At 34.1% G+C, this 72,089-nt stretch overlaps 4 protein-coding genes across 4 annotated transcripts; 2 read left to right on the top strand and 2 right to left on the bottom strand.

Moving 5' to 3' along the window:
- The first annotated feature begins 6,823 nt into the window (after positions 1-6,823).
- On the top strand, positions 6,824-9,574 carry LOC116137299 (alpha carbonic anhydrase 7-like). Its single transcript, XM_031422985.1, has 7 exons — positions 6,824-7,126; positions 7,241-7,458; positions 8,474-8,583; positions 8,681-8,795; positions 8,879-9,043; positions 9,159-9,212; positions 9,302-9,574. Exons 1-7 carry the CDS (start codon positions 7,018-7,020, stop codon positions 9,383-9,385), a joined length of 855 nt encoding a protein of 284 aa, XP_031278845.1. The 5' UTR covers positions 6,824-7,017; the 3' UTR covers positions 9,386-9,574.
- A 430-nt stretch (positions 9,575-10,004) lies between these two features.
- LOC116137283 (E3 ubiquitin-protein ligase RZFP34-like) lies at positions 10,005-12,820 on the bottom strand. Its single transcript, XM_031422966.1, has 13 exons — positions 12,689-12,820; positions 12,508-12,605; positions 12,319-12,406; positions 12,155-12,214; positions 11,687-11,719; positions 11,499-11,576; positions 11,368-11,411; positions 11,210-11,250; positions 11,034-11,116; positions 10,858-10,949; positions 10,682-10,751; positions 10,537-10,578; positions 10,005-10,451 (listed from the first exon to the last, which is right to left on the bottom strand). The coding sequence occupies exons 2-13, from the start codon at positions 12,576-12,578 to the stop codon at positions 10,299-10,301; spliced, it is 855 nt and encodes a 284-aa protein (XP_031278826.1). The 5' UTR covers positions 12,579-12,605; positions 12,689-12,820; the 3' UTR covers positions 10,005-10,298.
- A 19,478-nt stretch (positions 12,821-32,298) lies between these two features.
- Positions 32,299-43,827, top strand: LOC116137260 (transcription factor JUNGBRUNNEN 1-like). Its single transcript, XM_031422946.1, has 5 exons — positions 32,299-32,303; positions 32,404-32,430; positions 41,115-41,281; positions 41,911-42,209; positions 43,276-43,827. Exons 1-5 carry the CDS (start codon positions 32,299-32,301, stop codon positions 43,711-43,713), a joined length of 936 nt encoding a protein of 311 aa, XP_031278806.1. The 3' UTR covers positions 43,714-43,827.
- An 11,204-nt stretch (positions 43,828-55,031) lies between these two features.
- LOC116137277 (aquaporin TIP1-1-like) lies at positions 55,032-56,189 on the bottom strand. Its single transcript, XM_031422961.1, has 2 exons — positions 55,713-56,189; positions 55,032-55,613 (listed from the first exon to the last, which is right to left on the bottom strand). The coding sequence occupies exons 1-2, from the start codon at positions 56,094-56,096 to the stop codon at positions 55,242-55,244; spliced, it is 756 nt and encodes a 251-aa protein (XP_031278821.1). The 5' UTR covers positions 56,097-56,189; the 3' UTR covers positions 55,032-55,241.
- Between the last annotated feature and the right edge of the window lie 15,900 nt (positions 56,190-72,089).

The raw sequence follows: 72,089 nt of genomic DNA, 5'->3' as shown, positions 1-72,089 counted from the left end.
CTTGAGCATCAATCAACAAATTTTCAGTATCTTCCCGTTTATAGGTTTGTGTAACCAATTTGATGGATTTTATTTCTTGTAATATGTTAAGCGTAATGTGAATTAGATTAGTGGATAAGTTAGGTTATCTTCCTTTTGCAGTTGTAAATTTGTTACCCATATGGGTTTGAAATTTATAGCTAACATCTTGCTTGGCTCAAAATTTGTTGAGGGTTGCCGTTCAAGGATGTGACATCTCTAAGTTGTTTATACTTGGAATGCTTCATATCAAAGCTGACTACCAGGATTGCATAATTTTGTTATATTTATGTGTGTTTTTATTGGCTGCATAATTTTTGTGCACACAATATTGAATGCCAGAGTTTGTTTATGCTGTAGGAAAATTAGATATGTATTTAATGGGTCCATGAACAAAATTGGTTTGTTTTAGAGTGTTGTTGCCCATTGATTTTGGTTGTGGTCTATATGTGATGTAATCATACCGAAGTTTAGTTTAGTTCATTTTATTCGAAATGAGTTTAATTTATTTATGGTTTTCCAGAGGAAGCAGAAACAAAGGCTAAGAACATAGAGGAACAGGTATGTAGATTGCTGCAGACGCAAATGCAGATTATCAAAATACAGTTTCTGATGTCATATTGTTCCTGTATTATATTAAGACATGTATTAAGTCAGAGCAGATGCAAACTCATCGGAGGAGACTAATGATAGTGATCAAAATAGATAGTTTCTGATGTCATATTTTTCCTATATAATATAATTCACATTTGTTTCGTTTGTAATTCAAGATTAACTATACCTTTTGATTAATACATTTTGTTGGTTTGTGCAGTGATGGTACATTGTTTCATATTGTATATGCTTTGTGATTAATGTATTTACTGTAATTGAAATGTGCTTTTATGAGTAGTTTGATGTGAAATGATGTTTTATTTATTTAGCCCCTGAATATTCACCCACTTGACTTTGTGATTGCTTAATTCTGATGGTCTCTTATTTATTTATCTATCTCCTTTGCAATAGTACAACAGATTGACAGAATTGATGCATGTAGTGAAGGTGAAGTTTAGGCTGTGCTTTGGCTATCATTAATGCTCATTTAGTCAATGCGTAATGGCTTTTTTGCAGATTCCTCCAAAGAAACATAACTGCACATTTCCTTAATATATTATTCACATATTCACTTTGCACTCGTTACATCGTAATTAACCCAAAAAATTCAGCACCACTTCCATTCCAAAAGATTTACACAGTTCAATTTTTTCCAAATTTAATGGGAGACGAATGAAATAGAAATGGCAGTTAAGCTTATCAGCCTATGCCACTTCCTCAGGCCAACATAGAAATGAACTCCTCCGTGTCAGAGTAATCAAACAAATTGTGGTAGTTTTAAATACAATCAAATTGATAACCACTAAATAACAACAACAATTTTTGCCTAAACTTGCAATTCATCTTCAAACCAGCTGCTCCACTTGTTTGCTGAGGAGATTTCAGTTCAAGACGGCACTCTCACAAAGAGGATAGGTCATAAACTTTCAATTTCTTCCGTCAAAAACAAGCATCCAGAATTTCATCATTCAGCCTTTCACACACTACACAGTTCTCATGAGGCAATCCAATTCCTTTTGCAGCGCAACTACCACAATACCAATTTTTTGGAGGAATCTCTTTAACAGTTGGCTCAATACAGGAGAAATGGTACATTTCTTCACATGAATCGCAAACTAAACAATCCTTCCCATCAGCCTTCTCCTCACAGCGCCTGCAAGTGCAAACCTTATTCACACCACATGCTTCTGGCTGTGCTATTTTAGCATCAGAGTTGGATTCCCTAGTAAACAACTGCTATGTGGGAAAATAATTTCAATTGCTCAGGACCAACTGAGATTGCATTTAGTATATCATTAAAGGAAACAGCAAAAAGATCAAACTGTGCAGTATAAAATTTCAAAGTTCTTCCATCTAATAACTCTAAATTTCATCCTGATATTCTGCAACATTACTTTTTAATAAAGCCCAGTTATCTTACTTTCAATTTCACTGCAACACACAATGCAACATTACTTTTTAATAAAGCCCATTTATCTTACTTTCAATTTCACTGCAACACACAAATAATTGTTCGATATAACCTGAGTTCTCATGTGTATATGTAACCTAAGCAATTCTTTTAAGCAAGGTAAGTCCTAGGAGTGCAGTTGAGTTGGTTCAGGCAAGGGAAAAAAAAAAAAAAAGACAAGATAAAACAAATAAATTGTAAGTAATAGATATGACAAAATGGACCACTGGAATTCTGAAAACAGTGGTCAATCACCAAAACAAATTTTAAAAGGAGAATGTTACCATAATTAAGAAGCACTTCAATATCAATACATTATATACAATGCATCAAGTCCCATTGTAATTATTGCAAAACATTAGCGACATTGCAAGTCATTTGAAACCTTGTACTGAATCGATATCCTCCAAAGCACCAAGTGCAGCCTAAGCAATCTAATAATTTATAGTGACAGTAAAATGCACGTCTATCTGATTTTTGAGGATTCAATCATACATATTACCAAAATTAAAGAATTAAGATAGCAAATCCAAATAACATGCATTCAGAAAGTTTACTTCAATTTTCTCTTCATCATACTTAGCTGTACTGGGCCTCCAACCTGGAAGAAAAACATTAGAGTAAACTGAGACAGAAGGGCTACAAGTAACCATAAACTCAAAAAATTAAAGTTTAGAACCAATGGAAGAAAACAATTTAGCATATAAGGGAAAATACTTGAGTACAGTAACATCAGTGAGTAGTCATACATGGTCATTGCAGGAAGTCCTTGAAATTTATTTTTCTCACAACAAAGCAAGTAACAATAAAACATTGAAAATGAAAAATCTTTTACTCACATTAATAAACCAATAAAATTGGATTTCAAAAGTTGTTCGAAGTTTAGATACTACGATGAAAAAAAAAAAAAAAAAAAAATTGATGCTTAAGTTGAAAATTGAAGAAAATAAATCACAAGCAAGATACAAAGTGAATTGGTTGTGAAAAATTAAAGTCCAAAAAGTATATTGATTTGGAAGTTTGTTTTTCCCTGGAGATTGAATATAACTTAAAAGAAGCGATACGATAAAAATAAAGTAAAAGAAGAATGGACCACAAAAATAAATACAAAGTAAATAGCTTAATAGATAGAAGATGAACCAGGGCCATCAAAAGTATGTAGAAAATTATATAAAGTAAATGAAAATGGGGATGGAAAAGGAGAATAAATGATTACCTCAACGCGAGAAGAGGGTTTGGTTTTGAGAATTAAACAGTCTAAAAGAGCAGCCCATTTACTAGAACAGTTGTCAAAAGTTCCTTGGCAATAATACTGCTGCATCTGATGAACAGGTGAATAGTAGAACCCAAAAGCGTCGAAACACTTGATGCATAATAACCGTCGCCGAGGAGGAGGAGATTGTGATTCTAAACTTATATTGCCCAATCACAACAATCAACTTCTGATTCGATTTAGTGACTAAAAGGGTGAACGAAAGAGAAAAAGGGGTGCAGTTCGGACAATGTGAAAAAAACAAATTTCATCTAAATGTCAGAGATCGCTATGAACAGTTTTGAAGACCGGGTAGTAAGCATTTGAGAGAGAATTCAAAATTTAGGGTTTGTAATTTGGGTTTAGGGATTGATATTATTTGGGAGAGAACTCAAAATTTAGGTTTTGAAATTTGGGACTAGGTTTGAAAAATTCGGAAGCCGAGATTTACATTTGATTTTTTTTTTTTTTTAATTATGGGGTGCCTGATATGGCAATTTGGTGATGTGGCAGATGAGGTGGCACTACCACATAGGCTGCCACGTCAGTAATAAAACTATAATATTAAACTGTCAAGGGTATTTGAGTCTTTTTCTACACTGTTATCTTTTAGCTAACGGAAATTTCTAACCGAACCTGACGGAAAGTGGCTATCTGTCATTTTTAAACTTTTTGGGTACCAACTTGTTATTACAGAAAATTATGCGTAGATCCATGCCATTCGCCCTTATTTTTTTAAGGAAAGTGGGTATGGGCTGTTAGTCATGAACCTGGCTGTGGCTAGATATTTCTTGGATGTTTCCATGCAGTTTGCCTCATCTGAAAAGGCGTGTGGCTCATTTCTTTGTCATTTTTCATTGTCCAAGATTTTACTTACCCTACCCAAGTTTGTTAAATTAATTAATTAATTAAGATATACTTTTATTGAATCCATAAGAAACGCGGATCCAATACAACAAATATATTATCATATAAAGCCAAAACTTGAACACACAGCAAACCATGGCTTACTCGGTTGTTTCCTTCTAATAATTACTTTTTTTTCTTTTAATCTATAGTAAGTATTTTAAATGTCTTGCCACTACGAATGAGAATCTACCCATAAATTCACCTAATTTATAGATATGCAGAAGGATAAACATTCCATTATTTTTTTTTTTTTAATCATCAAAGATGTTCGGAGAACTTATGCGTACATCAACTAATCTCCTGAGACCTGGAACTGTCAACCAAATAAAAGTCTCAGTGACTACCTCCATTAGTGCTTGCTAGAACTCAAACTCAGTAACTCATGAAACCTTTTTTACCCTTTTTTTATCAGACCACCCAGTGATGATTAAAACATTCAATTACATCATGCATTAAAAAACAAATATTTCAATCTTACTATTTTTGTAACTTGTGTTTCAAAAGTTTTATTTAATAAAACCTCTATCAAGTTAAAAGAGACTGAAAATTTATAAACTAGCACAAATTTTAATTCTTTGACTATTTTTAATCTAAAATAGTGTTACTGCTTCCATATATCCTAATTTATTACTAATTTTTTTATCAGTATATTTGTAACTTTTAAGCAATATAACGAATGATCTATCAAATTTGATACTGATATTTTGTATGAGTGAGAAAGTTTACCACTTTTTGAAATTTCTAGGTTTTTAATTTTAAGATTTTGGTGATCAGAAAATCAATTCTTGTCAATCAAGCTAGCATTTGAACTTTCAAGTTGGACTGTACTTATCAGAACAGCCACATTTGGTCACTAAAAGTTTCGTCATTCTTTACGACTTCATTTGTCCGTATCAAAATCTCATATAGGACTTGAAGAAGAAAAAGAAAATCGAAGTCAAAATTTGATACCCTATAATTAATTTAAGTGTGAATTTGATAAGATTTAATCAATATATATATATATAAACTGGCCGGCAAGTTCAAAGATGAAATTGTACACACAAGTTGTTGAGCATTACTCAATATAATTACCCAAATATTGGCGCACTTACACATAAACTGTTGGAGTTATCGACTACTTCAGCATTAATGGGTAACGGAGACGCACTCGGGGGTCCCGCCATATATAACCGCTGTAGGATTTCTATTAAGTTACTAATTCCTTTTTGGGTTGGGCTTAAGAATATGAATCCTTGTAAAACTAGGTTTAATATCTTAAACCTAGTATATAAACATGTTTTTCTCTTGTTATGTGTGAGAGCAATTCATTCATTGTAAACAAGAGAGGTGAGGCATATTGCAATAATATTGACTCAGCTGGACGTAGCCCATATTGGGTGAACCAAGGTAAATCGCACGTATTATTTTCTTTGTTTACTATTTGATTTGTTTTACTATTATATTTTGTTCCTGTTGTTGTCTCTATTTCGTTCATAAACAACACCGTAAAATTGACTTAATTGTGGTTTGTAAATTAAGTAATGTGAATGGTTACAAACAGGAGCTAGTTAACTCTTATGGTTAATTTCTATCGGTTACTCGTTTTCTTACCTACAAACAATTAACATAAAAAAATCCTGCACGCGTAATTGGTGTCCACGAACAAGCCTGGCTTTCAAATTTTTTATTTGTTGACTAAAATATTATTATTTTAACTTTTTAAGTGTGAATTCATTTCTTTGTCAATCAAGCTAGCCTATGAACTTTCAAGTTCGACCGTGCGTATGAGCAGTCACATATGGTCTCCCAGAGTTTCGTCATTCTTTACGAGTTACGTTATCCGTATCAAAATCTGAAATATACCTGAAGAATAAGACAATATCAAAGTCAAATATTGATACCCTATAATTAATTTTGAATGTGAATTTGATAAGCTATAATGTATACATCAATACTCCAGAAACTTTGTATCATATTGTTTATCGTGGTCACCGGCCACCCACAACAAATTATCTATTTTTTTTTAACTTCAGAATCTTCTAAAGCATGCATATTTTCAAAATTACAAAATCCAATCACGAGAGCCATTTTTTTTTTTTTTTTTTAATTTTTAACTAGAGAAACTCTTTCTTTATTATCATAATTTGTTTTTATGATTTTGAATAATTAACTTGACACTGCAACCAGTCTGAGAAATTATTTCATTCTATTAAGGTTAATATTAGGTTATTGATCTAACATTATCTCCTATTTTCTTTCCAAAATAAAAAGGTTAGGCTGAAATTGTAATTAGGAACGGGCCGGCAAACTCAAATGCCAAATTAGAGACACAAATCTTGAGCATTACTCAATACAATTTCCCAAATTAAGATGTAATATTGACTCACATATACACAAAAACAACCATGTAATTAAAATCGACATAATTATGGTTAATAAATAAATTAAAACAATGTGAATGGTGACAAACACAAACTAATTATATTTTCTATCCCTCACCCGTTTTCTTTCCTAAAAACTACATAATAAAATCCCTGCACGTAATCTGTAGTTGGCATCCATAAACCTGGCTTTATTTTTTTTTTTTAAAAGAAGAAATTTTTTTGGGTCCTACGTTCATACGAGGGTTGTTGAATCCTAGAAACTTGCCGGAAATTCATTGTTATTGTTTCTATTAATACCCAATTATCTCACAAGAAACCCACTTGTTAGTATATATATGTGTAAGATCGTATCACCATATCCAATCAAGAATCATTGTTAATTTCTCACACCTACGCTATATATCTTTAATTTCTTCTGCAAGTTCGGCATGTTCGGCTTCAAGAACACGATGAACCAAAGCAAACCCATCTTCATCTCTTGTTTTGTGATCTTTGTGCTTCTTTTCTCGTTAATATCAGTCTCAGCTCAAGAAGTTGGTAATAATTAACAACATATATTTATACTTGTGCTTGTGTTAGTTTCTTTTTGTCTTTGCAATATTTGTTTTCTGCAGTTCGAGAGATTTAATTTGATGTAAAAATATGATGCAGAGGATGAGAGAGAGTTCGACTACGCAGGAGGTGGTGAGAAGGGACCAGGACACTGGGGAGATCTCAAGGAAGAATGGTCTACATGTAAAAAAGGAAGTATGCAATCTCCCATTGATATGAGTAGTGAAAGAGTGAAAGTGATCCTCAAATCAGGAGATTTAAAGAGAAGCTACAAACCTTGTAAAGCTACTCTCAAGAATCGAGGCCATGATATTTCCGTAAGTAATAATTTATCGATTATTTGAACTCAACATATTGCATGTACCTTCATTGATGATTTGCTCAAATTAATTCTCTTTCAAGAACAAATATCTGCGCAAACATGCTAAATCTTGAAATGAAATGTGTTTCCACTTTCCATCAACAGCTAACTTATGACTGGCAGGTTTATTAAAGTTGATGAATTTAAAATTTCCAATTACAGTCCCACACAACTAATCAGCTTTAAAAAAATTCTTTTTCCCAAAAAAGAAAAAAAAATGAAATAATTTTCAGGGCATGAGTGCTTGATTGCCTCCAACTTTTTGTTAAAGAAGCCAGCCTCAGACTACGCGCAATCAGCATGCTGCACATGGGTTGGTCAACAAATAATTTTTTATTGTGGGGTCATATGTTTTTTTACGGGGTATTTTGGAAGTAAGCAAATTTTAGAGGGTTGAAAAAACATAACAACACATCTAAACCCTAATATTAACAATACTTAACTCATAACTCAATTTTACAAACTTTCTCTCAAATCTAGATGTGACAGCTTGTACTTAGTCAGATAACAATGAATCTCACTTATCATATTGCAAACTGTCACATCGAAATTGTGAAAGAAAGTTTGTGAATCAATCTTTATTGTTAACCAATAATACTACAGTATTTACAAGTCAATTTTACAAACTTTCTCTCACAACCCTGACGTAACAGTTTGTATTGGTCAATTGACAATAGATTCCACCTATTCTACTGCGAACTATCACATCAAGATTGTGAAAGAAAATTTGTAAGATTGGATTGCGAGTCAATCTTTATTGTTAACCAACAAATGCATTGTTGAACATAAATACTCTCCTTCACTTATCTGGTTGTCTTTTTTTTTTTTTTTTTTTCTTTTCGGGACCATTATTATGTTTGATAATTATTACACTAATTATGCATAATAATTTTAATTAAATCAATGAATTAAAATTATTGATTTAATAACATTCTTTTAAATGTCTAATTGATTTGGCCTTGTGAACGCAGCTGAAATGGTTAGATCACAGTGCCGGAACCGTGGAGATGAACGGCACTGGTTACTTGCTGGATCAAGCCCACTGGCACTCACCTTCCGAGCATACCATCAATGGCCGGAGGTAAATAATGTAGTATAATTAATTACCTTTGATAATAAAAAAAATCAAGATTAAAGAGGGCTTAATTGATGTGTTTATGGTTGAATTAAAATGTTAGGTATGACTTGGAGTTACACATGGTTCATACAAGCATTGACCCCAACGTCACAAACAAGATTACTGTCATTGGACTCCTTTACAAGATTGGTCCCCCAGATCCTTTCCTCTCTAAGGTACAATATTTTTACCATGAATTTTTTAATTTGTTGACATCTTGTGATCTCATTCTCTTGAGTTTTGAACAATTGATTATCAGCTGATCAACAATATAACGTCTATGGCCGATCAATTGCAAGAGAGAGACATGGGGATGATTCATCCATACGAAATCAAGATGGGTGGCAGAAAATATTATAGATACATAGGTTCACTAACTGTTCCTCCTTGCACTGAGGGTGTAAATTGGATAATCAACAAATTGGTAAGTCTAAATCCTCACAAACCCTAAATCATGCAAATTCTCTAAATGATTTTCTACTTGTTTAATTTATTCATAAAAAATGAAAAGCTTATACGTGTTTGAATGGTAATAACAGATAAGAACTGTGTCAGAAGACCAAATCAAGGCACTTCGAATTGCAGTCCACGATGTAAGTAACTTAGTGTTCTAATTTTAAGGCTATATTCTTAGAATGAGCAATGAAGTATTCTAATGTTGTATAATGAACAAAATTTGCAGTATGCGGAGATGAATGCAAGGCCATTGCAGCCGATCAATCGTCGAGGAATAGAATTGTATGGACCAAACCCTATGGCTAACTAGCTAGGAACTAGGAAGAGATTGCAGAGTTTTTCTTCTTTCCAACCACATTTTGCTTCTATGACTCTTCTTATCTTATAGAAATAGAATGGAACAATGAGAAACAAGTACATGGCATTTTTTTTTTCTTCTTTTTTAATTCCTTTGTTTCAACCACACACGCCAAACATGAAAGAATCTGGCTTAATTATAGTTGACAACACTCATTGCAGATCATAAATACCGCAATCAAATTTCAACGTTTTAAGATTATGTAGCTATTCTCTTCATAAAAAAATTATCTCACAAAAAGTAACATAAGCAAATATAAAATGGAAGAAAACGATCTTTAATTTGCAGGAAATACATGTACCAAGCTAATAGTGCATGTTATATGTCTATCATTTCCCCTTTCATCAATCGGAGGAATTAATATAATTAATGCTTTAAAATAACTATTTATATAACAAAGTCTACAATAATTTATTATTGGCTTGGTACATGCATGACATAGTACACCCTATGTATAGTAAACAATCACAATAGCATTTCCATTGACTACTTATCATATAGAGAACAGAGGATTTTTGCGGACAAAATAATGAAATATATGAAAATTTAAATCACCCATCAAATCAGAACGTCTCAAGAAAAAATAACTTTTTATTAGTAGTAGTAGTAGTATTGATAAAGCCCTTTGACAAGGGGTCTGCATACTTCGAGAAAATGAAAAACTTAAACTCAAGATTGAGCACCTATTAGAACAAGCATGTGTACAAGTTGGTAAATGACAGTCAAAGAATAAAGGAACGAATACCCCAGCTTATCCCCCTACTGTCTCAGGTACACTTTCTTCATCCGAGGACTTTTGTTAACGATTGATAAAAAAACTAAAGTAGATTTTGTACTGTTACTGAAGTTTGATTGAAGAAGCCAATCATCGCATCATCTGAGAAATCCCTGGTGAGCATGAAGCAGGCCCTCCCCGTGTCTGCCTTGTATTGTAGGAATTACATTTTAGGCATTTGTGTGCCAAGACGTGAAAATTTACTTCTGATGCTTCCCCACAGTCATTACAGAGAATCCAAACCTAGATAATAATAATGCCAAACTTAATATTACCAAACTGAAAAATCAATGTAGAAATCAGATATCGCAACCATTATATTCCTTACCATTTTGTTATCATACATTTGAGGCATGGGTGTTGATGCAACCTGAATAATGTTTTGAAAAAGTTTCAGTGAGAAATTATGACACAGATAGAGGTGCAGAAATATTATAATTTCTAACAACTTAATTTTTTTATCAAAGAAATACCTCTCGGTCAAGTTTTTCCCACACACGGGACATATCACAATATGATTTTGAGCAAATTGGGCAAGAATATCTGAAAGAACTTTATTAATACATAAGCCAGCTGCCAATAATTACATAAAGAAATTTAAAACCGAAAGCATTTTATAAAAACTAGTTACAAGAAAACAACACGTTACCGGAAATGCCGTTCCATCTCCTTCACACATTCCAAATGTATATTGTGTCCACAACGCAAAACAGTTATGCCTCTCGTTGTATCAAATAGGAACTGTGTAATGATATGAAATTAGTTACTTTAGAAAATAGAACCTCTAGGATCATTCTTGTCAAGCTTATTAGAAATTAAATTTACCTCAAAGCAAACTGGGCAATTATGGTGCATTGCTCTTTCCACACATTTGTGTGAGTCCTTCAACAAGTTTGAATAGCAACAACCTAAAAAGAAGTAATTGCCTCCTAATTAAGTAACTCATGAAAGCACAGATTAAACAATTTCTCAAACAACCAATAATGAAGCTTCAATCTTACCACATTTGTTGCAATGGAAAAAGTTATCCTCTCCACCAGTTCTGCATGCAATACCAATGCACAGCAATTTAGATAAAATGTCTATAAATAACCATTAAGGTGAACTAGGTACAACAATGACAAGAAAAGAATAGTAGCAATAGTGAAAATAATTTAACCTGCATATACCGCATTCATTGCAATGGTATTGATTCTTCGAAACCTAATAACATAGAATGATCAATCAGATAGCAAGACTGATTTAACAGGCTATAAACTTCAAGAAAAATCTTTGAACTAACGGGCTTACGTCATCATCAAAAAACTTGCATTTGGAGCAAAAATACTTCCCCATGCAAACCCCGCATTTAATGCAGTGTTGTTGAACCTAACGAAAAATGACAAATTAGCACACCACTCATAAGCATTTCTTCATCCTGTATCAATTGTCAGCAACCGTTTTTAATAGTATCACAAAAAATAATTTAGATGACTTACATCTTGTTCTGTGGCACACAAGGAACAGATGACCTGATAAAGAAGCACAGAGCGTAAGTAACATTGGATTAGAGTCAACCAATACAATTCAAGAGAAACAAGATCCAACAAAGGTAAATCTTGCTTGAGACCATGAGCATCTACACGGGCGTCAAATAAAATCATTTATTTTTGAAATGTTCTCCTTTGTCCTTTCCATTCAAAACTATCCCCTAAAGGAGCCAATTGAAAATCAAAAGATAGATACTCCTTATCCATAGTGTTTGCAACTTTTGACAAGGAATTGATAACTTTTTGCAGACATCAAAACATTCTTAACGAATTGTATCTATCTTCTCTTTATTTATGTATTTTTTTTTTATCCAATCTTTTCTTTAAACATATTTCCAAGCTTCATAATAATGCCACAATACCAAAGCTAAAATGAGCTGTTATCACAACAAAAGAACTAGAGATAATACAACTAACCCTTTTCAATTCATGGCGAGGAACATCGTGACGATGATGGGGATCAACTTCCATAGAGTTCTGTTATTTAAAAAAAAAAAATTCCAATTTGTAATTTTATTAAACTTAATTATCAATAATAGAACTAAATTACAACAAATTGTTCAGTAAGGAAAAAAGAAAACCTTAGATTCGTTATGGCAATGTCTGCAATCAAAAATCTCATCACAACATGGAGTTCTAATTTTGCACCTCCTTCTATAGTGTGAACACCTTAATTATTAAAACAAAAAATAATAACAAATTTGAATCAGAAACCAACCAATTAAGTAAAAAGAGAAGTTGATAAGTTAAAAAAAAATAACAATGAATACCCAAAATTTCCGGAACCGAGCTCCATTAGAGACTCTTCAGAAGACATCTTGAACTGGAAGCAGATCTCCATTCTCTTAAAAGTTGAATTAGATGTTACCTGAAACCCACAAACACAACAACTTCAACAATGCGAAATCAATATAAGAACAAAATCATGTAACAAAAAAGGAGCAAACTAACATACGAGGACAGAAATTATTGAAAAATACTCATTAGCCCCAAGGATTAATGGTAATTTTAAACATTTGATTTTGTTTCGTAGTGTGGTTTTTCATATTAGTGAATTTTTGTGGAGCGACACGACAGCATTGGCCGGCCGACTTTAAAAATGTGGGAGACAGAGAAAGTAATTCTTTAAGAAGATGATTGAACTAAAACGACGTCGGTTTTGATTTGTAACAGAAAGATAACGTGGAAGACAGTGGAGTGTAAAGTAACGTAACGTGACGTACCGGTGGTTAAGGAAGAAAGAAAATAAAAGAATGGTGCGTAACGGAGCGGGGGATAGAGTTGAGGTGTTGAGTGTTATGCGATCCGCATGGCAGTAAAATATGAAGAGGTGAACAGTGAAGAAGATCACGCGCGTTTGGGTTATTTATAGGTGAATGTCAGGGTTGGTTGACGGGAAAAGCGCGCGTGTGACAGGGACACTAGTGTTATATTTCAAATTGGAGAAAAGTATAAAGTGTGAGTGGTCTCATCTTATCTTCCGTGAATCATCTTTTTAAATAGTATGACGTTTTGTTTCATCTTTCTTACATTATCTTTATCCACTTCCAAGAAAACAAATTATATTTTAAAAATAGAAATAAATGTAGTATGTTAAGGGTATGTCAGGAATTTCATTAAACAACAGGGGTATTAGAGAGATTAGAGTAAAAAATATATTTATTATGTAGACAGTAGACATGATCAGGCTTTTGTGTTTTAAGATCTCAGTTAATGATTTAGATCATTATTTTTTTTATTATAATTTAAATAAAATAAAAAATTATGAGGCCTTTTGATTCTGGATAAGGTTATTCTTTATCATAAATAAAAGAATGCGATTGGATATTTTTTTTTCTGAAAACGAGAGAACGGTCCAATAAAGTGTAGCAGCATGAGGATGGTGAGTAGATACGGATTAGCTCAACTCAATCTGGAGGAAACAAGAGAACAAAACCATCAGTTTCCAGGAATGGTAGAAAGGTAGCCTTTCTTATCTTAAATTTGAATGTCTGAATATCTAAATGGGGAATTTAGACATCAATTTGAGCTAGATACTAAAGATATTTGCAGGACCAGAATTGAGTACAGGTCATCAATTGATTCTAAAAAGATGGCTGTTGAATTATACCCCTTGCCAACGTCAGTCGTTTAAAACTAAAGTTGGGCAGAATGCTTAAAGGTTCTTTGCTTTACTAACGAATTTTTGAATTGTTGGTTGAATTGATATAAGATATTTTGAATGTCTGACCAAAATCTAATACCCTTTCTTTTTTTCTTTTTCTTTTTCCGACTTTGATGACTGTAGTATTTAAACCAGTTTACACGTACTTCAATTAATCTTTCGAGATCTGAAACTAGTAATCAAATAAGAACTCTAATAGTCACTCTTATTAAGGGTCATGAGAACTCGAATTTAGTAAACTATATTAAATCCTTCTTTTATTCTTTATCATTATTGAGACTCAAACTTAAAAGACCATATTAGATCATCAATTGCTCTTCTACCATCATGTTGAAAATCTACTACTCTGCTTCTTTCTAATTTCCACTAATATTTGAGGCCACTAATTAAATAACTGAGGTTGGAAAATCAGTTCCCTTATTTCAAACCCAATATGATGCAATACCAGATAAGCCCACCCAACTGGCAGGCCCCAAGGCTAGTGAATCCTGTTGACTGATGAGACAAAATATCACGTGAAGTAATACCCAAAATCAACAAAATTGTTGGGGTTATAAATTTGAATAGCTCCTTTTTATAATATAGTTCATCAATCTTTAGCCCTTCAATGTTGACCACTAGAGTTTGTGTTCTTACCGACGATCAAGATCATTTTTTCATTTGATTCTCCTGTTAGAAACACGTACTATTTTGTTCTTAATTTATATCTCCCAATTTTTTTTTCATACCTTTCCTATTCTTAAATCCTTGCAAGTTAACTAAATAAAAATAATAAAGAAAGTTGTCATTCAAGTAGCAAAATCCGGTTAAAGTGTGTATAAGTTAGTCCAGACACTCAGATTACCAAAAAAAAAAAAAAGTTGCGTAAACCTTTTATGTAAATTACTTGTTTTTGCATATCTCGAATTCTATTTTGTTCCTTACTTGATTGGGCAAGGATGGTAAATCATATACTCTTACAAAATATGATGTTAGGGTTTTCCTTACATTTGTGGAAACCTCTGGAAGCTCACAAATAATATCCCCTTAAAACTTTGACTCTAAAATCATATACTCTTACAAAATATGATGTTAGGGTTTTCCTTACATTTGTGGAAACCTCTGGAAGCTCACAAATAATATCCCCTTAAAACTTTGACTCTACATAATGGAATGACGTGAGAGGTTATTAATTTCAGTTGCGTGATCATGAGCTTGATTTCAAAATGCTTATGTTATAGGTATCACTTGTGAAGCTATAAATCAATTTTGAGTTAAAGGATACGAGGGTTTTCTGCAAAAATGTCTGTTTTGTGGCAGCGGAGATGCTAAATTTATGCAAATTTGTTGAAGCTTTGGATCTGTTAAATAAAGGTAAAGGAGTCTGGGTACAAACTTAACTTTAACATATAATACAGTAGCTGGTCGGCTTGCTATGGCCATTTACAAGAGGCAATTGACTCGTATCTCTAGATACACAATGTGGGATGGTTCACGTTTAAACCTTGCAACCTATACATAAATATTTGGCATGCATGTGCCACATTAATGTAGTGCTAGTGCAAGTGCAAGTGCAAGTGCAAGGGCTTGTATAAAATACGCACAATTTTGAATACCTCAAGCTATTAAACACTGTCAGAGAATTCGAAAGTTAAATTATGAGTAAGATAAAGTCTTTAGTTTATTCTTGTTGTGGGTTCCAGAAATGCAATAACAAGCTTAAGCTTTTAGGTGGGATGACAATGTAACAATTTTGAGGACCTCAATCAAGAAATAGTGTTTCTAGAGTCNTTTGGCATGCATGTGCCACATTAATGTAGTGCTAGTGCAAGTGCAAGTGCAAGTGCAAGGGCTTGTATAAAATACGCACAATTTTGAATACCTCAAGCTATTAAACACTGTCAGAGAATTCGAAAGTTAAATTATGAGTAAGATAAAGTCTTTAGTTTATTCTTGTTGTGGGTTCCAGAAATGTAATAATAAGCTTAAACTTTTAGGTGAGATGACAATTTAACAATTTTGAGGATCTCAATCAAGAAATAGTGTTTCTAGAGTCACAAATTGCAGATATAAGTTACGATCAACCTGTTAAACAAAAGCCAAACGGTGACGTTTTCAGATTGAGTCTTTAGTGCAGCTTAAAGTGTTGCCGCTTCTGAGTAAGATTACTTAGCTTAAAGTGATGTCGTTTTTGAGTAAGATTACTTAGCTTAAAGTGATGTCGTTTTGTGTTGTAAACATCAGTTATAAACTGATTTTGTACTCCATTTTGAGTGAGTTGTTCAATACAAAATAGTAAAAGATTTAGCTCATTTCTCTATCATTTTTCTCTCAAATCCCTAACTCTCACATGGTATCAGAGCATCATTGACTAAAGTCAATGGCTAAAAACTCTGAAAGTTCTCGATCAACAAATAACATGGATAAAATACTTCACAAATCAATCAACAGCTTAATCAATTTTGCTCCTTCAACAATTTCCTCTAGTCTTTAGATTATCAATCCGAAGCTTAATGGAGATAGTTATAGATTCTGGCGTTCACAAGCATTGTTTGCAATAGGAGCTCACAAATTGGAAGATCATCTAACAGGTTTGGTTCCTCGTCCAGCTCCTTTAGTTCTGAACAAGTCTGATAACACTAAAGATGTAGCTGATGTTCAAATGATGAATTTTTTGCTAAAGAGAAAATCAATCCAGCTTACACTTTATGGAAGCGAATTGAAAAATTTCTTGTTAGCTGGTTATTAGCCTCCATCTCTGAGAGTATGTTCAAAACTGTTTCAAAATGTCCATATTCTACTGAAATTTGGTTTACTCTTGAAAAGGAGTTTCTTACTGATTCTAAAGCTCGGGTCAGAATACAAGTAATGATAATCTCAGTATTAGTGAGTATGTAAGAAAGATGAAAGGAATATCTAACAGTTTATCAACTAGTGCACAAATTGTTTTTGAAGAAGATTTGCTCCAATATATCTTAGATGGCCTAGGTCCAGAGTAGGATGCAGCTGTTGTCAATCTTACTTTAAGAATAAAATCTCGAACTGACTCAGTGTCCTTGCAAGAAGCTCAATTTATGTTGTAGAAATATGAAATAAGGTTGGAAAAGTTTAATTCTGTGGATTTCCATAATAGCTTAGTTCACATTGCAGCTTTATCATCATCTTCTAGACAATTCTTAACCTCACCACTCACAACTTCTATTTCTCAAGAAACATGAACACCTATTTCTCTTTCTACACCTACGCAATCACGACAAACTATACTTCTGATCAATCAATTATCAATTATCAATTATCAATCTCCTTCTACACCACACACAACATTTATTCCCACAACAACAACAACTTTTCCATCTTTCTCTACACCTATACAATCACCACAAACTATCATTTCTGACCAATCACTCATTACCTGTCCTATTGAAGTTGATTTTTTCTCATCTCAGCTCTCTAATGTGTCTGAGCAATCAGATGCTAATCTCAATGTGCATCCCATGCTAACAAGAGCAAAAAAAAAAAAAAAAAAAAAAAAAAAAAAAAAGCAGAACACTTTGTCATACTGTGTTTATTGATGTTAGCTCATCTGTTCCTAAACCAGCAACAATATTTGAAGCTTTTAGTTTACTAGAATGGAAACAAGTCATGCAGAATGAATATGATGCCTTAATTGCTAACAATACAGGGACTCTTCTCTCTTTTACTTCAGAGATGAATATTGTTGGCAATAAATGGGTTTTTAGAACCAAATTCCATGTTGATGGTACTTTGCAGAAGTATAAAGCAAGATTAGTTGTTAGGGGTTTTCAACAAATTGCTAGGTTAGATTATTTTGAGACTTTCAGTCAAGTTATAAAACCTTTTACCATTAGGATTATCCCTACACTTGCTGCTACCTATAATTGGGACATTCAACAAGTGGATTTTAACAATGCCTTCTTAAATGGTGAACTGAATGAGACTATTTATATGCAACAACCTTTTGGTTTTATTAATCAACATAAAACATCCTATGTTTGCAAGCTAAATAAGGCATTGTATGGACTTAGACAAGCTCCAAGAGCATAGTTTAATAAGTTCAAATAAGCTCTAATCAGTAAAGGATTTTACAATTTAGTTTCTATTTCCAATCTATTTGTTCATAAGGAGAATACTCACATGACATATGTTTTGGTCTATGTTGATGACATCCTTCTCATTGGATCAAACATTGTGTTTATTCATCAACTGGTGAAAGAGCTTAATGATAAGTTTGCCTTAAAAACACTTGGTTCTTTGCATTATTCCTTGGGCTTGTGGTCACTAGAAAAGATATCTCAAAGGAATTATGAATCATGGATTGATTTTTCGACCAGCAACTGCTTTAAACATAGAATGTTATGCTGATGTAGACTAGGGAAGTAGTATTATAGACAGAAGGTCAACCAGTGGGTACTGTGTGTACTTGGGTCCAAATTTGATTCGATTAGGCTCTAAAAAGCAGAAAGTGGTTGCTTTATCATCTACTAAGGCTGAATACATGCACTGGCACATACAGCTACTAAAGTAGCTTGGTTACAAAGTCTCTTTTCTGATTTAAGTTTAACCTTTGAGACATTTCCTGTTATTTGGTGTGATAATGTTAGTGCAAGGGCCTTGGCAACAAATCCAGTTTTCCATGCCAAAACAAAGGATATTGAAATTGATGGCCATTACATAAGGGAACAAGTTCTTGCTGAGAAACTTGTAGTTCAATATGTTCCATCTAAGTTACAAATTATTGACATCTTAAGAAAAACATTGTCAATTACTCAAATTCTTACTTTAAAACAAAAGTTGAATGTAGTTGATCAAGATACAACTAGTGTTGAATAATTGAGGAGATTGAAATGGTGATTGTCTTAGTACAAGTATTTCCAAAAGGTCCTGAAAAATGAGCTATGAAGTTGAAGTTTGCTTTTGACATTTATAGTTGAAGTTTGCTATTGGCATTTGCAGTAGTTGTTGAATGATGAGATAGAAGTTGATGAGATTGATTGAACTATGAAGTTGAAGTTTGGTGTTGAATTTTTTCATAAGTTACTAAAATGTTGCGATTGAAGTTTGAAATATGTAGCTGAAGTTTGTAGTAGTTATTGAATGTTGAGATTGGAGTTGTTAAAAGAATTTAAAAGTTGAAGTTGCAGTTTGTTGATATTGAAATGGAGAAGATTGAAGTTTACTGTAGAAATAGAAAACTGAATCAGTTTTGAAGTACTAAGTCAGTTTGAAGTTTGCTGTTGAAATGAACGATTCTTAAGTCTAAAGTGAAAGTATGGCTTAGCTTGACAGGGGCTGCTTTCTAAAAGTGTTAAAATGGAAAATTCTTAAGTCTGAAATTATTGATCTAATTAAATGCAAGTATGGCTTAGTTTGACAGGGGCTGAGTTTTTCTTCCAAAGCTGAGAAATTACAAGTACAAGCTTAACTTGATAGATATTGCTTTTGAATAAATGAGTTCTGAAGAATAGAAAGTGCATAGAAGATCATTGTCATTCAACAATGGTATTGTCTTTGTTTTTAGATTAAAAGTATTTCTTTCCAAGCTGAAAACTGTAAATACAGTTTAACGTGACTAGGCCTGTTAGACAAAAGCCAAACGGTGACATTTTCAGATTGATTCTTTGGTGCAGCTTAAAGTGTTGCTGTTTTTTAGTAAGATTACTTAGCTTAAAGAGATGTTGTTTTTTGTTGTAAACATCAGTTATAAACTGATTTTGTACTCCATTTTGAGTTAGTTGGTCAATACAAAACAATAAAAGATTTAACTCATTTCTCTTTCATTTTTCTCTCAAATCCCTAACTCTCACACAACCTAGCTAAAACTAGATTTCTACAATGATAGGAAGGAAGAAATTGATTTACAAGCCCAGAGGTAATGTTGAAAGCATAGTAATAATAACACTTTTGATAATTCCCTTTTCTTATACGTTTTCCACTTCATCTTATAATATATACTTTTTAGTAAGACTATATTTTCTAAAAGTTTTAACAATAATTTATTGTGTGCTAGATATGAATTGTCCATGGTTAATTGAGCTGTTGGTCAACCTTGCACCCTATGATTCATTGTTTTAGCTCAAAATCTTTGTTAGCTTGAACAAGAACAGGAGTGCAAGAATCTATAAAGATCTAAACGTAGTAGATTGAATTTACTAATATAGATTAACCTTGTTTTGTTTGTCATCAACCTTTGTAAAAGTGATCGAAAGTTTTATTACTTTTGGTTCAAAAGAAAGAAAAGAGAATTACGTAGGAGATTTATTTTTCTTGCTATAGATATATAGCACACGCAATAACACATAAGTTGTTAGAACTTAAGTCCAAGAAAGAGCCCAAGCCAAAAGACCAACCTGATATGTGAGAAAACCCTCAGGCTTAAGTACCACACTTGGTGGGTAATCGGGATCCTAATTGCACCACTTTCAAGAGCCGACGTCCACGACAACTTTCACTTTATCAACACTGACTCGATGATAGCTCTTTCAATTTAGCACCGACATTGGCTCTCACTCTATTGACATTGACCCAATGGTAACCCTTTCGATGCAGCACCCTGAGAACACATCGCACCTTAATCTAGCCTATAGGTAACCCTTTTTATAGCTCAACTCTCAACGAAAGCACCAATGTTAGAACTCAAGTCGAAGCAAGAACACAACCCAAAAGACCGGCCTGATACGTGGGAGTGTCTCTAGGCTTAAATACCATACTTGATGGGTATGAGATCTTGATGTGGGATCCTAACATTGCACACCCCTTTAAAGAGGCGGTGCACACGGTGGATTTTACTTTATTGATACTGACCTATGGTAGCCCTTTCTCTTTTTGGGTGACTTCACTCATCTATTAGTTATTCGATGTAGCACCTCATCCAAAGGAGAGCGCACTTCACCTTAATGTAGCTTATAGGTAGCTATTTCCACAGCCCAACTTTCAACAAAAGCGCCAATGTTAGAACTCAAGCCCAAAAGAGAGTTCAACCCAAAAGACCTGCCTGATAGGTGGGCGAATCCCTAGGCTGAAGTACCACACTTAGTGAGTGATCAGGATCCTAACATAAGTTGATACACACATTTTGACTTTTATAATTCATAAATTATTTGATGATTCAGACATGATGCACTTTTCTGTATCATCAAAACTTTGGCTATAATCAAATGGTAAATCTTAGTTAGGAGAATGGAACATTTAAGGTACAATTGCACATCCCAGGAGAATTGTCTTCGGAATATTTATAATACCTTTATTCATTTTTTAACGTTTTGTTAAGTGATAGTTGATAGTTAAGATGAACTCAATTTATGTAATTGTATCTTTGTTTGTTCCTCAAATTGTATGAAAGAAATTTCAGCTTCCAACCCATATGCTAAGTGATGCAATTTTCTGGCATCAAAGTTCTTACCATAAGCTGATGACAGTAGTTTAGTGAGCTTTTGGCATCAAAATGTGCATCTAGAACGGTTAGTCCCAACACAAAATTCATCTTTTCCGACGTCAATTTTGCATTAATGGAGGTCTTAATTCTAATGGTGCCCTCTTGTCTTATTAACATAAAATGAGAAATGTTGATTTTGAATGCATCGACAACAGTTTTTCAACTGATAGGAAATTGCAGTGATGAGTTTTTTTGAGTTTCAATTGTAACATTTACGTTACATACAATGTAAAAGTGAAAATGATTTTGTATTAAATCAGTTTTATTATATTAATGGTCCACATTTTTTCCTTTAGTTTCAAACGTTTCTTTTCAATTTTTGTAACCATTATAACCAAAGTTATGGCAGCCAATAAGTTTGGCCATTAAAGCTTGATGGGAGCTTTGGCTATAAATTGAGGTTTTGTTCTCTAGGCTCATACACTTAACTAAAACAAAATATATCATCGTATTGAGTGTTCTGAGAGCTTAGAAAAGTCAAAACGCGAGAGAAAACAGTGAGTGTGTGATTGAGAGCATCAATGGCTGGAGGTAAGTTTCTTATTTTATCTTTAGTTATTTTGATCCCTTTATTTTGTCAATTCCACATCTAGGATCAAAGATTATTCAATATTTGGTATCAGTGCAAATAATACCTCTACCTTGATGTTTTGCAAAGAAATTTGGAGCCCTTTGTTCACACCCGTTTGACAAAAAAAAAAATCAATATCAAAGTTTTATTTTTTAGTTGTTTTTAATGCAAATAAATGTTAGAAATCATTAGGAAATTGGATTTCTATCATTTCTAGGCTTTGAAAAAATGATTTCAATGTTTAAATGGTGGATTTTTGACCGGGTTTGGTTGCTTGGTCCGCAAGTATGAACTGGGTTTGTGCAACCCAATTAGAGGTTGAAGATGACAAAAATTTAATTTTCAGGCATTTATTTAGAAATATGTCTAATTTTGCTCATTTTAATTTTGCATATTATATTCATTTTGGTTTAATCATATGCATCTTGGATAAGTTAAATTGTGCAAAATTCTAAATTAATTATGCTCATATTTATTTTTTCATTAATTGATTATCTCTTTCTAAATTAATACATGCAATTTTTGAATGAGTATATATGGATAAAAGCATGAAATTAAATGTTATGCATAATATTATAGTCTTTAAATTATGCAATATTTTATGCTTAAGTTATGAGAATATTTTGTGCATAATAATAACATGTTAGTTATAGTTAAAATTATGCAATTTATTTTTCTTGTATAGAGTTTTTCTTATGCTATGGAGGAATAATCTCATAAAACTTAAATTTGCAATGCATTGTGATCCATATAATTTTAATTAATTATCGATTAGCCACAACATCTTTAGTTAAATAAAATTATATACTATGATTGTTTAGGATCACATAAAAAATTGTAGACATTAATTGCAATTAATTATACTTAATATAATCAATTTTATCCCACTGGATTTTTTGTTATATTTATATAATTAATTAGGGTCGAATATCAAATTATATTTCTTAATTTACCCACATGAATTAGGAGAATGAACATAATTTGATAGTTTTATCATAAAGATTAGGATAGAACATCAAATTACTCTCATAATATACCTACTAATTATGAATTAAGAACATAATTTGGTGATTCTATCATCAGTTATACATGAATCTACTTGAATTAAAATTTTAGCCAACAGGCAAATTTTATGTCATTATATTCAATTCTTACATGTTTTGCATTGGTAAAACATACAATTTATTTAATTAGACCTCAAATTTTTGACATAAGCAATTTTAATTAATGCAGCTTCACAATCTGCTAATTTCTCTGATATTTGTTACGATATCCCTGAACTAAAAGGTTATAACTATAAGATATGGAATGATAGATTTCTCCTCCATTTAGGATGGATGGATATTGACTATGCTATTAGGAAAGACGAACCACCAGCTACATTGATACCAGCACTCCAACGGACATCGCGCTTTATGAACGATGGGAGCGATCTAGAGGTGGGCATTGGGACTAGGTCCAAAAACCCGGTCCTTGAAAGGACCGGTCCTAGAAGGTATGGTCCCAAAACGAGACCAGGCCTAAGGAGGACGGCTTGGTCCCTCCACTAGGCCCGGGCTTGGGACCGGTCCCAGGCCTAGGCCCAAATTTTTTTAAATATTTTCATTTTAGTCCCTTGTACAATTACATAAAACCTCTTATAAATTTTAAAATAAACATAAATTATACAGGACCGGGGCGAGCGGAATTCAGTAGAGGCTCGAAGAGGGGCTTACTAAGCGAAGGGCCGAAGGCGGCTTTGCTCATGAGTTAGCGATCAAGCGGAAAAAGACCTGCCGGCTTCTTGTCGATACTACGCCGCAGGATCTGATCCCTACCTAATTCGTATTAATACGGTTAACCCTATGCTTCGGGCACTCCAGATCATCATGATCACTCAGTCCAAACCACTGGCACATCAACAAGGCTGGTGGCTTATCGAGACAGCCTTTCTAAAATGTCCCCATCAATTGCATTGTAAGCACTGAACGATCGGACGACCCTACTGATCTCGGACAATCAATTGTCCTGAAAAATTTTTACAAAATTTAAAAAAAAAAAAATTCCATGCCTTGAAAAACTTATAAAATTTATAAATTTTACCCCTAAACAATACTAAAAACCCCCTACAAAATTTCGTTTCGACCCTAAAATATAAAAAAAGATCAAGGGGAAAAATAAATTTTTCAGGCCCATAGGACTGGTCCAAGTCCTAAATGAGCGACTAGTCCCATTTGGGACCACTCCCAAACGAGCCCAAGCCCGAGCTTGCTTGGGAGTGGTGCTTGACCAGCTCTAGAGTGATCTAATCGCCTCAGTATGATGTCCATTAAAACTAAAATTTCCACTGGTATATGTGGTTCTGTCAATCAGCATGAAAAGGTCTAAGACTTGTTGAAAGCCATTGATGGTATTCATCACTTCAAATAAGGCACTGGCAAGCACCCTAATCATGAAGTTTTCATCCATCCGACTCACCAGCGTGAAAGGTTTGCGTGAGCACATTATGCATATGAGGGACATTGCGGCTCAACTTAAGAAACTTGAGGTTGAGATGTCTAAATTCTTCATAGTGCACTATATCCTGAACACCCTCCCACAACAGTACGAGCCATTCAAAATCTCGTACAACACACATAAGGACAAATGGTCAATCAATGAATTAATGACCATGTGTGTTTAGAAGGAAGGGAGGCTTGTGATGGAGCTCGGTGAAAGTGCAATGCTAGCAACAATGCACGAGAAAGGCAAACCTCAAGCCAATCAGAAGAGGAAAGGTAAAATACCACCCTAAACTGATATCGAGAAGGAGGCAAAATGTTTCTTCTATAAAATAAAGGGACACATGAAGAAAGAATGCGCCTAATTTCATAAATAGCTTCAGGATAAAGGTAATCCAACCTCGTTTGTTTGTTATGAATCTAATATGGTTAATGTTAATATTAAAACCTGGTGGATTGACTCTAAAACTACAATCCATATTGCAAACTCCTTGCAAGGTATGCAAAATCTAAGAAAGCCAGTGTGAAGTGAACAAAGCTTCTTATCCAGAAACAAGATGGGCTCACATGTCAAGGCTATAGGAACATGTGTTTTAACTTTAAGGGGGCATTTGGATCATATAATGTTTTATTATAGGGGTATATTATATTAACGGAATGAAAAATCACCTTGAAGATTACTGGGAATGTTTAGAAAATATGTTTGGTTGGAAGGCTAAATGGGTAGGTATGTTATATAGATTACTAAATTGCCCTCCTTTTTAAATATTAATAGAATAGTATTTTTTTCAAATTATTTCTTTTAACCCCTTACATTTGAAATTTTGCTAAAATACCCCAGCCATATAAAACTTTAATTTGTAAAAAAATCACCACACCCGCCCCAAGCCACTACCGACAGCCAGCCACCACCGTCAGCCGCCACCAGTAGTCGACGGAATTGTGCACGACTAGCTGTATATGGTCGACTGTGAATCAGCAAGCTGGAAATGGCCATGGATCACAAATCCATGGCCGAAACACAGCTAGATCTATGGCCATTTCACGATCAGATCTGTGGTCGTTTCACAACCACATCTTTGGTCGTGAAATAGCCGTAGAAACACCAGATCTAGTCGTTTTCGGCCATGGATGAAAAGGCCTTATCGGCGCATGACTAGCCTGATCTCACCGATCATGCACCATTACGGCGACTGACGTCAAAAGTCGGCAGTGGTAAGTCATGGTCGGCAGTGGTCTTGGGTAGCTGGGAGTATTTTGTTAACTTTTAAACTTTTTGTGGTTGGGGTGTTTTAGCTAATTTCTCAAATGTATGGGGGTCGGTAATTGTTAGTTGGTAGACATTTGAGGGCAATTGTATCCAAAATGGTTTTTAATTAAGGGCAAATTGGGTAGAAAAATCAGACTATCCCGATAATGTTTTAATAACATCCACTAACAAGGTAATAAGATTACCCCCCACCTTATCAACCGTAAACGCTATTTGCAATAAAAGATTACCATAATATTTTATTATTTGCAAACCAAACACATGAATCTTGCAAAATAAATTAAGATTAGCCTCGTTATCTTATATACTCCCAATCCAAACGGCCCCTAAGTAGTGGTTTTGTATTAGAATTAAATAAGACCTTCTATCTTCTAAGTTTTTCATGAAACTTGATTTTAGTTTCCATACTTGTACCTTTGGGATATTCCTTTAATTTTTCAAACACATCATTCAGTTTATTTATAATTCTGATTGTGTTGGGAATGGTATTTTGTCTTATGGTCTTTATCGTATTAATATACAAGACAATATCACTTATAACTCAATGCATGTGCACATTAAGTCTAAACGGTGTATTATTAACAAAGACTCCTCTATGTTATGGCATCGAAGATAAGGACATATCTCTATAGAAAGAATTAAGAGATTAGTGAATGATGGAGTACTTAGTACTTTAGATTTCACTGATTTTGAAACATGTGTGGATTGCATTAAGGGAAAGCAGACCAACAAATCTAAGAAATGTGTCAATAGGAGTTCGGACATATTAGAAATCATACATACTTAACATATGTAGTCCAAACATGGACTCACATGGTTAGAGATATTTCCTTACCTTTATTGATGATTACTCATGTTATATGTATCTCTACTTACTTCATAACAAGAACGAATCATTAGTGACATTTAAAACCTTTAAGGCTGAAGTAGAGAAATGTGGGAAGCAAACAAAAATCATGAGATCAGATAGAGATGGAGAGTACTATGGTAGATACACTGAGGATGGACAAGCATCTAGTCCGTTTGCTAAGTTTCTTCAAGAACATGGAATAGTTGCCCAATATACTATGTCTGGTTCACCGGACCAAAATGGTGTGGCAGAAAGAAGAAACCGAATATTGCTCGACATAGTAAGGAGTATGCTTAGCAGCTCCAATCTTCCTAAATCCTTGTGGATTGAAGCACTAAAGACGGCTGTGTATATATTAAACCGAGTTCCAACCAAGGTTGTCCCAATGGCACTATTTGAATTATTGAAAGGTTGGAAACCAAGTTTGTGACATATGCACGTTTGGGAATGCTTGTTTGAAGTGAGAATCTATAATCTACAAGAGAAGAAGCTAGACCCAAGGACCATCAGTTGGTATTTCGTTGGATATGATGAAAGGTCTAAGGGGTACAGATTTTATTATCCATCTCACAACACTAGGTTTGTGGAATCAAGAAACGTCAGGTTTCTTGAGTATGATTAGTATGAGTGGTCAAATCAGGAACAATGTTCCTGAGCATGATCATTCAGATTCTCGACTTTCCACCTCAACTGATAGATTGGTTATAGTTCATAGCACCCCTCAAGTACAAACTGGTGATTAAGAACCAATCATTGAAGTTCCACAAGCTACTGACAATATTCCAATGGATCAAGTAGTTCAGGAATTACAGAACCTCCTGAACAACCATTTAAACCACAAGCTTCTCATAAAGATGATGGTACTGTGAACATGCAAGAAACAAGATGAAAAACAGTTGAAGAGAAGAAGAATCGGGAAAAATTCTTATTAACAGATCTGATAAAACTTTATAAAGAGTAAAGCTTCTTTTTTACGATTTAGGAAGAAGACTAAAACTCCAAAACGGTGGAGTTTTGGTTATCAAATAATTGACTAAGTCAAGTCAATTATAGGTTTAGCCTTTAGCCTTTTTGACTCACATTCCCCCTCAAACCAAGCTCCATGAGTTGTGAATAATGCTCGTACTGAAGCAAGACTATTTAGTGACATTCCCCCTCAAACCCAGCTTCATAGAATGTTGAGGAAGACAATCAGACTAATCTGAACTTTTGAATGAGGAACCATGCTTATTGTCATTGAATGATAATCCCATCAAAAGCAACTGAACTTAAAGAACTGAAGAAAGCAAATGCAACTGCAAATTGCATGTTGAACTAAGAGAAGAACATTTGCAAAGTCAAACTAAAACTATTCCAAAACTGAACTGCTGATCCAAAAACAGACTAAACAACTAATCCAAAACTGAACAACTACTGATCCGAATCAAACTGAACACCTGATCCAAAACTGAATCACTGCTGATCCAAATCAAACTGAACACATGATCCAAAACTGAACCACCACTGATCCAAATCAAACTGAACACCTGATCCAAAACTGAACCACTGCTGATCCAAATCAAACTGAACACCTGATCCAAAAAACTAAACTGCTGATCCAAAACAGGCTAAACAAATGATCCAAAAACTGAACAACTGCTGATTCAAACCAAACTAAACAACTGATCCAAACTGGACTGCTGATCCAAACCAAACTAACAAGCAAAGAACTAGTAGTGAACCAGAGCAAAGCAACCACAAAAAGAGAAACTTCAATCTTAGACCACCTGAATTATACCAATAGATGAGTAATATGAATCAAAGCAGAGGAAACAATCTTTCAGTTCTGTCACAGTGTTAAGTACAAATTTCAGCAGCACTTACCACTGTTAATTTCTAGCGTAATTCAGCAAATTGGGAAGCAGATAGAGCTTTTGTAAGAACATCAACTATTTGAAGCTTGGATGGTACATACTGAATTGCCACTTTATTAGCTAATACCTGCTCTGGGATGTAATGTGCATCTATCTCGATGTGTTTGGTGCGTGCATGAAAGACCGGATTAGAAGCTAATGCTGCTGCACTAATGTTATCGCACCATATCACAGGCTTAATATTTATAGAAATTCCTAGTTCAGTGAATAAACTCTGCAACCATGCTATCTCTGTGGCTGTTTGAGCCAATGCTCTATACTCAGCTTCAGTGGAAGAAAGGACTACAACTCGCTGCTTTCTTGAACTCCACTGAACTAAATTGGGTCCCATGTATACACAGCATCCACTAGTAGAGCGTCGATCCTCCAAATTACTTCCCCAATCCGCATCGGCGTAACATTCCACATTGAGAGAGCAAGTGGGTTGAAAGTGTAAACCATAATCTAGTGTTCCTTTGACATACCGAAGAATTCTCTTGCATGCTTGCCATTGAAGAGTTGTAGGAGCTGATAGGAACTGACTAAGCTTATTAACGGGAAAGCTAAGATCAGGTCTTGTAAGTGTAAGGTATTGAAGTGCCCTTATAGTGCTTTGGTACAAACTCAGTTGCTCGAATAAGTCACTATCACCTGAGAATAACCGTGTACCAACGGCCATAGGAGTGGAGCAAGGATGAGCTTCATTCATGCGGGTTTTGAGTAATAGATCAGCTGCATATTTGGTTTGTTTCAGGTGGATACCACTGCAGTTTCGTGTAGCTTCCAGGCCAAGAAAATAGTGCAATGAACCAAGAGTTTTGAGTGAGAACTGATCATTTAAATCCTTCATAAGCTGAGTAATGTAATTTGAGCTGGATCCTGTCAAAAGAATGTCGTCTACATAGACTAACACATAGGTTAGTAAAGAATTTTGCTTAAAAATGAATAGGCTTGAATCAGAGACAGAATTAACAAAACCCTTGCTGAGGAGGGCATCCTTTAACTGATCAAACCAAGCCCTTGGAGCTTGTTTAAGCCCATAAAGAGCTTTATTCAACTTGCACACATATGTAGGATTGTGAGGATCCTCAAAACCAGGAGGTTGTTTCATGTATACCTCTTCATTTAAAGTACCATTTAAAAATGCGTTGTTGACATCAATTTGTTTAACATCCTAGCCATGTGTAACATCCAAGGTGAGAATGATTCTGATAGTGGATGGTTTAACAACTGGACTAAAAGTTTCAAAGTAGTCAAGTCCAAGGGTTTGTTGAAAACCTTTTGCAACCAACCTAGCCTTGTATTTTTGCAAAGAACCATCTGCATTATACTTGGTTCTAAATACCCATTTGTTCCCTACTGCATTCACATTAGAGGAAAGAGGAACCAGTGTCCAAGTCTGATTTTTTAGCAGAGTAGTAAATTCAGATTGCATTGCCTCTTTCCACTTAGGATTAGCCAAAGCTTCAACAACAGAATTGGGTTCTGGCTCAATAACATGCTATTCCAATAGAAAAACAGTGGAGGGATTTGCTACAGCATTAGCAGAGGAAGACATGGCTAATGCTTTGGCTCGGGTCAACATAGGGTGAAGGTTAAGGGAATTCAATTGGGTAGGATGTGTGGAAGGTGGTTGTGTAGAGTGTATGGGTTGAAGAGTATTAGAGAACTGTGATAGTGTAAGATTAACTTCAATTGGAATGGATGGCAGGCTAGTATCAGGTGGTATAACAGGAAGGGATGATATCTTAGTTGAATAATGATCAGGTGAGTATTGTGAAGAAGAAGCAGGTTGTGGAATATGAGTATGTGAGGAATAATGTTCGCTATTTAATGAAGTACTACGAGAATCATGAGGTGCAATAGGTATTGAGGGAGAAATATGCAATTGTGAGTTTGAAGGAAAAGAGGAAGAAGTACCTAGTGCTGAAGTGCCATTTTCAGATAGTTTTGATAAGCTTGTTACTGCAGAGGGAAGAGGGGCCTGTTCCGTTGAAGAATGAGGACTTTGTGTAGTGATGACAGGAAATGGAAGAGATTGTATATGACCAGAGGAAATATTTGATTCAGATGACAGCTCAGGAGATGAAGAAGAAGAAACATGGCCATGAGAAAAAGGAAATTCTGACTCATTAAACTTGACACACGGAGTGACAACAATTTTTCCATCTGGTTTCAAACATGTATATCCCTTATGAACTAGACTATAGCCAACAAACACACACTTGGTAGAATGAAAGTCAAATTTATGCTTATTAAAAGGTCTAAGAAATGGAAAGCAAGAACATCCAAAAACTTTCAATGACTCATAAACAGGTGGGGATTGAAATAATTTTTGGTAAGGAGACAAGTAAGCCAAAGTAGTTGTGGGCATCCTATTTATGAGAAATACTCCAGTTTCGAATGCTAACCACCAAAACTGTAAAGGCATGGATGCATGAGCAAGAAGGGTTTGACCAGTTTCAACAATATGTTTGTACTTGCGCTCACATCTACCATTTTGTTGATGTATATGTGAGCAAGAATGTCTAAATCTAATTCCTAAATCAGTGAGATAAGAATGTAGTGTAATGTATTCTCCTCCTTGGTCTGACTGGAGACACTTGACTTTATGACCAAATTGCCTTTCAGCAAGTTTATGAAATTTAATAAAGACCGATTTAACTTCTGATTTAGTTCTAAGAGGAAAGAGCCAAGTATATCGACTATAGTCATCCAAAAATTGTACATAATATCGAAAACCTTCTAATGAAGGTAACGGGGCAGGACCCCAAATATCACTATGTATAAGTTCTAAGGGTGCAGTAGCTTGAGATGTGGATGGAGGAAAACTAGTGAGATGTAATTTGCCAAGTTGGCATGCATCACAAAATGCAAGTGAATGAGTGGATGATGACTTGCTCTTAGAGACAGTATTCTTAGACAAACTAGCAACAATTTTTTGTAAAATGAGAGAATGAGGATGTCCTAAGCGTTTATGCCATATCATGTGATCAACATCAATTGTACCAGCATTAAAACAAAAAATATCAGAATTCAAGTTTTATTATTATTGATAGAAAGATCTTTACACTTAGTAGCATTGTTAACCATAGACTGTGCAGAGTTACAACTCATGCTTTTATTTTTCAAAGTACTAGCAGTTGACATATTAGGATAAGAACTAGACATATTTCCACAAGAAGTAGAATTATTATTACAGATACGAGACATAGGTAGACAGGGTTTAGACACACCAGAATGACTGGAAGAAGATGACGATGAATGAGCAGAGTTGGAGTGTGGAATATTCAACTGATAAAGGCCTCCTCTAAGCTCCCCTTGCAGTAATGTTGCTCTGGTCAACCTGTCCTTAACAAGGCAACAATCAGCATTGAACTCAACAATAACATCATTATCAGTAGTAAATTTAGAGATGCTCAATAGATTTTTGGTAATTGCAGGTACACACAAGATATTTTTGAGATAAAGGCTCTTGTATTGAAAAAGACTAGGTAAAGAGGTATGGCCAGTGTGTGAAATAGGAAGAGATGCACCATTACCTACTTGAAGTTGACTAACACCATCATAATTCTTACTAATACTCATGTGATTCAGGTCTGCTGTAACGTGATCAGTGGCTCCTGAATCCATGTACCACACAGGATCTGAAGGAGTAAAGGAAGTAGCAAGGGCAGTGTGTACTGGTGATGACTGAGGTTGTGAGCCTGAACTAGGATGTCCACTATTGTTTTGATGAGTAGCAGCAAGAAAAGCCTGACTGGATCTTGACAGTGGTGTACCAGAAACACCATGAGGAGTTGAAGTTGGTGAGAAACTCTCAGGTGAAGATTGTGAAAAGGCTATATTTTATGAGTTATTGGTGAAGTTAGAAGAAAAAGAACCAGGCAAAGGATGCTGATATGAGGTAAGTGGCTACTGCTGTGGTGTGTTGGTGGTATAAGCAGTAAAGGGATGTTGAGCAGTTGGAATTGGTGAATGCTGGATAGTATGAGAGTGTGAGGCAGTGAGAAATTGAGGATGCTGAGCAGTGGGTACTTGTGGATGTGAACCATAAACATTCACAGGCTGTTGTTGATTAGAGGCTTGCTGCATTTGTGAGCCAGGAAAACTTCCATTATAAGCTGAGTTAAACCGGTGGTAACATTGAATCGCAGAGTGCCCTGCCTTGTTACATACTTGGCAAATTAATCTGTTTTTACTAAAACTTCTTCTTCTACCTCTTCTATACCGTTGGAGCCAAGAGGCCTAGGAGTAAATGGATGCTGTGATAAACTGGAATTATAGATTTCAAGCGCTGGAATCACATATTGTTGCTGATAATAAGGATTACCTAATGAATTCAGTGAAGGAATTACAGCCGTAGGAGCAACAGGGGAGGTTTTAATAGCAGAGGAAGAATTTGTAATATCACTCAACACTCCAGAGTTATTAACAGAGGCAATATTGGCAGAGCTATTGTACAGATCAGTAGAGTTAAATTTCTCCAATCTGATTTCATATTTCTGCAATAAAAACTGAGCTTCTTGCAGCGTAACCATGTCAACCTTTGATTCAAGCCTAGAAGTCAAATTCACCACTATAGCATCATATTCAGGCCCTAGACCTTCTAAAATATGTTGTAGTAAATCTTCATCAAAGATAATCAGTCCACTAGCTGACAAACTCTCAGCTATTTCTTTCATCTTCTTTATATAATCACCAATACTCAAATTGCATTTGTGAGTAGTCTGTAACAAGTTCTTAAGGTGTAAAGCTCTTGCTTTCGAATCACTGGCAAACTCACTTGCAAGAGCAAACCAGATATCTGTAGAACAGAAACATTTTGACACAACTCCAAACATGCTTTCAGATATAGACGCCAATAACCAACTGACAAGAAATTTGTCAATACGCTTCCACATCACATAATCAGGATTCAACCTATCTTCCATAGAGTTGGTGCTAGACTTAGGATTTCCTCTAATTTGACCTAAATCCTTATCAATTTCAGAATTAGATACCAAGAGAGGATAAGGACACGAAATTTTACCAAGTAGGTGATCCTCAAGCTCATGCGAACCCACAGTAGATAGAACCTGGGAACTCCAGAATCGATAGTTATTGCGTGTGAGCTTCGGGTTGATAACTTGTAAACTTGATGCTTGAGCTGAGGTAGGACGAATCGCTGATTCATTAAGAATTTGTGAAGTGGAGCGATTGACAGACTCTCTCAACAATTCCTCAAAGCTGTTAAGCAACAAGGAAGTACGAGACTCTTCACCAGAATCTTTTGCCATAGACGCTAGTCAATGCTCTGATACCATGTGAACATGCAAGAAACAAGACGAAAAACAGTTGAAGAGAAGAAGAATCGGGAAAAATTCTTATTAACAGATCTGATAAAACTTTATAAAGAGTAAAGCTTCTTTTGTACGATTTAGGAAGAAGACTAAAACTCCAAAACGGTGGAGTTTTGACTAACATACACTTAACTAAAAATAAGATCAAAACGGTGGAGTTTTGGTTATCAAACAATTGACTAAGTCAAGTCAATTATAGGTTTAGCCTTTAGCCTTTTTTACTCACAGGTACAACATTAAGGAGATCCACTAGAACTAAGAGGTCAGCCATTCCTAGTTATTATGTAGTGTACCTACAAGAATATGACTATAGTATTGGAGTCGAGAGTGATCCCGAGTCTTTTTCACAAGCCATGAGTTGCAAAGAGTCAAAATTACGGTACAATGCCATGAAGGAAGAGATGAGTTCCATGAAGAGTAACGAAGTTTGGAATCTTATGGAGTTGTGTAAAAGTGCAAAAGTCATTGGATGCAAATAGGTCTTTAAGACAAAGAAAGACTCATTAGGCAACATAGAAAGATACAAGGTGAGACTCGTTTCTAAAGGACTCACTTAAAAGGAAGGAATTGATTACATGGAGACCTTTTCTCTTGTATCTAAGAAAGATTCCATGCACATCATTTTGGCATTAGTGGCTCATTTTGACCTTGAGTTGCAACAAATGGATGTGAAAATAGCATTTCTTAATGGAGACCTAAAAGAGGAGGTTTATATGAAACAACCTAAAGCATTTCCTTCTAGTGCTAGTTAGCACTTGGTTTGTAAGCTCAAGAAATCCATATACGGTCTAAAACAAGTGTCTAGTCAATGGTATTTTAAATTTCATAGAGTAATTTCTTTATTCAGATTTGTTAAAAACCTCATGGATCAATGTATATACCAGAAAGTTAGTGGGAGTAAGATATGTTTTCTTGTTTTGTACGTGAATAACATTTTGCTTGCAACCAATGATAAGGGTTTACTATATGAGGTAAAACAATAACTCTCTAAAAATTTCAATATGAAGGATATGGGTGAGGTATCTTATTTCATTGGCATCAAAATCCATATAGACAGATTACAAGGTATCTTGTGTCTGTCTCAAGAAACCTATATCAATAAGGTTTTAGAGAGATTTTGGATGAAAGATTGTTCACCAAGTGTGGCTCCCGTTGTGAAAGGTGATAAGTTCAATTTGAATTAATGCCCGAAGAACGATTTTGAAAGGGAATAAATGAAGAACATTCTATATGCTTTTGCTATCGGAAGCCTGATGTTTTCTCAAGTTTGTACAAGGCTTGACATTGCATTTGCTATTGGAATGTTGGGACAATGTCAGAGTAATCCAGGTATAGACCACTGGAGAGTTGCAAAGAAAGTGATGAGATACCTTTAAGGAACCAAAAACTACATGCTTATGTATAGACGGGTAGACAATCTGGAAGTACTCGATTATTCAGATTTAGACTTTGTTGGCTGTGTTGATTCACGCAAATCAGCATCAGGATATGTTTTCATAATGGATGGTGGAGCTGTATCTTGGAGAAGTGTCAAGCAGTCCTTGACTGCTACTTCCACTATGGAAGCTAAGTCTATTTCCTGTTTTGAGGTTACTTCACATGGTGTATGGTCAAAGAGTTTCATATATGGGCTTAAAGTTATGGATTCCATTTTTAGACCATTGAGAATGTACTATGACAATTCAACTGCTGTCTTTATGGCTAAGAACAACAAAACTGGAAGTTAAAGTAAACACATTGACATTAAGTACTTAGCCATAAGAGGACGTGTTAAAGAAAAGAAAGTGGTCATTGAGCACGTAAGTACTGAATTGATTATCGCTGATCCTTTGACTAAGGGCATGCCACCATTGAAATTCAAGGATCATGTATAGAAAATGGGACTTGATTCCATTATGTAGTTTTATATTCAATGTTTATATGAAACTCTTATTTCTTGTGATGTTTTCTCATATTCATGTGCACCTTAATTTTATTTGAGAAAATTCAACTATAGGACCAAGAATAAACATAAGGTTTATCATTAAGTAAAGTTGTCATATATATAGTAAACTTGAGAAATTAAATGCATTGTAATACATGGAAATAATACTCGTCTTTAGAGGACTTGTCGTCATGATTCATGTATTTGTTTCTTAAGAAAATAATGGTTTCAACGTGTGGACCAAGTAGGAGAATGTTACATATACGTTACATACAACGTAAAAGTGAAAACTAATTTTGTATTAAATTAGTTTATTTTATTAATGGTCAACATTTTTGCTTCAGTTTCAAACGTTTCTTTTCAGTTTTTGTAACCATAATAACCAGAGTTATGGCAACCATTAAGTTTGGCCATTAAAGCTTGATGGGAGCTTTGGCTATAAATTGAGATTTTGGTCTCTAGGCTCATAAACTCAACTAAAACAAAACACACCATCATATATATTGAGTGTTCTAAGAGCTTAGAAGAACCAAAACGCGAGAGAAAATGGTGAGTGTGTGATTGAGAGCATCAATGGTTAGAGGTAAGTTTCTTGTTTTATCTTTTAGTTATTTTGGTCCCTTTAGTTTGTCAATTCCGCATCTAGGATCAAAGATTATTCAACATTAATTAGTAGCAATATGAAGTTTGTTGATGCTTGATTTTGACATCAACGACTTCACACATGTAAAGTGCTAAGAAATCACATGTGAGTAGATTATACTTTGTGGGTGAGGTACTGTTTGCACAGTAGCATGCAAAGACATAAAAAAAATAAAGTTGACAAAAGAGTTTTTATAGTAGTTCAGATACTTATAGTGAATCCTACATCCACTGTGTTTTTTATATAAATTTGTTCCTGGTCATTAGACAGGATTACAAGAGATCGCGAAATACTATCTGATATTACAAGTGCTTGGTGTTATAAATGTTCTTAGAAAATGTCAAGCCAGTCTTTTTCTAGTAGTGTGTCTTTTCTAATTTCTTTGTTGAATTCAAGAGTATCTGGTCTTGATTTTGTGAGGGAGAGCTGCCTATTTATACTCATTGTGCTCAAGGGAATGATTACACTTTTGCAAGTGGCCTGATGTCGTGAATATCTCTCCTACCTTCTCATTCGTTGAAAACTCAAAGAATATCCTTAAATTAAATGGGTTTTGGACAGGCGTGCAAACCAAATTCATCTAAGGACAAAAGAGTCGGGATTATTGACAATTATATTCTTTTTGCCTTTGGAGACGTGACATGTTCTAGACGGTGGAAAGTTTTCTTGAACTCTAATTGGTATTTGATGATGTCAGCATAAGTCAACCCTTATTTTTGGCATAACAAAGTTTTATTGTTGTTTGCTTAATTTCTTTCCAAGTCTTGAATATTTTTGCCAGTTGGCCAATTACTTCTCCCTCCCTCTTTAATTGTTGCAGCTACCTGTCCAACTAGGTAAAAAGCATTGAAAGAGCTATATATTAATATTCATCTAAGGTCTCTTAACATTTTTCATCTTGATTGTAATCCAAATGCCTCAAAAAAAAATTATGTAATAAAAAAATGTTATGGGAAAGGACCAGGCCTTATTTGATGATGTTAGGGTTATGAATTATACAATAAAGAAATAGTCCTTAATTTTCTTCGGGAAGCAGAAGGTTCGAAGGCCCCATATCTGAATTTTTTGCTTCTTGACCAACAAACTTTCGACTTTTTCTCTTCTGCCTTGGCTTTGTTAATTACCAACAAACCATTCTTAATAGGCTATTATTGATCACGGAAAGCTTCTTTCATATTATTGTATAACTAGCCAGTCTAGACGTCCTGAGAATTTTCGATCACGTGTATTAATTTATTAATACATAACGAATAAACTCTGTTATCTTGTTCAAAGAGTACTCTTGATTAGTACGAAACTGTGGCCGACGTACATATAGAAAAAATGGAACTTCCAGTTTTCAAGCACGTGTTTTTGGATGTACTATTCACATGAATAATATAATTGTCTATATATTTATCGTTCATAATTTAAACTTAAAAATTTTCATTCTTTGATTATTCCAATCCATTGTAGATATAAAATTAATGAACAGTCAACATTACCCATGATTTTATTATTTTTATTTTTATTTTCGTCTTTAGATTAAGATAAAAAATTTTTTTAAAAAAAATTAACTTAAATATTCAAATAAAAAATTTTAGTTAAAAAATCAAAATATCCCATATCTCAGACATATATAGAATTAGCGTTTGACGAGTAAAGGAAGCTGGAATTTCAAGATATTGATAATAGACGAATTAAAGTCTCACCAAACGCTATGATTGTGAATAACGTTTGGTAATATCTTCCAAAACTCCAGTAAAATTCATATAAAAATTATATGATTGATAGCCCTATATACCAATCCTTCAGGCTATATGGTCAACCCAAGACTCGTTAATAAGGATTAATTTAAGGCTAATTTGGTGGAGAATTGTAACTAGAAATAGAATGTTGCAGCCCCAAAAAAATAATGTTCATATGAGCAGAAAATGTGTTTGCAGCTACCTGAGATATGAAGAAATATATAAAAAGTCAAGCATTTTGTAGAAGAAGAAGAAGAGAACAAAAGTTACAATAAGATGTAGGTGAGTGGTTGTATTATTCTTCGAAGAGAAATTCTTTGAAAGAGGACTGAATGTTAGTAAAATGAAGCTGAACTACCTTTGACTTGACCAGTTTGTCATTCTTGACTTGGTAATAGTACAATCCAGTCAATCTTGGTATTTATTTGATTCTTAATTCGGCAAGATTTGAGAGACTTCTGCTTATTTTAAAATACAATTCACAAATGGTGATCCACTTTTGGTACCTGTCTCTTCTTTTGTGGATACAATTCCCATTTATTATTTTTCTTTTTATAGCATAATACTATGATTTGAAACATATCTGTACGGTCAAATGATATGTGCTATCTCACAAGAGACTAAGAATATTCAAGCTTTGATTAGTCAAAGGTTAGGGTTTTTGAATTAATACTTTCATTGTGTCACCTATATGTAACTTAATTTTGCGAAAAAATATAAATATATCATTTTAACTCAATTTTCGAAACTTATGATGTACAACATTAATAGTAATTATTTGAAGGCAATATTACCTACTTATATCATTGCAACAAACTCTCCTGGCGTAGAACCTATGTCGAGTAAAAGTTCAAATTTTGCATATAAAAATACCAATAATTCCCTTGAAGGATGCATTGAATAGTGACAAAATGTTGATAAAGAAAGTATGAAAGGGGCCAATAATATTGCGGCAATGAACCTTTCAGTTCAACACGATCAATTAGAGAGACAGAGACATTTAACCTAAGTCAAGCTTTCACCTAGTCAAACATTGAAAATATGGTTCCTAAACATATATACAATCAACCCGTGAATCCTGTAAATTACTTGCAATTTTAGCTCTCCATTTCTTCTTCTATTTTGGATGTATATATCTGCAAGTGACGAATTAGTTTTACCCTATTGGTCAAATATTGTTCGCGATTCTAGAAAGTTTCTGTTCTCATCATTTTACGAGCAAATATTTCAGGAAACCATATTCAATCTTGGCATCATTAGAGAAGAAAACAAATATATGTTTATGATTTTAACACGGTTGGATTTCAAAACTTTGATTATTATTCAACTCCTTCAATATTTTAATTGATCTATTAAAAGTATACTTTTGAAATTGAAACACCGAATACAAACAACAAAGTCAAATCCTTTTTATGGAATGCTTTCCACTTTCATGAGTGATCTTCCTTCAATAATAAACTTTAAATGGAAATTCACGAAATGAACTTCTTATTTAATTGTTTCTTTTATTTTATTTCAGTTGAATATTATCTATAGACTTCTGGAAAAGTTTGAAAGTGCAAGTGAATAGAGCAAATATTCTTCAAAATTGCTCGTCCGTCAAGACTTAATTAATTCCTCTTTCCTCAAATTCTGATAATGCCCTTAACGATATTACCTATTAACGGGAAATTTATGTGTATATATATATATATACAACCAAACATTACAAATAAATAATTTGGCTAGGGGTGAGAGAAATATATTTTATTGTGTCCTAAACTCTTTCAAACCTACCGTAATTAAAATTTAAACATATGATATTTAATATTTTAACAGTACGTATATAAAGTTGGAATCTCAACCGATGTGATTAATGAGGTATTAACATTATATTAATTGTGGGGAAGTAATTTTTTTATACATTAACCTACCGTTAATGTAATACTGACATGTTATCAACTATTAAACTTAGTACATATAACATTATTAATATTCAAGGAGTAATGCTAGGTCCACAGTCCATTCTCACAATCTTTTTTCACAACTCCCAACATGATAACTTATCATTGGTTAGCTCGCAAAATGGATCTTGCTTGCTTTGTATGGGTCCGCCTGCCCATTTGTGAGCTAATCGATAACGAGCTATCACATTAAAAGTTATGAGAAAAGGTTATGGACCTAGCTAATTGATATTCAAGATTATGACATTTGAAGTTCATTATTTTAATACAAAGTTCACAACCTATTCTACACTTTTTTTTTTTTTTTTTTTTGTATCTTGTTTTATGTTTTGAAATTTCAATAAAATTCAAATCATAAAATGATGCATTCAAACTTGACAGGGTCTTATTCCATTATCATTTGACTGATATTTGTCCTGCATTATGGTCCACTAGCATGCCACCCTCATACCTCCTCCACATGAACCTGATTGTCTCAAGGTCCAACTTTTATTTGAACAAATTTCAAGGTTATGCAAATTAGTGATTAGTATGAAACACAGAAAAGAGAACAAAAATCTCAACACCTAGTAATATTGATATAAACATTTCATAATATCTTCAACTTAGTGACCTGGACATACACGAATGAAATTTCCAATTAATCTAAATTTAATTTAGTTGTAGCTAATATTTCGATAATGCGATACATGTAACACTATTATACGTTTATATAGTACGCACCCAGTTAAACTAAAAGGTTTCACCATTTGTGTATTAATTTGGCAACCAATAGCTAGGATGGTTAAAGAATGATCGCGTGTAATTGGGATTTGACATAGTATATTTATATCTTATTGGGTATTTAGAAAGCCTTAAAAATTTACTGGTAGTTGTAAAACCTGAGTGGTAACTAAGACTTATTCTAATATCTTTCGTGCTCCTCCAGAGCGTAGTCTTCCAACAGAGTCAAAGATCGACGGACTTGACTTGAAGAAAAAACTAGCCCTCATACGACTTTCTTTAGCATTATTAGCATTATTAAAGATTAACCTCATGCTCAAAACCGGCGTCGCTACAAAAAACTTAGAATAGGTTGTGGAGAAAGTTTATCGATCCATCATGACCACACAAATTAATAATACTTGCTACAAGACTAGCTCTAAGGATGAAGATGATGAGATGCAGCTTCCGGGATTTCGGTTTCACCCGACGGATGAAGAACTTTTAGGGTTTTATCTTCGCAGAAAAGTTGACAAGAAACCCATCAGTATCGATCTCATCAAACAGATTGATATCTACAAGCATGATCCATGGGATCTTCCAAGTATGACTACATACTCAATTTAATTTCCTTTTGAATTTGTTTTTAACGACCATATGTGGATATATTATTAGTTTCCTAATTTCTTAATTAACCTAAAAAAGAGCTTATAGTTTGGCTTGATACACTTTAATCGAACTATCGAAAGCCTTTGAAACTTAGAGTCGCTTAATCTTATTGTTTGATTCCGCTAAAGAACTGGGTCGAATAAATAATTTTGATTCTACCTTGTGTGCTTCTAAACGAGTTGAATACTTAGTTTGCAAGTGCAGTCCAATTTTGACTACCTCTACCGGATAGACTTTAACAGAAAACTGAAGAGTAATGGTAGCAAGTGATTGAGTTCAGTAGTTACTCATATAAAATTATTGATTCTATAATAACATGGAGAAGACAAAATTGTTTCTAAGTATTAACTGTTCATAAACCCTTTTAATCAATAAGTTTTGAGAGAGATCAAAGAAGTCAAAATATTAACCGTACGTTTTAGTTACTTGGTGCATCTCGATCACTTATTTTATTAATTAATTTGTTGTTTAGGGGCATTTCCATGCATATCTATCTTTGGTAATCATTCACTCATCACTCCTCTTCTTGTTATGTTAACTAAGTATGGCTAAACTATGATGCAGAAACTAGTACTACACTGGACAAGGAAGGATACTTCTTTTGCAAAAGAGGGAGAAAATATAGAAACAGCATAAGGCCAAATAGAGTGACCGGGTCTGGATTTTGGAAAGCAACTGGGATCGATAAGGCAGTACATTCTGAGGGAGGACAAAGGCAAGAGTGCATTGGACTTAAAAAAACACTAGTATACTATCGTGGAAGTGCAGGAAAAGGCACCAAAACTGATTGGATGATGCATGAGTTTCGCCTTCCCTCCACCGATACTACCACCACCAATGCTAAAACCATTCTCCAAGAAGCGGTAAGCACGTTTACTTACATCTACATATAGAAGGATTAGAAAATGGATGTCAACCGTTTGTCCGTATTCATTTCTTCAATAAAGATTCTGTGTTTAGTAATCTAAAAAATAAGAATCTTACTCCATTTAATACATTAATGAGCAATACATATGCACCATTTTTTTCTTATTTATATCTACTTGTCGTTAATATATTGGAGACGACACGCTTTATGCAATATATATTATCCATGTTTTTACATGGATACAGATTTTTTGAGACATCAATAAACAACAGTTGGGCTCTCAAACTTTGAATGTCAAAGACATGGTACTTGATTTAATAACATCTTTATAATTATAGGATAACGAGCTAAATGAAATAATTCGTCAAATCAGATATATAGGCTGGGATACAAAATTGAGATCCTAATTTTGTATATGTAGAATTACCAAATGAATTTATGTGTTGTGATATTTGTTTTCCTTTCTATTCTAAATTATTAACCATTAATCTAACCTCATATTTTGTTCAAATAAAAATTAAGTCATAAAAACATTCTGGTTTATCACATTATTTATACGTTAAGTCAATAGATTAATGGCATATATATGCTTTTAAAACTCGTTAATCATATTAAATGTTAGATGAGATGAGAGAAAATTAATACACATATGACATAAATTTATTTATTGGTATGCTGTAATGCATTCTTTAATGGTATTATAGACTTTTCAATTGCATAGATATTCATTTTAGAAATCACTAATCATATTTGTTGTTGAAACATGTACGAGAAAAAACTAATGTAATGCATGCGAATACATTGATTGTACCATTCTTTTTCTAAACTTTTCCTCTTTAAATTATTCCATATCTAAGATTTTTTCTAAAAATATGATCCTAATTAAAATACATATTATGAATGTATCTTAAGATTATATGATTACAATATGGAAGCAATTGAAGAAAATGAGAGAACCTTAAAGGTTTTTTTTTTTTTTTTTATAGGATTAAAGGATATTGTTTATTATTGTTATTTTATTGTTTTCATCCTCATTTTTGTGTGTTTCATCAATATGGCAGGAAGTATGGACTATATGTCGAATCTTCAAGCGAAATATGTCATACAGAAAGTACACACCAGATTGGAGAGACTCATCTTCTTCTGCTAAACGTCATTCGATATTGGCATCAACCTCTAAGACATATACTATTGATTCCAACAATCAGGAAAGCTACATTAGTTTTGAAGCTCCTATTGTTCATCATCATCATCATCATCATCATCAAACTAATAAGCCGATGAAACCCCTTGTTGATCATCATATCAACTATGAGAGGAACCAGCAATACATAGCTGCAGAGCAGTTAAGCAATACCATTATCAATTCGCCATTATCTATGGCGTCGTCTTCAATTTCAAGCTTTCAGAATCCATATGGGAGTGAGTTGTTGACATATGAGAATTGGGATGAACTCCGATCAGTCGTAGAATTTGCGTTTGATTCCTCTCTTCCTTGATTAACTTACTTTATTTTATTATTGTAACACGAAAATATATATCACTTATCATAATTATATGATACGCATGTGTTGGATAAAACATTGTTAGGTGTACTTTATTTTTCAAAAATCACTCCTCTACTATATAGTATATATCTCTATATATCGGCAGTGATTTTTTGAAAAAGAAGTATAAGTTGCAATGTTTTACTGAATAAGCGTATTATCTATGTATGATAAATGGTGTATATATATATGTTTTTCTTTTTTGTAGATATATATATAGTTATTATATACGTAGTTATTATACTTGTGTGGACATTCGCAATTGGATTGTGATAGATAGTTTATTAGAAAAATATACAATCAAACATTTGATATGGATATTGTGATTGATAATGTTGGATTTTGAACTGAGTTTTCACAGATTATAGCTCTATGATTAACTAATCAACTGTGTAACAAGAAGACAATCACAGATTACAGTTCTCAGGTTAACTAACAACCTTCTAACATGAAAGTAATCACAGATTTAAGACAAGGGATTATCAAGCATTTAAACATCAGACCAAGTAAAGAGATAAAGATTGACACAAAGGATTATAGTGGTTCGGCGGGGTAGCCTGCATCCACTCGTCAAGGCGCAAATAAGATGTCATTGCTATCACAGTCAAGTAGATAACTTACAGAGTATTGAACAATGAAAACAGAATGAGCAAGGAAGAATACAACCCGAAGAAACCCTAGCTTTCTTCTCCTTTTCCCCTTGCTGCCAATCCATATCAAATAGAATCAATTTATACACATCAGTCATCTCCAGGATCAGCCTCCATTTGGATCCCCAAGGATTTCCAACCATAGATGAGTAACAAAATTCGTCCTCTCCCATTAACACATTTTGGAACAAATGGGTTAGAAGAGAGAAATGAAGGCTGGATCGAATAACATGAAAAGAAACCATCTTTAACTCATCCTTAAACAACGTCACTGCACCCTTTGACTCAACCCAATTTTAATTGACTCCACCATGGAAAAACACAAGCCACGTCACCACAAATCTCCAACTTGGCTTTTGTTTTGACACCCTTTTTGGCCTTGGAAATAGGCTTTTGCTTATGTAACATTAAGAAGGCTCATACAGAGCCTTTGTTTGTTAGCAGTAATAGGTTTTGTAAGCATATTTGCTGGATTATAAGAACCATCCACCTTTTCAACCTTAATTTCACATCTATCAATCATCTCTCTAATGAAGTGGAGTCGAACATCAATGTGTTTAGCCCGTTTGTGAAATACTTGATTTTTACAAAGATGTATGGCACTTTGACTTCGCTGTAAACTATTACTACCCTTTGTTCTAAACCTAGCTCAGTCACAAAACCCTTCAGCCACTTTGCTTCTTTTGCAGCCTCTGTTAATGAAGCATACTCGGATTCAATTGATGATAGTGTAACCATGTGTTGGAGTTTAGACTTCCAACTAACAATGTTTCCCCATATTGTAAAAACAAAACCTGAAGTTGATTTCCTTCTATCAACATCACCAGCATAGTCTACATCAACAAATCTTTCAACACAATAGTTTTCTTTCTGGTTCCTTCTATACACTATACCTACTGAACTGGTCCCCTTTATATACCTCAAGATCCATTTCAATGCAGACCAATGATCTTCCCTGGATTACTCATGAACCTGCTCACAATACTTACTGAGTAGGCCAAGTCTGGTCTTGAACATATTATCAAAAACATTAAACTGCCTAGCACATTTGCATAAAGAACTGATGACATTTCAAGTTTTTCTTCTTCAGTTTGAGGACTCTGATCATGAGAAAACTTAAAATGCTGACCAATAGATGTTTGAATAGCCTTTGCATCCTTCATATTGAACTTCTGCAGAATCTTTTGAGCATAATCTTGTTGAACCAGCTTCAAACTTTCATGAAATATGTCTCTAATAATTGATATCCCAAGTATCTTTTGAGCCTAACCCAGCTCTTTCATCTCAAATTTGGTGTTCGTAATCTTTTTCAACCGAGACGGCTCAGATTGTTCATGACAAGCCACAAGCATATCATCCACAAACAAAAGCAGGAAAATGTAAGTCAGTTCAGAAACTCTTTTAAAATAGAAACAGCTATCATAATTGCATTTGTTAAAACCTATTTCAATCATAAAGGAATCAAAATTTTTGTACCACTGTCGTGATGATTGTTCCAGACCATACAAGGATTTTTTAAGCAGACAAACTTTACCTGCAACATCTTTGTATCCTTCTAGTTGCTCCATCAAAATGGTCTATTCTAAATCTCCATGTAAGAAAGTTGTCTTCATGTCCAATTGTTCCAGTTCTAGATTAAATTGGACAGCAAGTGACAATAGAATTCTGATAGAGGAATGCTTGACAACTGGGGAAAAAATCTCATTTTAATATATGCCCTCCACTTGTGTAAACCCCTTTGCGACCAGCCTTGCCTTATACCTTGGTGACTCATTTGGGTTTAATCCAGATTTCCTTTTAAAAATCCATTTGCACTTGACCACTCTACAATTTCTTGGCTTATCTACTAAAATCCAGGTTTCATTTTTTATCAAAGAAGAAAACTCTTCTTCAATTGCTTAAAGCCATTGCAATTTTTCTAGCCCTGACACAGCCTCTTGAAAAGACTTGGGTTCATCACTCATATCATCTTCAACTTGTAAAGCATAAGCAACCAGATCAGCATACCCTAACCTGTTTGGAGGTTTGATTACCCTTCTAACTCTATCTCTTGATAGTTGGTAATTAGACAGCCCTAACTCATCACCATGATTCAACTGCTCATCTTCAAGTTCACCAGTTTGATCACCTACAAAATTATCAAGATTATTTTCCTCAGCTTGAATCTCATCAACTCCACCTTGATTCACAGTTTGATCAACTTTGGAGTTTTGAAATTCTAGTTCTAAGTAATCTAATCCTAATGGACTGCCCTCTGAATTTTTAGAATCCTTTTCAAGGCCAAGTAGGACTTCTTCTCTAAAAACAACATCCCTACTAATGATACATTTCTTAGACTTTAAGTTCCAGAGTTTATAGCCCTTTACTCCATTTGGGCATCCTAAGAAGATACATTTAATGGCTCTAGATTTTAATTTGTCTTCTCTAACATGGACATAAGCTAGACATCCAAAAACTCTAAGATTTTCTAGTTTTACAGGATGACCAGTCCACTTCTCCAGAGGGACCATAAAACCTATTGCTGAAGATGGTGTTCTGTTGATTAGGTAGACTGTTGTGTTTGCTGCCTCTGCCTAGAATTTAATTGGCAACTTAGAGCTAGACATGATGCTCCTAANGATTTTAATTTGTCTTCTCTAACATGGACATAAGCTAGACATCCAAAAACTCTAAGATTTTCTAGTTTTACAGGATGACCAGTCCACTTCTCCAGAGGGACCATAAAACATATTGTTGAAGATGGTGTTCTATTGATTAGGTAGACTACTGTGTGTGCTGCCTCTGCCCATAATTTAAGTGGCAGCTTAGAACTAAACATGATGCTCCTAACCTTTTCTAAAATGGTTCTATTCATCCTCTCACAAAGACCATTTTCTTGTGAGGTATTCCTTACTGTTTTGTGTCTCACAATTCCATGTATCCTACAGGAACTATTAAATTCTTCATTTACAAACTCTAGACCATTATCAATCCTAAGTTTCTTTAACTTATTTCCAGTTTGTGTTTCTACCATGACTTTCCATTCTTTAAACCTAGAGAATGTCTCATCCTTGGTTTTAAGGAAGTAGATTCATACATACCTAGAAAAATCATCAACAAAACTAATGAAGTATCTACATCCTCCAAGTGAGTAGTGCCTAGATGGCCCCCAAACATCTAAGTGTACATACTCAAGTGGTGAACTTGAGTAGTGTTGACCAGATCCACACTTAACTCTACTCATTTTTCCAAAGACACAGTGTTCACATAAAGTTAGACTTCCAATCTTATCCCCAAACAGCAGGTTTTGCTTGCCTAGTTCTACTAAGCCCTTTTCACTAACATGTGCAAGTCTTTGATGCCACAATAAAGTTCTATCTTGAGCTTCCATTGACCCAATAGTAGCAATCCCACTCTCCACTCTACCCTTTAACACATATAACTCATTTCTTTTCTCAGCTTTCATAACAACTAGAGATCCTTTCATTACACTAAGGCTGCCATTTGCAGCCTTATAGCTAAACCCATTAGAATCTAAGGTTCCTAGTGAGATTAAATTCCTTTTCAGGTCAGGAATATATCTAACGTCTGTGAGAGTTTTAGTTACACCACTTTGAAGATTTAGCTTAACTGTACTTATACCTTTTATATGACACACGACATTATTCCTCATCATAACTTTCCCACCATCTAAATGTTGAAATGAGCTGAACCATATTCTATTTGGTGTCATGTGGTAGGTACACCCTGAGTCTAGGATCCACTCCTCACTAGTTTTACCCTCGAAAATAACTAAAACCTTTGAACTTTCATATCCCTCAAATGTTACACTAGCACTACCTCCCTCACTATCTCTTTCAGGTTTCTTCTTGTTCTTTCTCTCAGGACAATCTCTCCTAAAATGACCCTCCTTATGGCAAAAGAAACATTTTCTATTCCCTGACCTAGATTTTGACTTGTTCTTATTTTGTCTTCCCTTTTTCCAATTCTTCCTTTCTGATCTCCCTCTGACATTAAGGCCTTCACCATCACAACTATTTTTATCTCTCATCCTATTTTCACTATCCTTGGCAGAAATAGCCTCCCCTACCTCTTCTAACTTCAGTGTCTGTCTACCATATTTAAGCATTTCCACAAAATTAGAATATGATTTAGGTAATGCATTCAACAAGATTATTGTCTGATCCTCATCATCAATATCTACAGAAATACTTTCTAGATCCTAAATCACTTTCAAAAAATCATCTTTATTATCTTTCAATGATTTCTACTCATCCATTTTAAAGTCAAACAACCTATGCTTTAAAAATAATCTATTAGGGACAATTTTAGATTGATAGAGAGAATTTAACCTGTTCCAGATTTCAATAGTTGTCTTCTCCTTCTTGACCTCCCAAAGGACATTGTCACCCAATCCAAGGATCAATGAGCTTTTGGCTTTGTCTAGCATTTCCTGCTTCTCTAAATCTGTCATAGTCTCTGGGAGTTTAGTCTCTTCTCTAAGGGCTAGGGCTAGGCCTTCCTTGATCAATATTGCTTCCATCTTCATCTTCCATAGACCAAAATAATTCTCACCTGTAAACTTTTCAAGTTCAAACTTAGTGGACATGATTCAATTTTAGCCTAAGAAACCGGTCACAAAATACTCAAAACAAAAAAGAACACTTTATGAAGCCCTGAACCAGGCTCTGATACTAATTTGTTGGATTTTGAATTGAGTTTTCACATATTATAGCTCTATGACTAACTAATCAACTGTGTAACAAGAAGACAATCATAGATTACACTTCTCAGGTTAACTAACAACCTTCTAACATGAAAGTAATCACAGATTTAAGACAAGGGATTATCAAGCATTTAAACATCAGATCAAGTAAAGAGATAAAGATCGACACAAAGGATTATAATGGTTCGGCTGGGTAGCCTACATCCACTCTTCAAGGCGCAAATAAGATGTTATTACTATCACAATCAAGTAGATAATTTACAAAGTATTGAACAAAGAAAACAGAATGAGCAAGGAAGAATATAACCCGAATAAACCCTAGCTTTCTTCTCTTTTTCCCCTTGCTGCCAATCCATATCAAATGGAATCAATTTGTACACATTAGTCATCTCCAGGATCAGCCTCCACTTGGATCCCCAAGGATTTCCAACCATAGATGAGTAACAGAATTCGTCCTCGCCCATTAGCACATTCTGGAACAAATGGGTTAGAAGAGAGAAATGAAGGCTGGATCGAATAACATGAAAAGAAACCCTCTTTAGCTCATCCTTAAACGACATCGCTGCACCCTTTGACTCAACCCAATTTAATTGACTCCACCGTGGCAAAATACAAGCCACGTCACCACAAATATATTAGAAAAATTGTGTTGAACTTTACTTCCCAAAAGGATCAAGCTAATTTGATACGGTTATGCTTTCTCAATTGAAACAATCTAGAGTAATACGAAATCAAGACAATAAACACACACAAATAACAAACTAGTAAAGAGAAATAATAATACGCATGATTTACCCTGGTTCACCCAATTAATAGGTTACGTCCAGCTAAGTCAATACTATTGAAATATTGTCTCGCCTCTCTCGTTACAATTAATGTAATTTGACCTTATGGTTTGCTATCACACTTATACAAAGAGAAAAATAAGTTTATATAATAGGTTTAAAGACTTAAACCTGGTATTAAAAGGATCTCTTTTCCTAAGCCCAAACCCAATAAAGAATTAAGTACTTAAGAGAAATCCTACTGCGACTCTTCATGGAATAGGTCCAAACCACCTACGGGCCCAGGGGTGCTGCCCCCTCAACCCCCCGCTCACTCACCGTGGGGGAGCGGGTTTCCTAAATGCTTCTGCGTGACCCATTATTTTTGAAGTGGTCGACAACTCCAACATCATTGTTCGTGTTTATTCTAGAAAAATTTAAAAAAAATAAAATAAAATGAATTGGTTCCGTAGTTATACGTAAAATACATTCATGTATAGACCTATTGGAATTAAGTATTACTATTGAATCATTAAACTTGTAGGTTAAATAGTACCTTTTAACATACTACAACAAAAATACTTATTTATGAAGTCAAATAGTAACTTAACAGACCACAATAATTTATCACATAATTATATGATGGATATAAATGAGATCATTGATCAGCTAATAATATTTGTTTTTACATTTGGGATGATGGTTTCAAACAAGCTTATATGTTGGTAATATTTGTTTTTATATTTTAGTTGGGTGAAATAAAAAAATATATATATTTAAAGATCAGTTAAATAATTTGTTTTTTAAAGTCATTTGGATCTCAAGTGAACAAACTATATGAAAGAAAACATTATATAATTTAATAGAAGAAATTATACATATAGTATTTGTATGGTAATTATCATAATCCTTAATATGTTTGGAAAGTCTTGCGAAATGGTTTTGAAACTAATATAGGTTGATATATTTATGAAAACCTAGGGGATTTTTTTATGTAATTTACCCATCGTCTTGTGTTCAGAAAAAACCCAAATGAAAATATGGGAATTGGAATAGAAATGGGGCAAAACAGGGCATGCATGTAGGCCTCCACCACTCTCCACCCCATTTTGGATTTTAGTCCACATTACTCAAATTAATTAAAATGAGGTGGGGGTGGGGGTGGGGATGACCACATCCCCATACGGAGATTGCTTTACCCAACCCCACCTGATTCCGCCTTTGTTTTTAAGCCAAGTGAGGATGAGCATATAAAATTAACACATAGTCACATACTACAGAAATATTCACATTAAAAGTTAATAACATATCAATTAAAGAAACAATTACCATATAATGGAGTTTATGCCAAACAACGAAGGATAAATAAGATTTTTAAAGTGGTTTGATAGGTTAAAACCAAGTCCACGTCTACTGTTATTTTATTATTTGGACTGAAGTATATGCAAATAGATTACAAGGAGGGAACTGTAATAGTGAGCTCACGAGGTTTAACTAAGTAAGCTCCTTGCTTAAGTATGTGTTTCCAAGTGTTTTTTACAGGGTTGTGTATGTGCATATGTCTATCTCTCTAATTAGAGGTGATGCCCTCCTTTTATATGTGCGTTCTGACACTGGTTAAGAGTTGGTAGATTACGGGATAGATTACACATATAATCCCCCCTAATCTGGATCTAAGTAAGTTTTGCCTATATTTAAGCCAGAGTAATGATGCTTAGGATTGGTGGATTTATTGATCAAGTTATTCACTGTGGGAGCGACACGCGGGGCGATCTCGTTCACCCGATCTTGGCATAGTCTTTGGATAGCTGGCGCAAATTGGACCATAGAAAATTACGTACAATGGATAAAAATAACCGTCCACATATTGTAACAATATCAAGAAGTAAAAAAGTTTAAACAAATCATGGCAAAAAGAAAAAAAAATTACAAAGACATAATTGTAAAATAATTTTACAATGTGCAATAGCATCATTTAAATGTAATTTTACAGTGCCCTTTTGATGTGAGAATTAATATTAATACTGTTACAAGAATGGAGTGGGATCAAAGTGGCCGGTGAATACTAAACCTATCCTTTCCTTGTTTCACTGTGAGAATTAGATGCTTCCTTCTCCCGATTAATTTCTCAAATTAACACTCCATCCATATTTCAATAGAGACGGATTTCCTCATAGACCTAACCCCTCAAGAAATTTTTTTTTTTTTTTTTTTTAATGATCAGAGTGTTCATGCCAGTTTATGCGCATCTCAATTAATCCCCGAGATTCATTGAACACTCTACAAACCTAATGCTCTAAGATAAGCTACAAATATGATAGATAATCTCAAGATTTAAATTCAAAAAGTCAATAAAAAAAAGCAAACATTCTTGACCGTTAAACCACGCCTTAAACTTAATTTTTAAAAGGAGTTGGTAACGTCAACTGTAGCATTTATTAACTTGGAAGTATTTTGGATTTTAGACTTTATCAGATAGAAACGGAGCACGATGGTTCATCAATAGAGTGGAAAACAAATTGGATGGGCTAACAACAAGCTGACCATATTGGCCCACTGAAATGATGAAGCTTCTGAAAACCCAACAAAATTATATGAATAAAGGATCCAAATCCATAGTTTATAATGCATCAAATGTAACAAGTAATTCTTTGTAGAAATTTTTCATATTGTTGTCAATGACATATGCTTACATAATTCTAGTGTTTTAGGGATAAAAAGTTCACATTAGATGATGGTTTTCAAATTGAAATTGAAAATGAAATTGATTGGTTAGGGTTGGGGACAAGAACCGACCATATGGTGAGCCAAAAATTAAGACTCAAGTCTCGCTTTCAAAGGGTGAAGAACCCACGTGAAAAACAGTGAAGGTCAGTTTTCAAAGAGTTGTCTTATCCTTGACATAACATGTCCTATAATAAAGCACATCTATTCGGAACCGCTGCTCCACATGCCCATTACTGTAGGTCCCAGACTATTTTTCTTGATCTTCCGAACCATCTCAGCCATTCTAAACCACATGCCTCCGAAGTCCGAACCCAATTGCAGGTTTTTATAAATTAAAAAAAAAAAAAAATTATTCCCTTCTCTAATGCCAAATTCCAAATCAACTGTTAATTAGCAATTGAATAGTATCAATTGAAATCAATTTAATGTTAATAACCCATAGTTAATTTTATGGAGTTGATAATGTAATATGATATAGAGTCCTATAATATCCTCAGTATTAACCTCATCCGCTTCATTAAGTTTTAAAAGTCTCCCTGAAAAACTTTTTGAAAAATATCAAACCCTCTTACAGGAGGGTTACGAGGGTATTTAATACTTTCTGAAGGAAGTAGAAAAATTTAATTATGGAGATTTCGTTCGATGAATTTAATTATGAAAATCACACAAGGGGAAAATGAAATAAACCCATATGATGTATTTCACAAAAACTTATTTTAGCAAGAATACTCCACCTTAACATTATCTTTATGTATAAATTCTTGTATCACAGCTCAAGAATTGACTAAACAATAACATAGTGATCCATCTTGAGCAGTTGATTATTAGCATGGTTAATTCCTGATGTGTGACCTGGAAAATAAGGAAAGATGGCAGTAGGGTTTGAATGAAAACAGTAAATGTTGAGGTACCATTAAAAATGTGGTGGCATAATGACTTTGTGGTGGGTAGATAAGAAATTACCTTTTTCTTTTGTGAATTAGGTTAAATAACATAGGCCACAATTTTTATGGAAAGCATTAAACTAGGAGGAGTGAAAGGCCGGGTTTTATATCATACATATTTAAAGTTTCTTTTTCTGAAAAGGAATAGACCTAAAAATTAGCTCGAAAATGGGAGCACAAAGGACAATTGTAGCTGGGTCCAATCTTTAAAAAGTAAATGGAGTATGGTGAGTATGATGGTCCTGAATTTTCACGTGCTCTGTTGCCTTTATTTTTTTTTTTTTTTTTTTTATGATTGAAAGAAAGGAATCTCTAGGTGCATTTTCTACGTAACTGATGATGATGAACAGATTACAGATTGATCGTTTCAAGTGAAGAGCTTATTCTTTGATAAAATATGTGAGAATGTTCAAGAAGAAGACAGTGGCGAGTGGTATTTCTGGCCTATCCATAATATTTGACAGGAGCATTTCATCTGCAGAAACGTCAATTAAATCATAAAATATGAAGGGAAACTTTGTAGAGTTAAACCAACTTTAGACAACTTAAAAATTCACTCAGGACTCTTAGGTGTATTACTCAAGAGATCTTAAGTTTGAATCATCGCGATTACTAACAATGGATAGCCACTGAAGGTTTACCTGACCATTAACTTCAGGGTTCCAAAAGACTAGTTAAAATACGCACAAACTAATCCGAACATACTCGATACCAAAAAAAAAAAAATTGTAGAGTTATTAATGAAAGACATCATTACCCTGAGATTTAATTAAATAACAAAAATACCCTTGAAGTTAATGAAATAACAAAAAACTCCCTTTCATTAAGTTTAAGCTGTTAAAATAAAATATAGAAGGGAAGAGATTTAATTGTATGTGTACAATATGAATGAGTACAAAAATGAGCCCACAAATATCAAACATTTTAAGGAAGGATTTAAATTAAATGCAGAACAGCTTTGTTAGGGTCCAAAGTCTGTACTTGACCGCGTTGGCAGAATAAGAGGGGTCATGCAAACAATGAAATGAATGCATTAAAGGTTTATTAATAATGTAGCAAAGGTCAAGTGTGAATTGACATACGAAGCCTCTACACTTCTACTATCTTATCAAAATTATTCCCTCTATCCACCGCCCAAAACAAACCTGTCTCTCTCCCCTTGATGGAAACATTATGTCTTCAAATTTAATAAATGTTTAATTGATTATTAATTAACTAATTTTTATTCTATAATTATGCTCTTTTCATTTCAAATTTTGGGTTTTCGTACAACGTTTTTCTTTTCTTTTATTTTTAATTTTAAAAAGTCAATTTTAATTTTTTTTAGTAATGTGGAAAATAAATTTTAACTTTAATCATTAGCCTGATTATGTGGATCACGGGAAAGGGGTAAAAATGGCAGAAAACAGACTAGGCGGATCAAATCTGGCAATTACAGAAGAACTAGGAATTAAATCATACAACCGAATAACACCCTGGCTTCAATAATCACACGGTAAAGCTAAACATTTCAGGGCAAAACAACAGCGGTGATGGTGATGAAGATCATGATCATGATGATTGGAAAACAGATCAACGCTCATAAATTAAACACCAAATTTTAAAAATAGAAATAGAACCCCTCAAACAAATTAAATACACCAGGAAGAGAAAAAGCCGCGCGTGCCACCTTGATTTTTGCATACATGGCTTAGTACTCAGCGGTTGGCAGCTGCTCGTGTGAGCTGTTAATAAAGAAGAACTCGTACACGAGCCCAGCGAGCCCACCACCGACCAATGGACCGGCCCAGTAGACCCAGTGGTTGTTCCAGGTCCAGCTTACCAAAGCTGGCCCGAAAGACACAGCTGGGTTCATCGAAGCTCCATCGAAAGCTCCACCGGCCAAGATGTTGGCGCCCACAATGAAACCAATTGCAATTGGGGCAATTGTTCCCAAACTGCCCTTCTTTGGGTCAATTGCGGTGGCGTACACCGTGTACACCAAACCAAAAGTCATCACGATCTCGAAAACAAATGCGTTCCATACACCAACTCCTGATGATAGAGCAAAAGCTGACGTGGTCTGCGTAACACCAGATCATAACCCGATAATTAATTTCTAAAGTAACTGTAATAACTAACTCTTTCACTAATTAAGATTATTAAGAAGTGATAAACTTACCTGGCCGTTGGTGGCGAATTTAAGAAGCAAACAGGCGACGGTGGATCCGAGAAGCTGAGCGATCCAGTAGAGGATGCCACGTAGGAGAGTAATGTTGCCACCAACAAAAGCACCGAAAGTGACGGCAGGGTTGACGTGACCACCGGAAATGTTGGCTCCGACGGAAACGGCAACGAAAAGACCGAAACCGTGAGCAAGGGAGGCAGCAACAAGGCCAGCCGGGGTAGTGGAACCATTGTCAGTGAGCTTATTGAAGGCCATGCCTGAGCCTTCACCAGCGAACACAAAGATTAGAGTTGAGATGAACTCTGCTAAGGCAGCTCTTAAGGCGTCAGGGTGAGTGGCCTCATGGGGATGGCCAACGGCGATGTTTCTGATCGGCATGATGATCAAGATCAAGGGTAGAGATCGTGAGTGAGTGAGAGAAGTTTAGAGCTCACTGGAGTTTTGTGTAGTAACAGGTCTCCACTTCTCAAACTAGCTGTCGTACTTATATTCGAAGTGTGTGCACGTCGAAAACCGGTTTTAGCCAGTTTCCGGTAAATAAAAATGGAAATTAAAAAGAATTATTAATGTTGTGAATTGTGGATGATTAGTAGATTTGTGAAAAATAATTTTAGTAAATTGGGGAATAAGACGAGCTACCAGTTATAGTATGCACAGCTAAGCAGTCCACCGTTCATTGATGAAAAGATGAGTGACACGTGGACACATGAACGTGCGGCTGAAGTGGATTTTGTCTGCTGCTTTTTGGCCTCTGGAATGATCGAATAGCTTTGGACTGCAAATTTTTATTGACTGAAAATATATATTATATTTGTATTGAAGATATAAATGAGATAAGAGGATTAAGAAATGTGTGTGAGCTCCACGATAAGACTAAACAAATTGGCATGCATGATTTGACTTACTAGAGATTTATTTATTTATTTTTTTTTTTTTTTTTCTCTTCTCTTTTAAAGAATTGGAGTGTTGAAGTTAACTTACTCAAACTTCATCTAATTCTTTAAGATCTTAAAATTACTGATCAGATAAAAACTTCAGTTGTCACCTCTATTAGTAACTAAGGAGAGACTCGAATTCAAGACTCTTGAGTAATAACATTCAAGACTCTTGAGTAATAACATTCAAGACTCTTGAGTAATAACATTCAAGAGTCTCTGACGAATCACGACTTACTAAAGATGTTGTTCACTCTACTATTCGATATTGTAAATCTACTGTGAATGTTTTCAAGTTGTTTACAAAATAGCATAAAATTAGAAAAACATTAGCAATCACAATTTTTATCTTTTACAAAATTTAAGGATAAGATTAGCAACATGTATTTTTAAGGTATGTGATCAAATATGACAACCATGATTGTGGCTAATCACTAAGATTACACCAATCACCCAAAATCACTCAATCAATCAATTCTCTAATTGAGTGTAATTACATTATTGTGATTGACAATCACTCAATCAGTCAATTCCCTAATTGAGTGTAATTATATTATTTTGTTTTCTTATTGTATAGTTAAATTTTTTTATAAATAGATGATGTATTCATAATTCAAAATAATTCAATATGATACAATTGAATTCATTTAAAGATATCTGTCAAGCATACTCCGACCTTTCAATTGTCTCTCTCGCCCTCTCAAAGATATATCTCGGGCATTCTTTGACTTTCTTCAAATTGTCTTTCTTGACCTCTTAATTATGATATGACATCAGAGTTTCTAGATTGAATCAACTTCCGCTTAGCTAGCCTCTCTTTTCTGGCCTTGTAAGTCATACAGATACTCGGTTAGCACAATACTCAGCTAGCCTTTCTTTTTGTCCCTGCAATTCAAACAGATACTTGGTTAGATTTTCCAATGGCAAACAACCAAAGCTCAAACTCTGACATAATCACCAACATTTGCATGTTTTACGCAAGCTTGTGGCTTATAACCACAAGCTTGAGGGGAAGTGATGAATTATGATAGCCATGATTGTGGCTAATCACTAAGATTTCGCCAATTACCCAAAATCACTCAATCAATCAATTTTCTGATTGAGTGTAATTACATTATTATGATTGACAATCAAACAAAATCACTCAATCAATAAATTCTCTGATTGAATGTAATTACATTATTTTGTTTCTTTATGGAGCGTTTGGACTATATAATGTTTTATTATAGGGGTATATTATGTTAACGGAAAGAAAGATCACCTTGAAGATTATTGAGAATGTTTAGAAAATGTGTTTGGTTGGTTTAAATAAATTGGTGAATAATATATTTGGTTAGGAGGATAAATGGACGGGTATGTTATATAGATTACTAAATTGCCCTCCTTTTTAAATATTAATATAATAGCATTTTTTATTATTATTTTTTGAATCATTATTTTAACCCCTTATATTTAAAATTTTGCTAAAACACCTCAGCCATATAAAACTTTAATTTGTAGCAATATCACCCCCACTCACCTTAAGCCACTGTCGACAGCCAGCTACCGCCATCAACAGTCGACGGAATGGCACACTACTAGCCGTATATGGTCGGTCGTGTGCCGGAAAAGCCAAAAATGGTCTTGGATCACAAATTCATGGCCGAAAAACGACCAGATTTATGGCTATTTCACTGCCAAAGATGTGGCCATGAAACGGCCACAGATCTAGCCGTGAAACAGCCATAGAAACGCCAGATCCCATCGGTCATGCACTATTACAGCGACTGATGCCGGCGGCCGACAATGGTGAGTCACGGCTGGCAGTGGTCTTGGGTGGTTGGGGGTATTTTATTAACTTTTAAACTTTTTTATGTCTAGGGTATTTTAGCTAATTTCTCAAATGTTGGGGGGCTGGGGTAATTGTTATTTGGTAGACATTTGAGGGCAATTGTATCCAAAATGGTTTTTGATTAAGGGTAAAATGGGAAGAAAATCATAGTACCCCAATAATGTTTTAATAACACCCCCTAGCAAGGTAATAAGATTACCCTCCACATTGCCAACAGTAACCACTATTTGCAATAAAAAATTATCGTAATATTTTATTACTTGCAAACCAAACATAGGAATCTTGCAAAATAAATGAATATTATCCATGTTATCTTATTTACTCCCAATCCAAACGGCCTCTTATTGTATAGCTAAACTTTTGTATAAATAGTTGATGTATTCACAATTCAAAATAATTCAATACGGTACAATCGAATTCATCTAAAGATATCTCTTGAGCACACTCCGACCTTTTAGTTGTCTCTCTTGCCCTCTCAAAGATATGTCTTAGGCATACTCTGACTTTCTGCAAATTGTCTATCTTGCCTCTCAATTCTGACATAGTATCATAGCTCCTCTCTCAATTCTGACATTATGATGTTTTTTTTTTTTTTAAATTATTTAATAATGATAATAAAGATAAATTTAGATGGAATTTCAAATTTCATTTGATTGGATAAAATATACGGACTTAAAATAAGGTTTATTTCATGTTTCTTCTTATAAGATCGATTAGTATTAAACTTATTTGCTTGGTTCAAAAAAGTAATAAATACCTTTCTATCATGTTATCTTTTAAAAAATATTTAAAAATAATATTTAGGGGGTGTTTGGTTGGAGGTTATCCCCCATTATTGAGACAATGTTATCTTATATTACTTAGATTATCACGTTTGATTGTTAAGTAATATAAGATTCTGGTAATCTTCCAAAACCAATAGTAATTACTATTGGTTATATAGGTGGTAATTTGAATACCTCTATTTTCTTAGGTATTTTAAGATTATTTGGTAATCTTAATTTGTTACAATTTTACCTTTAACTATTAAATTTTTTGGACAATAATGCCCTTAGTTTGAAATTAATTTATATGATATTGCCATTATAATTTTATCCCCAATTAATTAAGATTTTAGATAGTAATGCCCTTATATCTAAAACAAATTGTAGGCCACCCAGGACCACCGCCAACCGCTGGCCACCACCATCGACTATTGGCTACCACCGTCGGCCGTCAGTTGATGTAGTCAGAACGACGCACGATCGGTCGAATCTGGCCATTTTTGGCCAGATCGATGGTTATAGATCTGACCGTTAACGGCTAGATCAATGACACACAACGCCGAAAAAGATCTGGCCATTTTCAACCAAATCCACAGCTATCTGGCTAGAAAAGACCAGATCGACGCACTGTCAACCAGATCTGACCAGATGTGCACCGTTTTGGTCACTATCGACGGTGGTGGTCGGCGTTTGCTAGTGGCTTGGGGTGGGTAGAGGTGATTTTGTTAGAGATTAAACTTTTATGTGGTTAGGGTGTTTTAGCAAAATCTCAAATATAGGGAGTTAAAAGAAATGATACAAAAACTAATAAAAAAAATAATATTATATTAATATTTAAAAATGAGGGTAATTTGGTAAGCTATATAACACACCTACTAATTTATTTCTCCCAACCAAACATATCGATATAACATACCCATCAATTTATTCCAATCTAATCAAACATATTTTCCTAAATATTTTAGTAATCTTCAATGTAATCTATCTTTTCATTAATATAACATTCTCATTAATACAATACTCCTTGAATCAAACGTATTTTAGTACTTTCTTATCAAAATAGATGAGTTTAAAGAAAAAATCAAATAAAATCACTAAAAATATGGGAATGTTATCGTTTAAAACAATTATAAAAGATTAATTATATAATCCAACATAAAAATATCGTGGTGTTTATAAGTTTCAATACAAATTTTCTCAAATGTATGAATTAAATACTTCAGTAGCTCGACATCCTAATTAATATTTAATCCAATCGAGTATCGAAAAGTTAATTAATTTTCACTTTGACTGACCTAATTAACTTTAATTTGACATGTGATTGTTTGATGATCTAACGGCTGATATTCGGCGCAGTGTTCCACAGGGATTAATTGGTGTGTTCACAAACATAATCGAATTGCTGTTGGATTAACTATTGGTAAAACGTGGAGTATAGTATATTATTAGTATTTGGTTTTATTCTTTTAAAAAATAGAAAGTTTGTGGGGTTACTAAGTTCACGCTTTCGTTAAAGGAATCTTTCAAATATTAATTGTCATTAACGCAGTAAAGGACGAAAAATATTTTCTTTAATTAATCTATTAGTTAATCAATCACCCATTAAAAGAAATGGATTTAAAAATATCGGTGGAGCTTGATGATTTGGATGAGTATACCTGTATCTTTGAAGTTTGAGACTTGGAATTGTGTATTTTATTTATTTGATATCTTGAAAAAAATGTTTTTAAATTATTAAAAGTGTTGTTTTACTATTTAAATTAAAATAAACGTTGCTTTGATGATTAGAGAAGCGTCTACACGTTTTCAGTACATCAACTATTATTTACTATAATGCTCAATCAGTTTTATTTATATACAACTAAGAAAATAAATAAATTTTGAATAATGTAAGATTGAAAAGAGATAAATAATAAGATAATAATAATATTATTTGAAAAAGATGGACATTCATTCCACAATGGATAAGGATGTGTTATAAAAAAAAAACATGTTACAATTTGATTTTGCTTTTTGTCAATATAAATCGTAGGAATGGTCCCTTTCAACGATTGAGGATGATATTAAAACAACAATGTTTTAGTTGATTGATTTATATAAAGTTCCAAAACCTAATTTAATTGAATAATATAAAAATTGAAAGATAAGGTTAGAGATAAAGGTCGCTTGAATAGTTTTTAATTCATTCTTTATACCCTCCCAAAACAAGGAGCTTATAAAGATGCCACTTATTCTAAGCATATCCTACAGCACAAAATAATATTTTAGCATATGATAATTAATTGCGAAATTGGGTTTGGTATAACTTTGGCTTAATGATAATTAGTGGTCTCTCAGTACATGACAACTAATAATCTCATATTTAATTAGAGATTTCCTTTGGAACAAAGTCATATCTAAAGTTGTGCCAGGAGCAGTAGCTAGTTCTCGTATCTAAAGTTGAAATCAATTTCTTCGACAAATATTTACACATGACAGATCAAATATGGAAACTACACAAATCAAATAATAGCTAATCCAACTACATTTTATGAAGAAATCAATGAATCTCTAGGAATATTAATTATTTGGATCAACCTAAACAATAATGTGAAAAAAAAAAAAAAAAATTCGCCTTTTTAATTTAAAAGAAATTGAGTTCAATTATAACTCGTCCCACCTCAACCCCTTTATCATTGTTAAAAAATATTTAACAATGAATGACCAACTTCTGGATTCTTTCAATTATTCCAAATTCGTTGATTGTTTTGAATGAAGAAAGGGGGGCATGTGAAAACGTACGTGAATGGTGGGTCATAAAGATGAGGATATTGGGTCAACAGGCTGGCAGCAGTGTGATTGGTTAGTCTCAGTCAGTATCAAACCAGTAATTGACAGCTGCGATCCACCTATTTTCAGTAGTGGTGAGGGTCCATAAACATGACCAATCACATATACACTCATCACGTCATTCCAGTGCCATGCCTTGCTTCTGTAACAAAACCACATTGGAAACGTATGGGGAGGTCTTGGGCTTATAATAGGGGGAGTCCCTACACTAATAGGTTAGGCTTTTGGGTGTGAAACTCCCAGCCCGTGACAAGTGGTATCAGAGCAAACCCAATCCGTCTTTCGATGTCCTGCCAAGCGCTCACGCAGGGGGTCCACATGTGATTGTGGGTCACACGAGAGTGAGGTGGACGGGTAGGCAGGAGGCCCCACCTGTGATGAGGGCGTCACAGGATTGGGTGGGGAGAATGTAACAAATCCCATTGGAAGCGTATTGAGGAGGTCTTGGGCTTATAATGGGGGGAGTCCTCACCTAATAGGTTAGCCTTTTGGGTGTGAAACTCCCAGCCCGTGACACTTCTCCAAATTCCCGATCTTTCATATTTATAAAGATTTTCCTAGACTTTCTATAATTGAACTCAGGCTGAAATTATTTTCATGTAGAAATATTAATGCTTGATTTGGACACAATGACTCACATATATAAAATACTAAGAGAGCTTAGAAATTACACGCGATGGATCTATCAGATTTGAATATGAACTGAGTTATATAGTTGTAGAAAAATAAAAAATAGACTGACAAGAGAGGTTTTATAGTAGTTCGGATGCTTAAAGCAAATCCTACATCCACTGTATTTTATTATTCTCTGGCTATTTCTATGATATTGCTATAAGGCTACAAAGATGGAAAATAATTTGCTTACAAAGAGAAAGAATGAAACTCAAATCTATGTCTAGCTCTCATATGCTCAACCTCCCCTTTTTCCAGAAGAGAAGTGTCAATTATTACACCTCTGAGGTCAATGTGTGAGTGTGTTTGCAAGTTTTCTTGACACAGGAAGGCTCTCATCCGTTTTCTTTAAATGAGATAGGGTTGGACAAGATATCTTGAGACAGTATGGGCTTGACAGGAAGTACAATTTGTCTTTTAGGCACTTGGTGAGCTTACATCAACGTGACTTGTTAGGCATAACAAAAACCCCCCAGTTTTTGGAGTGCGTAATCGCGCTTCAAAAACTCAGGTCTGATCTGAATGGCTATCGCACTGAGGCTGCAGTCTCAAACTGAAGAGCTCGAACTATGTCTGGCGCGATCGAGTGCTAAGAGCTAGGACTGCGATCTGAGAGCTTGGAGCTATCCGAAGCTAAGCGCGATCTATAAACTGATATGAAATATCCAATAGATGAATTCCTGGAGGGAGCTAACGTTAGAAGCCCAAACGCACGACTTAAATGCTTAAAAGGATAAGCCAACTTAAAACAGCCATAACTTTTACCGAGAGGAGTTTTAGAGCCCATAAGATATTTAACAGAAAGCTTGGTCTAGCTCTACGTCGTGGCAACCGGGAACCGATTGGGGCCATTTCGAGGCCAAAATTCAGTTTCGGCATGTTTCGGGGCTATTTGTGTTTCTACGCGTTTTTCACGTGGCAGCTAGTCGCGATCTGAGATGAGAACTGATCTCGATCTGAGAGTTGAGAACATGATCTTAAGCTATTCACAATATTAGAGCTAAAAGCTGATTGCGATTTGAGAGCTAGAAGCTGATGCGATCTAATAGGAGTTCGACCTGAGAGTCTGAGACATACGATCTGAACGATCTAATGCACACAATCTAAGTAAACGAGCGAGCTTATGAGCTCAATCAGAGATCATAGGGAGTCGATCAGAGAGTATAAAGAGCTCGATTAGAGAGCATAAAGAGCTCGATCTAAGATCATAAGGAGCGCCGATCTGAGAGCATAACGAGCTCGATCAGAGAGCATAATGAGCTCTATTTGAGATCATAAGGAGTCGATCTGAAAGCATAAGGAGCTCGATCCGAGAGCGTAACGAGCTCGATTTGAGATCATAAGGAGCTCAACAAAGAGCATAACGAGCTCGATCTGAGATCATAAGGAGCTCGATGAGATCATAACAAGCTCAATCTGAGATCATAAGGAGCTCAATCAAACCATAAAGAGCTCGATCTGAGACATAGGAGCTCAATTTGAGAGCATAACGAGCTCGATCTGAGATCGAGAGCTCTTTACGATCTAAGAGCTTAAGAGTTCAATCAGAAAACAGGAGTTCGATCAGAATGCGCGGAGCTCGATCTGAGAATAAGAGACAGTGATCTAAGCATGCGATCAACGATTGGCATGCGATCGGAGAGCAAAGATCAGCAAACGAAGTGTGCGATCAGCGATCTGGCCACGTGATCTGAAGCTAAAAATCAGCGATCTGAAGCTGAAGATCAAGACGATCTGAGCGTGTAACCAGCGATCTGACCAAGTGATGTGAAGCTAAAGATCAGCGATCTGAGCGTACGATCAGCGATTTGAGCGTGCGATCAGCGATCTAGCCATGCGATCTGAAGATCAAGATGATTGAGAGTGCGATCTGGCCACACGATCGAAGAGCTAAAGATCAGCGATCTGAAGCTGAAGATCAAGATGATCTGAACGTGCGATCAACGATCTGGCCACGCGATCAGAGAACTTTGACGCGTGTGATCAGCGATTTGGCCACGCGATCAGGGAACTTGGACGCAGGTTTGAGACCTGCATGGGCCACAAATGTTGATGTTTGATTTTAGACACACAACGACTCGCATGTGCAAAGTGCTAAGAGAATTATAAATTTAACGCAATGGATCCATGAGATTTGAATATGGAGCCGAGATTTTATAGTTGTAGAAAAATGTAATAGACTGACAAGAGAGGTTTTTATAGTGGTTCGGATGCTTAAAGCAAATTCTACATCCACTGTATTTTATTATCTCTGGCATTTCTATGATATTGCCCGTAAGACATACAAAGATGGAGAAATACTTTGCTTACAGAGAGAAAAAATGAAACTCAAATCTTGCTTAGCTCTCATATGCTCAACCTCCCTTTTTTGAGAGAGAAATGTCAATTTATATACCTCTGAGGTCAATGTGATGAGTATTTTACAAGTTGTCTTGACATATGGAAGGCTCTCATTTATTCTTTTCTTAAAATGAGACAAGGTTGGTACAGATATCTTTGAGACGGTATAAGCTTGACAAGAAGTATAATTTGTCTTTTATATATTTGTTGAGCTGACATCAGCGTAACTTTTTAGGTATAATAGAAAGTACAATTGCTTTATTTATTTCAGTCTCTAGAGGCTTCTAGTGTTCTCTCCCAGGAGTGAAAAAGACACGAACGTATAAAAATGTTAATCCTTTCAACGGTCTATAATTAAACTCTAAACATAAGTGAAATGGAAGTGTCCAAAATTTCTTGATGAGCATCGCTCAGTTTAGTCAATTAATAATTATTTATGTATTAAAAAAATATCGACCTCCCCTTTTCACAAGATTCAGTAGAGCAAAAACAGTTTGGTGGGGGCAACAACAAGATTCTGAGATCATAATCGCCTTTAAATTGATGGCGAGGCCGGTGAACAGTTTTAACTTATTGAAGCAGAAACGTGACGTTTAATTAGGTGTATTCACAAGTGTCTATCCTCAGCTCTTAGCTTATGTATTTGAAAGCAATGTTTGTATTAATTAGGGTGTCGTGATCACGGAAGATAAGTCATCCCATCATATACATATTTTTTAAATTACTCTCATCACCTGAGATATATCCTTTGAATATCTTTTGTTTTAATATATATATTATGTCTCGCAGTCGTGAGATTTCTTAATTCAACTTAATACAGTAAAACTTTTTTTAAGATACTTTATATAAGAATAAACTCTATATGTCATAAAAAAATATATTCTCAATTAGGAGTTATAAATAAGAATAAATTTCACTGTAATAAGTTAAATTTTTCTACATGTCTTAAAAAAGTTACTTCCACATAGTAATAATTATGTAATTATAAAAAAAAAATTATTTTGTTATATTAAAAGTTTAAGATGAAATAATATTTATTTAAAATGTTTGGGAGAAATATTTATCTTAGAGTGTTACACCTTTTAACTGCGAGTGTATTGCTCGTTAGCAGGACATGTTCTTGTTGAAGCCAAAATATTTTAGCTTCTCAAACATGTTTGAAGCTTCTAGCATGAAACTTTTGTATTTCCGTACTATCATCCTTATGATTATTTCTTTTCTTTTCTTGTGTAATTGTAGCAATAATTTTTTTTCAGTTAAAGTATACATAACTGTTGCTCATTTGAATAATCGAGGAAAACATTAATATTCATCGATTGGTGTAGTGAAGTTGTCAAATCTGATTACTCAATTCTACAATGACTCTTTGATTCTCTCATCCACTTTATTTTAACTTGCAATTATCGACATCAGAAGTCTTAATTGTAATGCTTAAAACAATTAGCAATATGTGGTGTTCACATCAGTTTAACCATATAGCAACTGTATTACAATTTCATTAAGGATACTTATTTTGCTAGTTCCAAGATCGATTCTATTCGTTTAAAAAGTAGACAATTGAAACGCTAAATTGAAATCATAATACTATTAAAACATGAATTGAAATCTTATACTGTACTACTAAAACATGAATTATAAAATATGAATTTTTTATAACTACACCTCTATTAAATTATAATTCTTTATAATAATAAATTTAATAATCTCACCATTAGATTATGGTGAGATTTACTGTATTAATAGATAATATTATAATCAATTAATTTAGGTAGTATTTAATCCGTAGATACTATAACAATTTTATTTTACTTGCGACATGATTATTACTTCTCATCATTTTTTGTTTTTTTTGTTTTGGAGATATCAATGTCTCTGGCTGTCAGTCTTTACTTTTGATTTAATATTTACTTAATGTGTTCGCTATCAAAACAGCTAGATATTGCAAAACTAAAATCCCACATATGTGATTAGGAATGGGTATTTAGGGTGTGTTTGGTTGGGTAATCCCAATTACTCCAATAATATCTTCTTTATACTGATTACACTATTTAGTTGTTAAGTAATAAAAGATCTGATAATCCTTTAATAACAATAGTAATACTGTAAGTTATATAGGGATAATCTAAATATCACAATTTTCTTATGTATTTAAGATTACTTGATATCTTTATTTTTTATAATTTACCTCTAATAATAAATTTTTGGACAATAATGCCCTTGTTCTGAAAATAATTTACAAGAATATTCATAGACTATTTTATCCTTATAACAAGATTTTTAATATATATTACCTTGTACTTCAACAAAGCACACGGTTGGCCAAATGCGGGTGTTGCGCACCGTTCCGGCAATTGTGGTCAGCGGCAACAGTGTGGCTAGGGGTGTTTGGCAAATATTTAACTTTATTTTGACCGGGGTGTTTTAGCAAAATCTCAAATATAGGGGGTTAACAAAATAATAATAATATAATAATATTATTATTATTAAAAAAAGGAGGCAATTCAGTCATCATATATAACTATCCACCAATTTATTCCAATCAATCAAACATATTTAATATACATATTCTAATTAATATAACATTCCCTGAACCCAACACTCTCTTAAGGTGTGTTTGGTTGGGGTAATAGGGATTACTGAGGTAATGTCATCTTATATTACTTGATATACACGTTTGGTTGTCAAATAATATAAGATTTGGTAATCTTCCAAAATCAATAGTAGTTACTATTGGTAATTAAAAGGTAATTTTATTACCTCCATTTCTTGGTATTTTAAGATTACTTGGTAATTTATTTTTGTTACAATTTACCCTTATTAATGAAATTTTAGAACAATAATGCCCTTGTTTTAAAAACAATTTACAAAAATACTAATGACTATTTTACCTTAATACAAAGTTTTTAGGAAATACCCTTAGAATTTAAAAAAAAAAAATTACCCAAGGGTGGTGGTCTGATCTGGCCACCATCGCCAATCGCCGGCAAGCATCGCCGACAACCTCTGACGGCGACAGAATGGCATGTGATCGGTCGGATCTGGTCAACAAGCGCTAAAACAGCCAGATCTAGCCTTTCACTGCCAAAGATGTGGTTGTGAAATAGCCACAGATCTAGCTATGAAAAGCCAGATCTTTGGCCATGAAACAACCTGTTTCAAGGCCAAATATTGGCTTTTCACAGCCAAATCTCCACTATCATCATCGCCAGGGCTGGTGGCAAGCTGCCAGTAGTGGCTGGGGGGGGTCGAGTGTTTTGTTAAGTTTTAAACTTTTTTGTTGTTGTAGTATTTTAGCTAAATTGAAATTAGAGTTAAAATGAATTTTTTTTAATAAAATAATTATATATTTAATATTTAAAAGAAGGGTAATTTAGTAAGCTATATAACATACCCACCAATTTATTCTCCAACAAATATATCAATATAACATACCACAATATTTCAATCAACCAATCATAGTTTTTAAATATCTCTTTAAAGTAATCTATCATTCTATTATATAATATTTTTAATAATATAATATTCCCTGAACCAAACAGACAACTTGTGTAAACAAACTTTGATTGATGTTGTACAAAGTATGGTAATTACTATTCTAACTATCAAATCCAAATTGGTATGTGGATATGAATTTTGATAAACTATTTTCATCATAAAATATCTTTGCCGACAGACAGAAATGACGCTTATTACAACCCATCAAAAGTTGATTTGACAAATCAAATTGGAATGTCTAGTTGCTAAAGTTATTATATATAATTGAATGAGGTTAAAAATTCTATTCAGTTATTATGGTATCATAGTTTTATTTTATCAAAACAAATTTAATGTTGTGCTTCTGCGTTGGGTTCTATGTGCCTTTGGAATAAGTATAAGTCTCCTACTGTGGCCAGCCCAACAAGGACCTCTAAATTTTCAGATTGGATTTTCGGGTCTTACCCTTGAAAAAAAAAAAATTATAAGTTGGAAGAAAAAATATGGTATAAATAATTTTAAGGAAGGAGTGATTTCTACATAATAAGTTTTCATTTAAACAATACAATTGATAACATTTTTCAAAATATAAAACTTAAAAAGAAAAAAAGAGAGAAGAGGAGAAAGAAACTAATAAAGAAACTCCAAATGAAATCAATCGGTAACCTCTCATAAAGGATTAAGTAATTTGTAATTCTTATAAGCTTTAATTACTTGTGAAATTTTAGATTTTAATTTTTAATATTACAAATGCGAAGCTTTGAAATAAATCTATGGAGAAGGAAGATATATAGTTTTTTATGACAAATATATCATCTAAGGTAGAAGAGGGGGCTAAAAATCATTTCCCTAATTTTTAATCGTTGAAAGATCACTGTATCATTGGATGTGGATGTTTGTATATAAAAATAAATTGTACTAAATATCCTAATAGAAAATAACAAGGCTCTATAAAATTTCCTAAATAAAGTGGGTAATTAATTCAGTATATTGGGACGAAATATTTTATTTTCATCATTTTTTTTTTTTTCACTCAAAAAATATTTATGAACTAGGATTAAGAAAAGCAAAAGGATCATTTTTCTCATTTCAAAATAGTTAAAATATTAATCATTATGAGTCATGTACTCATGTGACACATGTCTAATACAATGGGCTTGCCCAACCCATTCTTTAATGATGAAGGTTGTACCTCAGTCTGATATACCCTACGGCCCAGAGTTAAGCCCAATATGGACTTGTCACATTTTCAGAGGGAGTTTTGGGCTTGGGCTACACACTCAATACTTCCATGTCGTAATCAAGTTTGGGGTCATTATTTTGGGTTATGATGTTGTATATTCTGCATTAATTTTTTTTTTTTTTTAATTGCAATTGAATATCAATTTTTTCACAATATTTTTTTTTTTTACAACTATTATATTAAATTATGAGTCAAATATTAGCTTTTAATTGTTAAAAAAGAAAAAAGTAGTATATATATATATATATATAAACAAAAAGGGGATAATTGGCAGTAAATAGAAAATTAAAGTAAGGATGAGAAAAAGAAAGAGTTAAAAGGACTAGTCAATTAAATCGATGGTGAAGTGGGCATGAGTCTTTATCTTAAGAAGATGATGCATGTGTTGTTGCAACTAATTCCATACTTCCTTTACTTAAAAAACATCTACTATACTTCACCGCCACCACTACAACAACCCTTCTAATTTATTTTTATTTTAGGACTTTTTTACAATTTTTCTATTATTAGTTTCTGCTACATCATACAATAAGATTTGAAAAGGACATTAATTAATTTTCACTTTATTGAGACTATTACTATATGTTTTTGAGGGATATTGGACACCTACAAGTAGCGAAAAGAATCACAAATGGGCTAGCAAGATTTCTATATTCGAGGGGGTCTAAGAAAGTGTAAGCACTTCAACTAGTCATGGGGTCGAAGTTAACAATAGGTAAGTGTCAATGGCATACCCTTATAGTAGTCGTAATCTCGTAGAGATTTGAATTCAGAATTCTCTTGAGTATATACTTAAAAGTCTCAAGCGAACCATCAAAATACCTAGAGGTAGTTAATGGCCACAAGATTGCTTGTTGGCGTGTCCTCTCAAAGCTCAAGGCAACACCATATCTCAAAAGTGTTTGCAATTTAGTCAGTAAATGAACTATTATAATATGAGGAGAAGAAGGATGTCTCTACTTTCTCAATACAAAGTTGATATGAATACTAGATTTGGATTACCCTTGAAGAGGGTGTTCTCTTTAAGAAAAATGCTACGGATACCGATGCTCTGCACTAAATTTTTACACTGAATGATGTATCCACTGAATCAGATAAGTCACGTATCATGTTAGCAAATATTTTGCGAATAAACGGCCGTCCATCAAATATGGACTACCGTCCATTGTTATTGGATGGCCGTTCATTTAAAATGGACTTCAATCCATATTATATGGACGGCTGTCCACCTAGAATAGACGCTCGTTCATAGTTAAACTAAAAAAAAAATGGTCTATTCCATCTTTCAATATTAACAAATTTTAGTTTAATAAATTTTTTTTTTTTTAATTTTCAATTAAAATGTTTAAAAATTTAAGCTTCCCAAAACAGAATGGACTGGCGTCCACTCATTTGGATGGAAAATTTGAAAAAAAAAAAAAAAAATTTGAGAGTGGACGCCAATCCATTCTCGAATTTTTTTCTCTTTTTTTATTTTCAAATTTTTTTAGATGAAATGTTCAGACAATGTCCAACTGCGCATCCATACTTTTACTTAAAATCAAATATTTTTTTCTTTTATTTCATCTAAAAATTTACACTTTAAAAATGAATATTTTATCTTAATTAAACAATGGACATGCGTCCATCTAAAAGGGACGCCTGTCCACTGAATGTAAAATTTTTTGCACGGGCGTCCATCTTATATGGACACCCATCCATAGTAAATGGACACCTGTCCATATAAGATGAACGAGCGTCCATTATTTTTCCTTTAAAATTTTTTGGACGGGCGTCTATTAAATATGGGTGGACGTCCATAAATGTTGGATAGCCGTTCATTCACGAAAGACTCCAGTGTGTCGCGTCTGACTGGTTGCCATGTCTTTCGGTATAAAAATTCAGTGTAAAATTTCGGTGTTCGTAGCATTACTCTCTCTTTAATTGAGGTAGGCCTTCGATGTTTTTTTCCTCAATGTGAGCAAAACTACTCTATGTCCTTACCGGGCTCACAAACCTCTTTATCTTTGTTGAGCTCACAATCCAAGTTGGCTAATGAAGTCCTTTNGTCAGTATCAAACCAGTAATTGACAGCTGCGATCCACCTATTTTCAGTAGTGGTGAGGGTCCATAAACATGACCAATCACAATCTACATCTCATCACGTCATTCCAGTGCCATGCCTTGCCTTCTGTAACAAATCCCACATTGGAAACGTATTGGGGAGGTCTTGGGCTTATAATAGGGGGAGTCCCTCCACCTAATAGGTTAGCCTTTTGGGTGTGAAACTCCCAGCCCGTGACA

This window comes from Pistacia vera, unplaced genomic scaffold (assembly GCF_008641045.1).
Source record: "Pistacia vera cultivar Batoury unplaced genomic scaffold, PisVer_v2 Contig322, whole genome shotgun sequence".
Lineage (NCBI taxonomy): Eukaryota > Viridiplantae > Streptophyta > Magnoliopsida > Sapindales > Anacardiaceae > Pistacia > Pistacia vera.
Note: the sequence above shows the minus strand (reverse complement) of the source record. Positions and strands in the feature narration are given on the sequence as shown.

Bases quoted from the DNA above. Each gene is read 5' to 3' on its own strand.
- LOC116137299 (XM_031422985.1), top strand. From the start codon at position 7,018: ATGTTCGGCTTCAAGAACACGATGAACCAAAGCAAACCCATCTTCATC. The intron at 9,044-9,158 runs GTAAGTCTAAAT...TGGTAATAACAG, and splicing joins ATTGGATAATCAACAAATTG to ATAAGAACTGTGTCAGAAGA. The intron at 9,213-9,301 runs GTAAGTAACTTA...CAAAATTTGCAG, and splicing joins TTCGAATTGCAGTCCACGAT to TATGCGGAGATGAATGCAAG.
- LOC116137283 (XM_031422966.1), bottom strand. From the start codon at position 12,578: ATGGAGATCTGCTTCCAGTTCAAGATGTCTTCTGAAGAGTCTCTAATG. The intron at 11,577-11,686 runs GTAAGTCATCTA...ATTTTTCGTTAG, and splicing joins TGTGTGCCACAGAACAAGAT to GTTCAACAACACTGCATTAA. The intron at 11,251-11,367 runs GTTAAATTATTT...TATTGCATGCAG, and splicing joins AATGAATGCGGTATATGCAG to AACTGGTGGAGAGGATAACT.
- LOC116137260 (XM_031422946.1), top strand. The intron at 32,431-41,114 runs GTACTTGTGGAT...CTACAAGACTAG, and splicing joins TTGAGGATGCTGAGCAGTGG to CTCTAAGGATGAAGATGATG. The intron at 42,210-43,275 runs GTAAGCACGTTT...TCAATATGGCAG, and splicing joins AAACCATTCTCCAAGAAGCG to GAAGTATGGACTATATGTCG.
- LOC116137277 (XM_031422961.1), bottom strand. From the start codon at position 56,096: ATGCCGATCAGAAACATCGCCGTTGGCCATCCCCATGAGGCCACTCAC. The intron at 55,614-55,712 runs GTAAGTTTATCA...GGTGTTACGCAG, and splicing joins AATTCGCCACCAACGGCCAG to ACCACGTCAGCTTTTGCTCT.